Source organism: Megalobrama amblycephala, linkage group LG12 (genome assembly GCF_018812025.1).
Source record: "Megalobrama amblycephala isolate DHTTF-2021 linkage group LG12, ASM1881202v1, whole genome shotgun sequence".
Lineage (NCBI taxonomy): Eukaryota > Metazoa > Chordata > Actinopteri > Cypriniformes > Xenocyprididae > Megalobrama > Megalobrama amblycephala.
The window spans coordinates 37450540-37511487 of NC_063055.1; the positions used below are offsets into that span (position 1 = coordinate 37450540).

Sequence of the window (60948 nt, forward strand, 5' to 3'; positions counted from 1 at the left end):
CTAAAATTGTCTCATTTTGTGATTTGCGTTGCTTTAAAGTGTCTTTTTTTACTTTTAGTTTGATTTAGTTGGATGAAACACATTCTATTATCAATCAAGCAGCTGGTCTCAGAACAGGCCTTTGAAATATCTTCAAATGATAGATGCTGCTACAACAAACATGTAGATATGAAAACAGCTCTAGCATTTGAGTGTTGAACTTTAAAGTTTCTGAAAGTTATAAAGGGGGCTTTCTCACTCAGATATGGCCAGTGGGCCAAGATCACCCACAGGCCCTTCTGCTCACATTACAGTGCCACTTTCAATTGTGTTCAGTGTGAGAGAGGTCAGGCCTCTCCTATAACACACACACACATTCACACACACACACACACACATGCAGCACCCCAGGACCTGGGGGCATCCATCATTACTAGGGTGGTGAAAGTAGACACTCTAAAATACTGCAACGTGTTTGGTCTATGGTAACCCAACACGGGCAGAGAGAGAGTGTGAGACACTCTAATTTTATGAGCGCTCACATGCATACACTTCTCTTGCCCCCGTCCCATGCCTGAAGCGCTACTGAAATCTGCCACGAGCGCAAAGAATTCCTGATAAACACAAGCTTGGCAAGTGCTTCAGCCCGCCTGGATTGATTACATAATCTTATCAACACTGCTTTTTGCCATCTATATTTTGGCCAGCAAAAAGAGGGTGGTGCTTTAAGATTGTTGATAACACTAAGAAATAAACAACAACAACAACAACAAAATAATCAACTCAACTCAAAACGTTACTGTAACATCATCACTTCACTAATGTAAATGCTTCTGTTTTGTTATTTTGATGTTTTTTCCTACATTAACGCAATTTTTTTCATTGCAAATTACATTATCAATATGATCATTTGTGAGATACTAAATTGGAAGTTTTATTTTACTTTAATGAACAGCATAATTATCTGAATGATCCAAAGAGCGTCTTGTGCTTCAATGGAAACAAGAACATCTGATCTGTACAAGAGTCACGTGATCAATTACTTGATCAGAGACGTAAAAATAGTGCAAAATATTAAACATTTCTTCTTCAGTTTACGTGATAACCAGAGTGTTATTTATGGGGGGTTTCAGGGGTCTGACCAGCCAAATTAAAGCTTCAAACCCCCGATAGACATCAGAACAAGAGGTTGGTGGACTTAAAGGGTTAGTTCGCCCCAAAATAAAAATTCTGTCATCATTTACTCACCCACATGTCATTTCAAACTCGTAAGACTGTCATTCATCTTCGGAACACAAATCTGAGAGATTTCTGTAGATTTAAATAGATTTAATTTAGGCTTTAGGCTTAAACCTCTTCTGGAAGCTCAGCTCGATTCATATGGATTAGTTTTCTGATCTCTTTATGATCTTTTTGAAGCGTCTAAGTGCAAAGGTAGTTGCAAAGGCAGTCAATGGAGAGACAGAAATCTTTCAGATTTCATCAAAAAGATCTTCATTTGCGTTCTGAAGAAGAATGAAAGTCTTACGAGTTTGGAACGACATGAGGGTGAGTAAATGATGACAGAATTTTCATTTTGGGGTGAACTAACTCTTTAAAAAGTAGCCTACACTTGCTTAAAAATTTTTAATGACTTTAAAAGAAGTCTCTTCTGTGCACCAAGCCTGCATTTATTTGATTTATTTAAAAACTGTAATATTGTGAATTATTATTGCTATTTAAAATAACTGCTTTCTATGTGAATATATAGTAAAATGTCATTTATTTCTGTGATCAAAGCTGAATTTTCAGCATCATTACTCCAGTCTTCAGTGTCACATGATCCTTCAGAAATCATTCTAATATGATTTGATGATCAAGAAACATTTCTGATTATTATTATTAATGTTGAAAACAGTTAGATTTTTGTGAAAACCAAGATTTTTTCAGGATTATTTGATGAACAGGAAGTTCAAAAGAACAGCGTTTAATTCAAACAGAAATCTGATGTAACATTATAAATGTCTTTATTGTCACTTTTGATCAATTTAATGCATCCTTGCTGAATAAAAGTATTAATTTCTTTTAAAAAAAAACAAAAAAACAAACAAACTTTGGTGGTGTATATGTACTTAGCAGTCTTAATTTTACATAATGCAGTTCAACAGTTCATTAAACTGAATATGATTAATAAATAAATAAATATATAATAATAATAATAATAATAATGCATTTTATAGAGCACATTTGCCTCAGTTAAATGATTAATCATACAGCTTAAAAAAAAAGTTTAATTGAATAATATCTGTTAAAATTACCATTTTAATGGGGCACCATAATGCTTTCAAATGAATAACTCTGAAATATAATAACCACAAACGCCTGGTTAAAAATCGCACACTTGCAGACCTCTGGAGAGTCCTGAAAGTTAGAATATCCCAAATCTTCTTCTGCCTCTTGGCGATCTCTTCTGAAACTCTACAGAGGTTTGTTTCTCCTTGAGAAACACCTCAGACCGTAGCAAGATTTCATCTGTGATTTTTCTTTCTAATACTCATTGACACAGATGTAGACTTCCTGTTCCCTCTAACTGTCTTAAGAAGTGACGGCCGCTCTCCCCTGCTCTCCTCTCTTCTCCACTGCATCTGACTCCTCCAGGACACTGGAGTTATTCAAAGAGCAGGGATGAGCCCTGACAATGCCATATTATCAGCTGGAATCTCTAGGTCTGCAAAAGGAAAATACTCCTTCTCAGTGTCACACTGAAGAGAGATCCCTAAACCTGACACTGAGGAGAGCCATTTAAGAGCACTGAACAGTGCCAGCTATTCATGCGGGCCTGTGAAGAGAATGGCCGCTCTTCTGTCCTCGCCTTGTTTAAAACACAGAGAGGGAAACTCATGAGGGTCCGAGAGACAAGGCAGCGCAGAAATCCGAGCAGCCAGCTGACTCGCACATGAATAGAGGCAGCACAATGATAAAGTAATCACCCTCACAATCCCCCGGTTTATCAGCGTGCTCCTCCGCTAGCCTAAACAGATAATGAAATGAAGTATCGCCGGCCTCACTAACTAATGGAAGACGAGCTGAGAGATGAGACACACATCTGTGTGCTGTTGATCAGCAACACTTGATCATTCAGATCGTACCATTCAGAAAATGTACAAATCCAATTGAATTGTCTGGGAATCTTAAGAGGGGGTGTTATGAGATTTTAAGCCACGTCTCATTGGTTAAAAGTAACAACCTGGCTGGATGTCTAACATTAAATATAAGTGGTGGCAGGAATTTCAGCTAACACAATTCATGTGGCAATATGAGATCCATATTCACAGATAACATAGCTTTTGTTAAAGAGACAGTTCAGACAAAAATATAAAGTCGCCCTTATGTCATTCATTAAATTTCAGAAAATCTCTTTTTGCGTTCCACAGAAGCAAGAAAGTCATACGTATGTTTGGAAAGACGTGACTTTAGAGAACTTTAGAAAAAATGCACATTCAAAAAGGTGGACTTGTCCTGATCTGTACTCGCTTAATTAAGCTATATAAATGTGATTGTGCTGTATCCAGGGTCGCCAGGTTTTTAAGGGGGGATAAAAATCGTGTTCCGGGGTAAAATCTGCATTTTTTGCAGGGTTCTCCTGGTAAAATTCGCATTCAAGAGGCTAAATATCATGTTATTTGGGGTTGTTTCAACCCGCGGACATGAAAAACAACCTGCGGCAACAATTAAAGTAGCTGGACTTGGAAACACTGGCTGTATTGTGAATATAGGCCTAGTTATGAACAGCTGAGGTTTATTTTTTAACATTATATTCACAATATAGCACAGCCTTGAGTGCCTTATTGCTTTTAGAATGGTTGCTACTTAATAAAAATATTAAAGGAATACACCGGCTTCAGTACAAGTTAAACTTAATCGACAGCACATAATGTTGATTACAAAAAAAATTAATTTTCACTTGAATGAGGCAAATCTGTAAATCTGTTTCAATATATAGCCACAAGATATAAACAATAAGTTTACATGATTTTAGTGTAAAAAAAAAAAATTACAACTTTGCAACATAATGCCATGAAACCCTAAAACGGCCATAAGAATATCTTTACTGCTCAAATAATACTGAAGAATTAATGCAAGTAATTTTATAAAAATATAAACTTTGTTTCTCGGCTTTTAAGTCCGTCAAAAATTGGCCCCATTTCTTTTCAGTAAATCCATTGTGGATGGACAGTATGTTAAAAGGCAAAAGTGATAAAAAGTAATGTGATAACTTTAATGTTTTTGTGAATGGGCATGTTTATGCATTAACCTAAGCAAGAAATATATGGATCATAAATTCAATATTTCTGTCACTTACTTCCTGGAGAAGAGGAGAGAAGCATCCTCAACTCGACAAAGCTGCTCATTAGGCCTACATGTTTTGAGAAAAAAAGACATGTTTAGTAGGAAACCAAAAAAAAAAAAAAATATATATATATATATATAGGCATTTTAAGAAGGATATCAAGTACCTGTGTGTGTTAACAGTCTTTGTAGTTGGATGGTTGAGCTCCAGGAAATCAATAATGTGGCGGCTTTTAAAGAATTTTGACAGTTACAGATTTAAACCAAAGTCACTTTAAAAGACAAGTTATTTCACTCGGCGGTCATCTTTGAAACGCCTCTCGGTCATTCAAGTGCAGCTTCTATCCATGAATTGAGGAACATCAAATTCTCCAAAGCTCACCAAGCTTTCGATTGAATTTCATATTTGAAATCAACAATGAAATATGACAACAACTGTTTCATAAATGTTGTTTCTAAATGCTCGAATCATGACAAAAAACGGTATTATTCAGGCTGGATCAGGCTAATGCACATGCGCAGTCCTAAATACGCGTCTCTTGTGCCTCATTTCGGAGGCTTGAGTCTGACTGTTTCTATAGAAACCGGAAATTCTAACGGCCGCTGCAGTGACGCGATGACTTTACCAATCGGCGATTGGCTCTTATTTAGAAGGCGGGACTTATGGTGCGTTCAAGTCCTCCTGGGAAGTTCGTATGTACGAGGTGGGAAGTCGTGTGTACGACTGTAGGTGCGTTCAAGTCACTTTCATCAGAGTATGATGGCGGTGTGCCATCTCTAAATTAATTACACAAAACAACAACACTTCTGCTTCTAGAAAATGTAGAGCAAACAATGTGCATTAGTTGTATGTTGCTTTTTTATGTTTTTTAATTAATTTATGAAGCCATTGTAAACTTTATTGTTACATATATTACATTTTTATATTGCGATGCTATCGTATTTTTGCTGGTAATCAGCTTAATTCGGTGTAAATAGAAAAGTCTGACAATGTCACTGCTAAATACCTAAGTATTGTGGTATTTCACTATGTTGACTGACTGACACGCCCCCAACTCGTACAGATCGGAGCTTAAAGAAAATTACGAGCTTCCCACTGGTATTTCCCATACGGTAAAAAAATGTATTTTATCTGGCCAAAATATATTTTAAATATATGGTAAATATATGTTACAAACAGTGAAGTTCAATGAAATATATTTTTGAAACTGAAAATATATTTTGTTTCAACCTTCATATACTTAAAATATATGTAAACATGTATTTCAGGGGCAAGAAAATATATTTATATATAAAAATATATTTCAGGGCGCAAGAAAATACATTTTCAATCGTACAGTCGACAATGCAAATGTGGGTGGAAGAAAGCCTTGCAATCAAAACTATCCATTATGTTAGAAGAATTTTAAACACTTACAGAAAAAATATGAATTCCCGGGAAAAAATTATTTCCCGATATTTTCCACATTGACCACTTTGTTCACATATGATCTTCCCAACAAATACAGAGTGATTATGGCACCTCAGAATAAAAATGTTTGTTTTAGTCTATTATTTATTAATTAATTAATTAATTTATTTATTTATTTAATTTATTGTCAGTAATATAGCGTTTAAATCTACATCAATTACATATAAATAGATGAATAAAATCGCTAGATGTACGATGTTAACTGTGACGTAATTTGAATGGGAAAACCACTAGCAGCGCTACTGCGCATGCGCGTCATTTTGATCTGTAACGGTCGTCAGTCAACCGGGAGTTCTCGGAGTAAAAGGTAAGAGCTATAACTTTATTTTTAGTCGTCATTTTTCACATATGTAATGTTAATTGCTACTATGAATGTATAATGTTTTGTTTTGTCATGTTTTTTTTTACTTTATTTGTCAATTTAATGCCCTGTTTGTTTAATTTGCTCACATGAGGAGACGCATTTGATATTTACAGATTTCCGTTTTAACGTTAGTTGTTTTTAATTTGGACACTAGTGAAAACTAACGTTACACACAAAAAACTGTTTAATATTTTTGTAAATTTCAGCTGTAGAGTGTTTGGGAGCCGTGTGCTGCCTGCTGTTGTCGATCGATGATGCTCACGTGATCCTGTCACTGATAGTGGAGCCTGTAACGTAAGTTTTTTTTTTTTTTTTTTTTTTTTTTTTGTGCTAAATTTAAATGTTTTACTAAACTTGTTAATTAGGCACACGTTATTCGCTCGTTATTAGAGTTCAGGCATATGCTGGTTTGACATTAATGGCATTCATACGCTCAATTTTTCTACTAATATTATTATTATTAATATTAATACAGCCTAGGTTACTATAGTATAATTTTTATTCACTTTCTGCTGAATGACAAACTGTTTTCAATGAACCAGTTGAGCCAGTGATTCAATAACAAAAGATGCTTATTTGTCATGACCTACAGGTTTACATGTGTCATTCATTACTGTAAAAAATCTACTTTTTATTTTCAGTAGCAGAAAAGGAGATAGTTTGTGCAACAGCAACAAGGTGAGAATGATGAGACACTTTAAGAAGTAAAATATATTTTTAAATTAAGCACTGTTAAGCAAATTATATTATTTTATTGTGTAATTTATGAATTGACATGTTCTCTGCACTTGTGTTAATCTCTCTTTCTGTCTGGAACAGGTGCGGGTCCAAACCCATCTGTCAAGATGCTTGTCCACTTGCTGTCCACCCCACCAGCCCAACGATTGTGCTGGAGAGCCTCTGACCACAAGTCATAGGTACAGGATAATGTTCATAGTCAAGTCATCTTCATTTCTGTAGCACTTTATACAAAAGAGCTTCACGGTAATAAACATGAAATTAACAGAATTCAAAATTCAACAGTTGAATTTAAATATAAAGGCCAAACTACAGATTTTTTATTTTTTTATTTTTTATTTTTTTGGGCTAAGAAAAATAAAGTTGTTGTTTCTGATAATACTAAAAAAAAGGGATACTCCACCCAAAAATGAAAATACTCTCATAATTATGACTTTCTTTCAAATGATGATTTTTGGAAAATAATCCATCTCTGTGAGTGCAAGTGTAAAGTTGACACTTCAAAAACCACACAGAGTAAAAAACAACAGTAGTCAACTTGACCCTAGTTGAAGTGAAACACTAGTGTTAGAAAAATACTAATATTTTTAGGTCTGTGCTTCCAAATGACTCAAGCTTTAAAACACACATCACAAATTACAACATGTTGACTTTGAGCCCATATTGGACAGTTGGCAAATCTGTAGTGTAACAAATATAACATAATAGTATTTTCCTCAAACACACCTATTGTTTCACTTCAGAAGAAGTTGATTTGTCAATTGATGTCATGTGGATTACCATCATGTTCACTTTGTTTGGTTTTTGACCTTCTTGTGTGAACACACAGAGATTGATTATTTTTCTAAATATCTCTGTGTGTATTCCACAGAAAAAGAGAATGTCATAATCAACTGGAAAAGCTTGAGGGTAAGTAAATGAGATCATTTCTGTTTTTGGGTGGATTATCCCTTAGAGTTAAGTTAGCTTAAATGAGTGACTTTGTGATATTCCACTATCCCTTCATTTGTAAAAGTGAAAATGCAATGCAGAAGTGTAAAGAAAGGCTAATTCGACCTCTCCTCAATCATTCGTTTCTTTACTGTACTGTCCAAAAATATGCCCATTAAATATCTTTAAAATCCAGTATACATGTAATTGTTTTAATTCCAGTGTAAACAAAAATATCAGGAAATCCAAAACTAGTCAGAAGACAAAGTGCATGCCCTCTGTACCTGTACACATGTTCAGTTATTGTGTTTTGTCTTTTGTATGAGCACAGTGGTAGAGATAGAAGAAGTGCCCTTGACGAGGAAACCATGGCAGCCATATATACGGTAAGTCAATACTTGGTGAAAGGAAAATTTACTAGAAACATTAAGTTATAAAAAATAACTGATTTTTGTCTCACAGTCAAGAAGAGATTTCCAAATGTGTCCAAAGAGGCTTTGAGGATTTGAACTGGGGAAGTTGAGACTTCTTGAAAGCAAAAAAGTTATATTTGTTTGAATATTGTAATTTTTTGAACATTGTAAAGTATGTTCCTTGCTGAATTTTTTATTCAAATGTTCATGTGTTATAGACAACAAATAAAAGTTTTTCAAATGTGACATGTGAATGTATTTTTTTGGGTTGAAATATATGTAGGGCAAAATATATTTTAAAAATATATATTTTTTAAATATACAAAAAATGGCCAAAAAATACATTTTTAGAAAATATATTTATGTAAATATATTTGAAAATATGTTTTTTAAAAATATACAAAAAATGGCCAAAAAATATATTTTTAGAAAATATATTTATATTTGAAAATATATTTTAGCGAATATATTTTTTGGCCATTTTTTGTATATTTTGAAATATATTTGAAAATATATTTTTTTACCGTATGGGTTACGACATTGTGGTGACGTTCATGTCAGTTTTGCTCGTAAATACGATCTTTCCGACATGACTTGAAAGCACCATTATTCCACGCTTTCTCCCATTCAAAACAATACGAGTGATGCGTCTTGTTATTACAAAAGGGCGGGAATAAATCCCCAAACTCTAAAGGCCTGTTCACACCAACGATAAAGATAGACCTAGTTCTAAAAATTGTTATAAATATAAGAGAATATCACTGTCCACACCACAAAACGTTAATGATATAGAGAAACGATCATTGGGATCACTTTCAGAACGATTTTTTTCCCAGCTGCTGAGCGGTAAAACACTGACAGCCAATCAGAATCCGTTAAGGCTCGCGCGCACTTAAAATGGCAAAGGATACTTTAAAGAAAATGGATACCGTCAGAATAAATGGTGAGAAGTATTAACGATGAGATCATTATGCCAGGCTAGCAAAAATTGTAAAATAAAATTACCTCAGGTATCCAGCACTAGTTTCGACAACATTGTTTTGCTTCTTCTGAAGTTGCAGTGAAAAAGACTAGGTGTTGTTTTTATTCCACTATATTGACTTCGTCTGCTACACAGCAAAATCACTGGAGTAAAAAGAACACCCACAGTGTCAAATTTTACACCAGCAAAGTGTCTATATGTGTCCACACTATAGAGGGTAAATTTTACACTTTTGATAGTGTTAACTTTTTGACACCCTTTGAGTGTAAATTCAACACTCATTATCGTTAATTTTAAACCTAGTCAACACTATTTATTGTTGTTTCTGCACTACACCAGTGTTAGTACTCAATTACGGTGTTAAAAATTAACACTCTCCTTTTAAGATCAACACCAGTGTAATTTCAATATACCAAGGATGAGTGTTCAAAATACTGATTTATAATAGCACTTTTGGTGCTTTTAATATATTAAAAGCACCAAAAGTGCTATTATAAATCAGTATTTTGTATTCAGTATTGAGTATTTACATAGACCCCTAGGATTTATAGTTACAACAGTTACCATCTATTAGTGTTACCATCCCAATAATCAGATCATAAAGTTCTGCAATGAATACATTTTATTTTTCCTTTAACAGAGCTACACATTTCATTTAAGCCAGGGACAGGGCACTCAAACTACCCTGTACAATGACCTTGTTCAACAAACAAAGCTCATACCTGCTGCTTGCAGTCTATATGATGCAGCCGTACAATATAAAACAGTCTGTAAGCATAAAACAATCAAAAATCGAAGAGTTTCAAGTATCATCAAAAGCTTCACATAACATGACAGGTGCATTATGGAATACTCTGCAAACGTAACACTTAGTTCCTGTTCATGAGCTTGGCTCTCAGTTTCTTTCACCTTTGGACTTTCTTCAGTGGTGTCAACATCTATACTGTAGACTGTTGTCTGGAGGAATGTGTACACGTTGCTGAGAGCATCATCAGAGCTGAAAACGAAGTGCGCTTTAAAAAGTTCATCAAAGGCTGCCAACGACATGGTTCCCTTACATGGAATGAGCATCGGGTCAATCACAACATAGTAACTGCTGATGGCCCACATGTGAGTTCCTGAAGCAAGGAGATATGGCTGGCGATGTCCCTCCAGTTTCTCCAAGTGTTCTTCTACGCTGCCGATTCACTGTAGGAAAAATTACATATCAAATTTACATAATACTATTCTTACTAGTTCAGGGTTTCTGCAAATATCATTAAAAGTAATTTAATGTTCTTTAAAGGGTTAGTTCAACCAAAAATGAAAATTCTGTCATTTATTTCTCACTCTCATATCATTTCATACCCGTAAGACCTTCGTTAAACTTCAGAACACAAATTAAGATATTTTAGTTGAAATCCGATGGCTCAGTGAGGCCTGCATAGCCAGCAATGACATTTCCTCTCTCAAGATCCATTAATGTACTCAAAACATTTAAATCAGTTCATGTGAGTACAGTGGTTCAATATTAATATTATAAAGCGACGAGAATATTTTTGGTGCGCCAAAAAAACAAAATAATGATTTATATAGTGACCGATTTCAAAACACTTCTTCAGAAAGATTTGAAGCATAATGAATCAGTGTATCGAATCATGAATCGCATCGCGTGGAAAAAGTTGAAATCACATGACTTTGCCGCTCCGAACAGCAGATTCGACACGCTGATTCATTATGTTTCGATACTTCCTGAAGCAGTGTTTTGAAATCGGTCATCACTAAACAAGTCATTATTTTGTTTTTTGCCACACCAAAAATATTCTCGTGGCTTTATAATATTAATATTGAACCACTGTACTCACATGAACTGATTTAAATATGTTTTTAGTACATTTATGGATCTTGAGAGAGGAAATGTCATTGCTCCCTATGGAGGCCTCACGGAGCCATTGGATTTCATCAAAAATATCTTAATTTGTGTTCAGAAGATGAACGAAGGTCTTACAGGTGTGGAACAGCATGAGGGTGAGTAATTAATGACAGAATTTAAATTTTTGGGTGAACTAACCCTTTAATGCCATAAACGACCTTAGCATTTTTTATGAACTTTTGAATTTTTCTTCATCTTACTGGAATTAAAACTAGGAATTGATAAGCATAATTGGAATCAGAATCGATAAAATTCAAAAGATACACAGCTCTATTAGTGAGCAGAAGAGACTTATTTAAAATTTAAAAAAGTAATGACTTTTAATTCTATTTAAAGGTTAGTTCACCCAAAAAATAATGTCATTACTCAGCCTCATGTTGTTCTACACCGTAAGAGGCTCCGTGAGGCCTCCATTGAAAGCAAAGCCACCGAACTTCAAGATCCAGAAAGATACTAAAAACATATTTAAATCAGTTCATGTGACTACAGTAGTTCTACCTTAATATTATAAAGTGACGAGAATTTTTTTTTTTTTTGGTGCACAAAAAGTAAAGACTTTAACAATATCTAGAGATGGGTGATTTCGAAGCACTGCTTCAAATCTTTTTTTTTGAATCACTGGTTTAGAACGCCAAAGTCACATGATTTCAGCAGTTTGACAAATGATCCGAACCACTGATTTGAAACAAAAGCTTCGAAGCAGTGTTTTGAAATTGGCTATCACTAGATATTGTTGAAAAGTCACTGTGACAAGCAGGGCGGGGCGAGAGACGTGAGGGAACGACGCAAGGCCGGTGACATGAGCGATATTGAGCGTCAGCTGTACGTTGCACGGGTCTCTTATCTCTCACCGAGGAGCTCCAGAAGCATTAAAAAGGAGGAGCGATGACAGTGAAGGACGAGAGAGGATTAGGTCTGGACTTTAAGTTATGTTTTATTATGTTTGTGTGGGTGGCAGTTGTCCGTGAGGAACTGCCACCATTTTACTTTTGTAAAATCCCCCACCCTGCTTGTCACAGATGTTATTTTGTTTTTTTTTTGGTGCACAAAAATATTCTCGTCACTTTATAATATTAAGGTTGAACCACTGTAGTCACATGAACTGTTTTAAATATGTTTTTAGTACCTTTATGGATCTTGAGAGGTTCGGTGGCTTTGCTCTCAATAGAGGCCTCACTGAGCCACCGAATTTCATCAAAAATATCTTAATTTGTGTTCCGAAAATGAACAAAGGTCTTATGGGTGTGGAACGACATGAGGGTGAGTAATAAATGACATTATTTTCATTTTTGGACGAACTTTAAATAGAATAAAAAGTCATTAATTTTAAGACCCCTTTTTTCGTGAAATCTATTTAATGACTTTTAATGCTTTTCAGTGCCCCGTGGAAACCATGTAGTTTGTCTACCCACTAAAAATCACAAACTGTAGCCTGGCACATACCTTGTGAAATACAGCTAGATGGTTCATGACCTGAGCTGCGCTGATCTTCAGTTTTTTCTTTTTTAAATGTTGTGGTGGCAGGATATCCAGAAGCAGCAAAAAATGTGTCATATCACTGTCCCACTCTAAAAAGAAAAAAAGTGGGTTTTTTTCCCCAATCCGTGCATCATTCATTCACTCATTTTTCTATATAAAACCAAAAATCAAAAAAAAAAAAAAAAATTATTTTCCTTTTTAAATCCAAAATGAAAAAAACTGATAACGAGCCCTTAAATTACATTTTGGTTTTCTCACTGGATGCAAGTGGCTTACCGGAAGTGAATGTTACGCGCGCGAGGAAAGCATCAAAGCGAGTGACATGGCCGGACTGAAGTAGTTAATAATACATATTCTAAAATACAATAGTTAGAAAAATATGAGACTAAATAATTAATAAATATAAATGTGCATAAACATATACAATAAATGCAATGTAAAAGCTAAGGAAACTGAATCATCATATAGAATATATAAAGTTGCTAAAAATAGTGGCCATATATAGTGTTTATGCAAAAGTAACTAGTTATTATTATTATTATTATTATAGCTACATGAATTATTGCACTTATTGAAAAGTCACATTTTTGTTAGGGCAATATATTTATATTGTCCCTTAAAACTGTACTAAAATTTCGTATTTCGCAAGATCAAAAGCTATGGAAGCCCGAGAAAAAAAGTCAGAATTCACAGATGAAAAAAGTCGCAATTACTTTTTTATTTTTTATTTAGTGGCGGAAACGGGCTTCCATAGCTTTTGATCTTGCGAAATACGAAATTTTAGTAGTTTTAAGGGACAATATAAATATATTTCCCTAACAAAATATCTTTATTAATTCATGCATTTTATTTAATTACATAAATTAATAAAGATAATGTGACTTACTTTTCAATAAGTGCAATAATTCATGTAGCTATAATAATAATAATAATAATAATAATAATAACTAGTTACTTTTGCATTAACACTGTATATGGCCAATATTTTGAGCAACTTTATATATTCTACATGATGATTAAGTTTCCTTAGCTTTTAAATTGCATTTATTTATTGTATATACGTTTATGCACAATTATATTTATTAATTATTCAGTCTCATATTTTTCTAACTATTGTATATTAGTATATGTATTGTTAACTACTTCAGTCCGGTCATGTCACTCGCTTTGATGCTTTCCCCGCGCGCGTAACGATCACTTCCGGTAAGCCACTTGCATCCAATGAGAAAACCAAAATGTAATTTGAGGGCTAGTTATCCGTTTTTTCCATTTTTAATTTGAGCACAAAATTGAAAATCAGAAAACGAGTTGTTTTCTGTTTTTTTCATTTTGGATTTAAAAAGGAAAATTAAAAAAAATATATATATATATTTTTGGTTTTATATAGAAAAATGAGCGAAAGAATGATACACAGATTTTTTCCCCCTCCCTTTTTTGTATTGTTGTCACACGAGTGCTCTGAAATTAATACCTGGGTGATCTTCTGAAGATTCATCATGATACTGATTCCTGGCAGACTTCAGCAAACTCTGGAGCACTGAGGTGGTAGTAAGGTCAAGGTTCTCTGCTTCTCTGATCACCTTTTCCTTATAGAATGTAGGCCACTTCTCCAGCAGTTTGGCAGCTGTTTGTGGACCAAAGAGGAGTCTAAAACCTTGAGCTATCTGCAGAAACACAAACAAAAACTTCATATTTCTGACAATCATATACTAAGTTCAGAGATATTAACTGTAATTGAAAAAAAAAAGGATGCCAATACTTACCAGATCTTTAGTGTCCAGCAGCCTTGGAAACACTCTGAGGATGGTGTGTGATTCATCAGGAAGGATTGTAGATGGGTGATCACCAGTCAACTTCTAAGGATGACAGCAATATCTTTCTACCCTGTTTAACAAATGCACTTACCAATAAATAAATAAATAAATAAATAAATTGTATGAAAGATATTCACAAAATTTATATATACAATACTTTTACAATACATTTCTTGTGCAGAATTCATAATAATCATATTCCTTTATAGGACTTTAACACACTTAAATATCTAACTTCACATGGTTATGTTAGCCTCATGGCAACTTTACAGATAAAAAAAAAAATACTTACCTGAAGAAGAAAATTTTAAAAGTAGTGTCTCATGATCCGGTTGGTTCCTACACAAGAGAACGTACATCAAATGTATTGTTAAAATAAAGTAAACCCCATCAGAGGTATTTTATTAGTTTATGTGACACTTATCTCCAATGATAATAAGTGATTAACGTTGACGTTGCTGAATAACGTTAGATAGCGTGCGATATTACACAAACAAAACCGCGGAAATAGCTGCCCAATAAAACTTTAAAATCTCTCTTACTCGAGATGAAAGCGAGTGATAGAAAATTGTGTCTCAAATAACTGTAATTTTATATTATTGTTGGAATCATCCCTCAGGCCGGCTTGGACGCCTCCGTGGCAGAGCCGTTGAAAAAGGCCTCTGATCCATGGGCTAACGTTATGTTCAGCCTGCAGGCCGTATGTTCGACACACCTACCATATCAACTACTCCGATAAACTTCATGTTTGCACAAAAAGAGCCATATAATGCAAGCACAGAGTAAAACGCTTTCCTTGAGAAACTTATTTGTAACAGACAGGAGCAATATTTAAAACCGCTTCAGATGGCGCGCACCCGCCTTGTGTAACGAACAAGGACAAATACATCATTTGCGCGTTAATACATCCCCGTATGTAAAAACTAACACTAAATTAATAATTTTGATAGAAGATGTCCATTAAACGCAAACTTTAAAGTAGCTTTAACTCACCAGTTGTCGTTTCTCATCCTCCGCATGGCACGAGAAAATGGCGTCTGGAAAAATCTTTCAGCGAGATCGCTGAATAAATGCCCGGATGTTGCAAATAACACCAGGGGGTGTTGGATACCTGTAACTCTGTGATAACACTGAATCAAACAAGCTTTTAACACACTGATAGTGTTAATTTCTCTAAATTTTACACTATAACTTCAACACTTTACTCTAAATTGGCTTAACACTTGAAATTTAACACTGATGAATTTGCTGTGTAAATTCACTGTTAGATTAGATGGATTAGACTAGCTATTTACTCGAAACATAGCATGCTGAGGACATCTGCTGGTTAAAGCTGTAAAGAACTACAATTACGTGTAAAGAACCTTTAAAGAATCATCTTCTTTAGACTGTACCGAACCCGAAATATTCCTTTAAGCAACTGTATTTGGCACATATTATTGACCAGTCAGCATTCAAGATCAAATCAATATGTTTTATGACTGAAAAAAACAAAAACGAGTTTGCTCATATACCATAGGCTATATATCATAAACAAACACAGAATGTTTGTGAGGCCGTTTACTCACTGATCATAACAGCACGGATTAATTTTAGGAGAGTTTCTCATTGTTAAAGCAGCTATAAACCCTGGCCTGGCTCACTTTAAGCACACAATAGGAGGCAGCTTTACAGGAGAGGAGCTGTCAATGTTAAGCAGCTGGAATAAAATTCACTCAGAAAGATCATGACTCTGCCTCAGGCTGACAGAGAAGCCATTAGTGTCACAGTTATACTGGATAAACCTGAGACGAAATACAGTCTTTTATAACACAATACAATATCTTACACTAGATTCATCAAGGTCATCTGATACTCGTGCACGTGGCAGACAATAAACTGATCAATGAGTATTGAATAGTACAAAATGTTAATGTAAGAGTCATTCCACGAAACAGGTACAATTTGGACTTACACATTTTTAGATTTTTTACCAATATGTATTACTTTTCTGAACACCCCACAACGTTAATGACATATTTAACTTGCAGAATAACATTTTTTCCCATCTCAGGCATCAAATCCCTATTATTATTGGTCATTATTTTAAGTTCTGGACACTATGGGAGCTCTCTGAATATTATTATAAAATGTATTTGTGATAAAATCAACATTTTCCTATTAATCAGATGTCCCTCACACTAATTCAGTAATTGCAAATATAAAAGTTACATAAAATCTCACACTTTTGCTACTAAAGCCTGAAATGGGCACTTTTTGTGACAGCAACCTCATCATTTTTCATCAAAGGCTTAATAGGATTGCTCTGAACATTTAAGACAGAATTCAACTAACTTTAAATTACTTTTTCATAAACTTAACAACATAACAAAAAATGTAGGCGTGACAGGGTTGTAATTTTTTTGCCCAAATTTTCCACTGCTCTAAATCTAGTGAATAAATGAGTGCATGGCATGCATGATATTAAGAAATCATGAATAAATATTTAATTGATGTAACGAGGTTGAGTTGTTCAGCTTGATAAACACAATTTCACAACATCATTTAGTTATAATTATTAAAGAAGGTGGTAACTTGCCTGTGTCTGCTCATGTTGTTCAGAAGACTTCCATGATGTCACTTCCTATTAATGATGTCACATTAGTATCAGTTTATTATTTTTACAGGGGGAGAATGGTTTGTGTAACGGGGTTGAGGGGTTAAATTTACTTAGAAAAGAAACATTAGCAGCAAAAAAGCACAGATGGATATTTATGGGAATGGCAAAATGTATGGACTTTTTTCTCATTTTATTATTCATATCCCAAGTACACTTTCATAGAAGGCCTTGAGGGATGTGATAAAATAGGTGGTGTCAACTGAAAAAAACTAAATAATTTCTAATATAAAGATAAAATGTAAGTCATGTTTTTAAACATTATTAAAGGAGGGATTTCAATGAACACAAAAAGCTTTTAAAAACATATTTTGGTGACCCAATAGATAAAATACACTGAAAAAGGTCAGAGGGACTCAAATCGTACCAGTTTCGTGGAATGACTCATAACCCACTGTAAATTTTACCAATAATTCACTAAAATATGATGCAGAAAACTGTATTTTAACACTTTCTACCCACATAAATTATTGCTTGCCATCTGTTTTTATAAAGTGATGGGGGAAACCAGACTTTTTACTCCAGAGTAGGTTTTTCTCTGTTTAGACAAAGTCCTGGCTACAAAACAGCTATTGAACATTTCCACTGTTATTGCCCAGGAAACAAGATACAGTTCATTAAACACAAGGTTGTCACAAGGGGAACCTACCTATTATCGGCTGTTTAAAGGATATTTAAATTATAGGTTTTACTCAGTGAAATTTAAACAGTTACACAATAATGAAACAAAACAGTCAATGAAACCGTTGTTATGGCCATCAGATCTTATAATTAAAAAAATTGTATTAAAAAAAAAAACACATGAAAACCTGAAATTCACAAACTCTTTGTTTTATATCCACGTGCACATCCCTGAATGAGCACAGCTTTATATTGTATTTAAAGTGACAGTTCACTCAAAAATTAAAATTCGGTCATCATTTATTCACCTTCAAGTTGTTCCAAACCTGTATGAATTTCTTTCTTCGGCTGAACACAAATTGAAGAATATTTAAACAACTTGAGGGTGAGTAAATGGTGACATTTTTTTCATTTTTTGATGAACTATCCCTTTTTTATTCAACTTCTCAGGTAATGTTAATGGTATGACCCATTTCAGGGGTGGACAAAATTACTATTTAAAATCAGTCAAGAGAAACGCTTCTTAATATTTACAGGTAAAACTTAATATTACGGGTTTGATCGCCTTTTGTTAAATTGTGCTTTATGTCACGTGATGGAAATTATCTGCCGCGGTTTTCTGCTCAAGATAAAGAAAATAAATATTTAGGATTTCCACCACTTAAATAGTCAAACAGCGCCATCTTGTGAATAGAGACACCACAGCACTACATTAGAATATTTTTTTTAGGCTACGGATGATTCAAACCTTACTACACATTTTATTTGAATTGCGTTTAAGGGAATAACAAACAGTAATAAATATAATTTATAACCTATTCTAAGTCATAAAAGGCATTTTAGTGGAAGTAAATCACAATTTGCTTCTTTCACGTTTTTTTTTTTTTTTTTTTTTTTGCACTTCCACAGAACTACATTTCCCAAGATCACCTCTCTAACCCCACGCGCACGCTCTAGTATCGCGATGTTATCTAAAAGACGTTGCGCTGTATCGCGAGATTACCTTCCTGCTGTCTAGTACAGCACTAAAAACTGTCAGTGAGGTTAGAGGGGGTAAGAATTCCTCAAATCGGCGACTGCCGTTTAAACAGCGGTGTGAATGTCCAAATCTGTGCTTTTGTGTTATTATATACGAAACGTGTGACCCTGAGGAGGAAAACAACCGCGTTTTCATCCAAAACTGTACAGGCCAACAGTATCTGAACTAGATCAAACAGTGTGCTGTAATACAGCGAGCAAATGGCGTTGAAAAGAATCCAAAAGGTGAGTTTGTGTTCATTGTGTGGATCGCATAACCTCACAGCCTCTGTCAATGTCCTCATCGTCATCTTCTAACACTGTAGTGACTGTAAAGCACTCGCACTTTCCTCATTTTATCCCCATCTGGTCAAGACAAAGACGGATGGCCAATGGTGGATGCATGCAGTCGACAGACGCATTTCTGATCGTTACAGATTCGCTCGCATGCTGTTCTAACGGTCGCCGTTACTTAGATACGGCTGATCGCGAGTGTTTGTTTTGCGCAATATGCGATCGACAACGTCTATTGTCGATAAGCGATGTTGTAACACAAGGAATTGCGCGCTTAAAACACACGATTCGCTGTTTTAACAAGTGTTGTTGTGAATGATTTGTGCCATGTAAGTTCGGTTAGACATCTAAACATTGTTAAAATATATCTTTTCTGTTGTCGGTCATCGTGAATGAGAGAAACGCCACTGGTGCGCATGCGTGATGGGCGACAACTGCTTTCAAGTTGCCAAATGCTGAACCCCAATGTCAGTGTGTCCATATATGGCTCGGCAAATAGGGCACTAGGACAGCGGAGGGTATTTTTAACAGATTCAACACCCTGCCCGCATAACCAACGACTTTAATCACAGAAAGAAAAAAAAAACTGTATTGCTTTCAGTGATTCCATAATCACTAGTTATAAGAGTACAGTTTCTGTATACTCGCCCTCATGATGATCTTATGAGCTCACATGCTGTTATTTTTAGGAGAAATTTTAAACTTTTTTTTAATCACCAAAAAGGATCTGAAGTCAGCATCTTTTCTTCCCTATTGTGATGTATAAGTTAAACGTCTTCTCAAACAAGAACAAATGTAGGGCGGGGCTTGATGGGGAATTGATTGGATGTTTGTGGTTTGCTATTGGTGGATCTCATGTGAGTGACAGGTTGCCTTGTCATCAGAGAAGAGATGAGGGAGGGGACGTTATTCTGATTAAAGATTATGAGGCACGTGAATGAAAAAAAGGATCATTTATATTAAATACTGTGATATTAAAGGGTTAGTTCACCCAAAAATGAAAATTCTGTCATTTATTACTCACCCTCATGCCGTTCCACACCCGTAAGACCTTCGTTGATCTTCGGAACACAAATTAAGATATTTTTGATGAAATCCGATGGCTCAGTGAGGCCTGCATAGCCAGCAATGACATTTTCCTCTCTCAAGATCCATTAATGTACTAAAAACATATTTAAATCAGTTCATGTGAGTACAGTGGTTCAATATTAATATTATAAAGTGACAAGAATATTTTTGGTGCGACAAAAAAACGACTTGTATAGTGATGGCCGATTTCAAAACACTGCTTCAGGAAGATTCGGAGCGTTATGAATCAGCGTATCGAATCATGATTCGGATCGCGTGTCAAACTGCTGAAATCACGTGACTTTGGCGCTTTGAACTGCTGATTAGTTACGCTGATTCATAACGCTCCGAAGCTTCCTGAAGCAGTGCTTTGAAATCGGCCATCACTATATAAGTCGTTATTTTGTTTTTGTTTTTGGCGCACCAAAAATATTCTCGTCGCTTTATAATATTAATATTGAACCACTGTACTCACATGAACTGATTTAAATATGTTTTTAGTACATTAATGGATCTTGAGAGAGGAAGTGTCCATTGCTGGCTATGGAGGCCTCACTGAGCCATCGGATTTCAACAAAAATATCTTAATTTGTGTTCTGAAGATGAACGAAGGTCTTACGGGTGTGGAACGACATGAGGGTGAGTAATAAATTACAAAAATTAACCCTTTAACCCTAACCCTTTAAACTATTCCATAATAATAATAATAATTGTGACTGAATAATTTCATTGTGACTTTAAGAAGACTGAAAATACATAATGATTATCTCAGGTACTTATAAATGTTGTACAATATTAAAATGGTTAAATTTGAGTTTGAATATCATTTTTGTTGAATTTGATCTTTAAAATAACTTAAAGGATTAATTCACTTTTAAATAAAATTTTCCTGATAATTTACTCACCCTCATGTCATCCAAGATGTTCATGTCTTTTTTTCGTCAGTCGAAAAGAAATTAAGGTTTTTGATGAAAACATTCCAGGATTTTTCTCCATATAGTGGACTTCAATGGGCACCAAACGGTCAAAATTACAGTTTCAGTGCAGCTTCAAAGGGCTTTAAACAATACCAGACGAGGAATAAGAGTCTTATCTAGAGAAACGATTGGTCATTTTCGAAAAAAATACAACTGTATATGCTTTATAAACACAAATTATCGCCTTGCACGTGCTTCCGCTTTCTGTATTCTTCAAAAAGCTTACGCTGTATGTCCTACGCCTTCCCTATTCAACTTACAGAAAAAAACGAAACTGGCGTCGCGTTCGTTCCATAAGTAGAAGAGAGAAGGTGTAGGACATACAGCGTAAGCTTTTTGAAGAATACGAAAGTGCGCTTTTGGCGGAAGCACTTGAAAGGCGATCATTTGTGTTTATAAAGCATATACATTTGCATTTTTTTTTTTAAATGGCCGATTGTTTCTCTAGATAAGACCTTTATTCCTCGTCTGGTATCGTTTAAAGCTCTTTGAAGCTGCACTGAAACTGTAATTTTGACCTTCAACCGTCTGGAGGCCAGTGAAGTCCACTATATGGAGAATAATCCTGGAATGTTTTCATCAAAAACCTTAATTTCTTTTCGACTGAAGAAAGAAAGACATGAACATTTTGGATGACATGGGGGTGAGTAAATTATCAGGACAATTTTATTTGAAAATGGACTAATCCTTTAAAGGAAACAAGAACATTCAAACTGTAAATACAGTGTGAACAAACAAGTATGCTTCATGACAAAGATTGTATTTTGAATAATGTTAAAATTGTTTATCTTTGTTAGATTGTTTATGTTCTTATCTGTTTCATTGTGAGTGTGAGAAGGCAGTGCGCTTGTAGAGACTTCTGATTGGCTGTGATTTGTGATTGATTTTGTCACGTCTTGTGTGGACAGACAAATTGTTTATCGCTGGAATATTATCACATTGCGTCTGGTTGTTAGGATAAGCCTACATTAAGGTGTGCTTTGTCATTTTTGAATCTTGTCAGCCGTGGTCACTATGAATTGTCCTTGTATGGAAAATGCTCCTTTTTAAAGCAAGAATAAGATATTAGAGTAGATATTTCACTGTTGAGTGAACTATCCCTTGAAGGTCTGAGAAGCCTTGTGAAATGATGCTTAAGATCCATTCATAACGCTGAATGCATGAACGCAATATTTTAGATGCAGTATTAAATGTACACAGACTAATGATAAATATCAGGCATTTAACTTTTTCCAAATGCCTTGTTACATCAGTGAAGGGTGAAGAAAGAGTGACAACAACAGATCAAAAATAGACTGTTGAAGCTCCGCCCCCTTTAAAAGCAGCACATATGTAACACAGTATGTGGTGTGTTGTTGTGGTGATCCTGCCAGAGGTCATTTATTAAGGATCACACTTGTGCAATCATGATCATGTCCAGGCTATCAGAAATGAATAACCATGTATTTACTCATGTAGCTAAGCAAAATAATCTAATAGCAGCTGCTAATACAGGCATTATGTTGACTGATACCATGGACTGAAGAAAATTGAGACCGTATTTCTTTGCTTTTGCTTACTGCAAGTCATTGATATACCAGTATACTGTATTGCAGGTTTATACAATCATTATTTAATCTTTCATAATTTTCCTTAAATTAACATTAGTTTTATTTCTGATGATCATTTTATTTGTCAAAGCTGTGGCATGTTTGTAATGTATCAATCCTGTTTGGCCAATTCAATGTGTTAAAGGGGTCATGAATTGAGAAATCAAATTTTCCTATCTTTTGACGTATAATTAATTGGTCATTGTACCATTAAAAATATCCTGAAAGTTTCAGAACTTCCTCGTTGGACCAAAAACAGCTTTTATTGAAACCAAGGCCAGAAAACAACTTGTTTTGGATTTAGTCACATTATTACATCGTAGTGCAATTAAAGACCGCCTCTGCAGAAGATCGACGCCTACTTCTATATCATTGCCTCTTTAGCCCCGCCCATTGATTTGCATATGTCATGTAATTGTAAATACGAGAGAGAAGCAAACACAGGATTACTCCAGCAACAAAACCATAGAGACGCCTCTGAGGATTACAAGACATTGGCAAGTTGTGGTCTTTGCATTGCCTTCCTTGTGATCCTAACATTAAATTGCCCCTATTATGCTATTTTAAAGGCTCCTGATGTTGTTTTGGAGGTCTCCTACAACAGGTCAAAAAGCACTTTAATTTTCTCATAATATACATTTTTCAATGATTCTCAAACGACTCGTCTGATGCTTCAGTCTCTCTGTATCCCTCCTTTCTGAGACTCTGCCGTGATTGGTCAGATGGCACATTCTGTTGTGATTGGTCGACCGCTTACAGCGCCTGTCGCAAACCAAACACACATTAGCATAACTGAACTTCAGCTTCAGATCTTCCTTAGTGATTGTACACACTGTAAAGATAGTAACGATGGCATCGATTTTAACATATCAATCCGAGCACGAGTCCAATGATGAAACATTGGATGAACCTGTGATTAAACCCAAACCTCCATCGCAAGAACGACTCAAAGTTGTTGAAATGTGAGATAGCTGGTTAGCAGGAGACCTACACAATATAAAACACAAAACTACATATTTTGAACACCCAGTAGAAAATATATACATCAATAATATGATTACATACTTACAGGTTGTTATTCTGAGGAGCAAGTTAGTCCAAATAAAGTCTGTACGGTCCCATCTTTAATGGATGAGCGTTTTGTAAATCCCATTTAGACCTCACAGAGATTTGAGAAGCGATCGTGAAAATGTTCTTGTATCGCTGTGGTAATTTTAACCGCTGACTCTTCAAATCCTCATCCTTTGGAAGAGTTTACAAAGATAATTTACTTTTGCAGAGCAGAAAACTGCGTCTTCTCGCCATGTACACAATAGACCCCTTAAAAGTTTGTAAACATTGCAACGTTTCTTGGTGGGCGGGGCTTAGCTGGAGGCAAAAAGAGACGCTGGACTCAATGTTGACAAGCGTAAGCTAGCATGTTTAGGAGGGATTTATTAAACATAGATGCAGAACAAGGTTCAGAACTGTCCGAATATGTACAGTCACTGACTCTTAAGTTAAGTTTTGGATATTTCCTAGACAACATATGAATTACTTTCGGGTGGTTCGGGGAATTTTGTAAAGGCTTATTGTCTAATGTAACCTAACGCTGGGCTAACTATGATTATGGCTAGCAATGTGGATTATTTTAAGAGACCATTCAAAGGATGACACACTCATCTATCGCTGTATGTTTGTTTAACATTTAAGCTAGCTAGTGTGCTGAAAGTTGGCGACATTTCACCTATAAAACAGAAACTTGCTGATTTGTACTAGATAAAACCAACACACCAGTACATATGCATAGATTATTTTACCTGATATGAAGTGTGCACTGCAAACACGAGTATTATTTATGATCGTCTCCGTCCAGTCTGTACGCCGTATTGCTTTCAACCACAATTACCTTTTGATTTCTGTGAAGGAATGTCTGTCGGGATCTGGTAAAACTTTAGTTTTGAACCAAAAGTCCTGTTCCTTCTATTCTGGCAGCCAAAAACACAACAAGACGACATTTTAAAGTCAAAACCTCAAACTTTTAGCGCGCCCGCTATTAGTTCTTATTTATGTTTTGCCTCCAGCTAGAGCAGTGACGTCACTGTGACGTAGGTGATTAAGGGGTCTATACAGACCAGCTACAGCGTTTGAGGGCGGGTCAAAGTAGGCGTTGTTCGTGGCCAGCCAATGAAGAAGTCCTTAGGTGGGCATTATGAAAATGTGTTACCGCGTCACGGAAGTAAGACTGGAACTACCGACGACTTGTTTCGGCATTTCAGAATCGACTCTTTTAGGAGGCAATTACTTTATTTATCATGCACTTTCATCTTTAAAATTGTACAGACCTTTCACTTTCACAGACGGCTATATTACACACTGCATGAAAGGTAATACCCGAAAAAGCATAATAGGGGCACTTTAAGAAAGCGTGGATGAACTTAAAGGATTAGTCCACTTTTAAATAAACTTTTCCTGATAATTTACTCACTCTCACACTAATTTTGACCTTCAACCTTTTGGTGCCCATTGAAGTCCACTATAAGGAGAATAATCCTGGAATGTTTTCATCAAAAACCTTAATTTCTTTTCGACTGAAGAAAGAAAGACATGAACATCTTGGATGACATGGGGGTGAGTAAATTATCAAGAAAATGTTATTTAAAAGTGGACTAATCCTTTAACAAAGTTCCAGTCAGATTCGCTGTAATCCTGAATAAAAGCTTCAGTGATCAACATCTTCTGTTTTGTCATCAGTAAGACATTACAACACATTTCATTTTATTTAAAACTGCAAATGACAATATTTTTCACTTTATCGAAAAAGATGAATAGCCTATAAGATCGACAGTGAGACAAACAATGGTATATTTATTCATAAATCTGTCTACATGAAACCCTAAGTCATCCTTTGTTCACTATAGCCATGGTAACTATACATACTTTAACTTATTCGCCACAGCCAAGACTTATAAAGCATGTAATACACATAAATGTTTCACATTGTTGGCAAATACTTCAACTTTTTGACACGAGAAATGGCGGGCCCATTAAAAATGATTTTAATATGCAAAACTGTTAGCCAATCACAGAAGTGGGCGTTTACTTCCAATTCTTGAGTCAGACACGCCCATCAAAGCTGAGTGTTCGAAAGAGAGGGTCAAAAATAGGTTAGAAATAAGCGTATTAAGATGTGTTTTGATATGAAAACCTTGATAATATCATAAGTGGACATCAGAGAACATTTTAAAATTTAAAAATGCAGTTCAAGACCACTTTAACACTCTGAGGTCTAAAAACGCGCCGGCGCGTTTTGCAGGTTTTTTTTCACATTGCAGCAAAACAGACTTAAAATACTCTGTCATTTTTTGTCATAGAGACATAAGTAATACATCAATTGAAACTATAGAATATCTCCTTTTATTTGTATACACTCAGAGTAAAAACAAAATGTTGTGCTTTTTGTAAAATAAAGAAAACTAACATGATGCGTGATCTCTCATCTCCCTCTGAACGAAGTCCAATCTGATAGTTCTCAGAAAATGAAGTGTAACTTAGTGAATACTAATCACAAAAAATTCATACTTATGTCTAACAAAACGTTGAAATGTCAGGTTTTAAATCGTGCAAGTCAAATCGAAAACAAACATTCTGTGTTTATGTAATCTGTATGAAAAGAGCCATGTCAGAAGTCCGTGATTCAGCTCATTACCCACTAATGCGGCCACACCCACGGAGCCAGCGCTATTCATAGGCAAATTCAGAGACAACACATGCATTCATCATCTCAATCGTGTATTTATTGCCTTGAAAATTGTTTATCTGGATGAAAAAGCCATGGTTAGCGATCTCTGGAAGACATTCAGTAAATTCCTGTTTGTTTTCTTCTATTGATAAGTTTTAAGTGAGTTTTTGTTTCTTTAGCGCCCTCCGGCTGTAGTATGAATTGGTAAACACCATTCATGGAATATTGTCTTCTTCTTAGGTGAATTTGTGGACTAAAATGCACAGAGCGCCCTCCGGCTGCAGTATGAATTGCAAACACCAGCGCTCATAGAGATAACAATGAATATTATATAAAAAATAACTCCTCTGTATAGAAAATTGACATAAACATATGAGAATCCTATATTTCTCCAAATGTGCATGCTTTTAAACTAAAAGCCTATATTCAGACTCTTTGCATCACAGAAATACATTATATTTTAAAGTATAATATAAAACCATTATTTTATATTGTAATAAAATTTTTCTGTATGTTTCATATACCATGATGAGCTTGAGACATCACAGAAGTTTTTTTTCACAGCCTACCTGACTGAAATGCCTCATTAATATGCAAGTCTTTTCAGGTCATTACTATTCAATTCCTTTGTCTTCACAGGTGAGAATGAGCCATTATTCATGGAGATTCACGCCTCCTCGCATACCGTGTTTCTTGGCAAAAAGTGTCTTACAAAAACTAAATCAGTATATTGTTATAAATGAAAGAGTAGTCAGCATAATTTTTACATAATTTTGAAGCAAAAACTCTAGTCTACAACCTTCAATACCCAAAAGTCTTGTGAACACAGATTTAATATACTTTTATTGGCCTTATATCAGTGACTTAAGTTTTTTGTTTTTTCAGTAACCACGCATAAACGTTATTCCTTCAAAAACACACACATGTACACACATGTTCCTCACATATTATGGTAGCCTAGTTTGTGCTGAATACAGTGTAATGACACTTGTGTCATTAATATGTTTATGAACAACTGAAAAAAGCACAAATGTCAGGGCATGTCAAAACTTCTCCAGGCCCCAAATCAGCCTCAGACTCCAGAGGGTTAATAAAGTTATTATTCACAGTTCTCACAGAACTAAACTAAATAAAGTCGGATGGGAGTGCGTTCTTTTATTCTTGCAGTAATGTCATTTAATGCCGTTTATTGTTAGATACGGACTGACCCATTAAAGACACTTCTGTTTTTCTTTAAGTGTGCTGATAGATAAAGTTATTGAAAGTGCTTTTGCCGAACAGCTGACTGCTCTGCGTCTATCTTTAGAGAGACCTTTTCAGGCACTGAGTCAGACAGTAACTTCTAGCAAAGCATACAGCGGCTCAAGAGGTGAATTAGAGGAGTGCCACGGCCATGAGGATGAGAGATGAGATATTTCAGCTCAATGATTCAGAACTGTTACAAACATATGCCTGATGCCAAATACTGACCCATATTACAAATGGTGCATGACAACTAGAAAACCTCAGGAGACAAACAGGACTCTGTAAATATTGTCCAGTGCTTGTATAAAAAAAGAAGTGGAGATTCAGTCATAGCAACAATTAAATTATATTTAAAAGACGTGTAAGAAACTGTGTGAAATGCCAGCACTGATTTAAAGGGTTAGTTCACCCAAAAATGAAATTTCTGTCATCATTTACTCACCCTCATGTCGTTCCACACCCATAAGACCTTCGTTCATCTTCAGAACACAAATTAAGATATTTTTGATGAAATCCGATGGCTCAATGTGGCCTGCATTGACAGCAAGATAATTAACACTTTCAGTGCCCAGAAAGCTACTAAAGACATATTTAAATAAGTTTATGTGACTACAGTGGTTCAACCTTAATGTTATGAAGCGACGAGAATACTTTTTGTGCTCCAAAAAAAACAGAATAACGACTTTATTCAACAATATCTAGTGATGGGCGATTTCAAAACACTGCTTCATGAAGCTTCGAAGCTTTATGAATCTTTGTTTCGAATCAGTGGTTCGGAGCATGAACCACTTGAAATTTTGAAATATTTCGAAATATTTATGACGTAATGAACCCTTATTCATTGTAGGGATGCGCTGATCCAATATTCAGATCGGTATCGGCTCCGATACTGCCATTTTTGCCGGATCGGGTATCGGCCGGAGTGGACCGATCCAAATCCGATACTGTGCGTGTACTATTCTGTTATTGTTAAGCTCCACAAAAGGCACAAAAACATTAAAAAGCACCATAAAGTTTCTGTGCACTATATTCCAAGTGTTCTGAAGCCATTCCATAATTTAATTTGAGGTACAGATAAATATGTAAGTTGTTAAATGAAAGTTCACGTAAATGCCTGCCTCTGCTGCAGCTGTCAGTCATTCTCCATTCAGCATTCAGACTGCGTGTCGCGTTCGGTTACGACAGTCAACACAATGAAACTCTCTCCAAGATGAATGAGTGTTTCTATTATTATACTTCATCAAGATAATGGTTTTACAATACCCATCAATATATCTTCTCTTTGTGCTTTGAACTTTTCAATCCGGAGCGCTGTGACTCCATGATGCTTCAAGCGCATCATTCTGCACACGGGATGCGCATAAGCGCTTTGTGCCGCTCTGTATGTGAGCCGTTCATATTATAATACTTTTGCGCAATGAACGATTGTTAATAGCATTTTTTTCGTTCTGTCCTATCTTTCATATGTTGCTGCATCATTTTAATTTTTATATTTTAATGTTAAGACATTTAATAGCTTCGCATTTTCATATTTATTCACAAACTTATAGAATAAACAAATAGGCCTAAGCTATGCATTTATTTATATTATGAAAAGAAGATAAAGACTGCGTCTCAGTTTTCATCTTGAACACTTTTTGAGGATCGTGAGTGAACGCGATCATCTCTTCCTCTTTACAGAAGGAAATAAATATGAATGAAAATCAAAGAATATGTTGAAAGTTGCAGTAGCTTACCGAAATCTTTATCACATCAGTTCAATCAGTGTTGTAAACAATGTCACGTATACCTCAGAAAAGCCATTCGTTGACCATAAACTTATAGTCAGCAGCAAGAAAAATAAAACAAACTATTTAAAACAAAACGGATTAGAAACTTAATTATGCAAGCATAAGTATTATAATATATAATAAAATGGACAAACTGGGTGCGTGTAATCAAACGCATCGTTTTCATTTTATTCTGAACTCGTGCTCTGCTGCCACACTGGAGCGCGCTCACCACCAACTGGACAGGGGTGGGAATTACAGTTACAAGCAACATCAGCCTCAGTAATCAGTCAAAATGACGGACAGGCTGCAGATTTTTTCAGTCACTGCTAAAAAAAATTCCATCAATGACGGAAAATTTTCGGTTAACGCGACCTTTGAGATTATATATTATATAGGCTACATGCCACACTACCGCCGGTGACACTCCACGGCCGCGGTGGCGCGGTTGTCATGCCGACCGTCACAGCCCTATGTGAGGCATACAGTTTATTAGGTAATTTAGCACTTTTCTTATTACTTGAAGATCGGATCGGTATCGGCCGATACTGAATCCCAGGTATCGGTATCGGAAGCGAGAAAGGCGGATCGGTGCATCCCTAGTTCATTGAACCCTGAAATTACATGACTTTGGCATTTTAATACACGCTCCGAACCACTGATTCAAAACAAAAGCTTCGAAGCTTCATGAAGCAGTGTTTTGAAATCACCCATCACTAGATATTGTTGAGTAAAGTCGTTATTTTGTTTTTTTTGGAGCACAAAAAGTATTCTCATCGCTTCATAACATTAAGGTTGAACCCCTGCAGTCACATAAATATGTCTTTAGTAGCTTTCTGGGCATTTGAAAGTGTAAATTATCTTGCTGTCAATGGAGGCCTCACTGAGCCATCAGATTTCATCAAAAATATCTTAATTTGTGTTCTGAAGATGAACGAAGGTCTTACGGGTGTGGAACGACATGAGGGTCAGTGATGAGAGAATTTTCACTTTAATATTACTGAAATATTAATTTATGAAATGTTAACAACATATTTAGCTCAAATTTCATACCAAAACTACAAGGAAATAAGTGAACATATTTTAAAATGTAAAGTGTGTATATATACAGTACTGTTCAAAAGTTTAGGGTCAGTAACTAAAAAAACAAAAAAAGACTACTTATGCAAATACACTGAATAAAAGTAATGATTTAGGTATATACCAAGAAATTAAAAAAATAAGAAATTAAATTGATTGAAAGTGACAGTAAATACATTTTATAATATTACACAATATTTGTACTTCAAATAAATGCTGTTCTTTTGAACTGTCTATTTATTAAAGAATCCTGAAAAAAAAAAATGATCATGGTTTCCACAAAAATATGTAGCAGCACAACTGTTTTCAACATTAATAATAATCAGAACTGTTTCTTGAGCAGCAAATCAGCATATTAGAATGATTTCTGAAGGATCATGTGACACTGAAGACTGGAGTAATGATGCTGAAAATACAGCTTTGATCACAGGAATAAATTATATATTACTATATATTAAAATAGAAAACTTATCTAAAAAAATTAAATGCACCCTTTGTGAGACATTAAAAACTGACCCCAAACTTATACCATCTTGAATTGCTGATTTTAAATGTTTAAGTAAATATGAATATATATTTAAAAATCATTTTATTACACTATTATAATAATTTTTTGTCTTTGTGCAAAACATAGTTTCATTTTTTTCTTTTGATGGTGAGATTCATACATGTACACTTTTATTTCTATCACATTTTGATTTTGAAAGATCTTTTCAAAGAAGGACATACAAGGAGCCTGTGATTTCCACTACTGATATTTTCAGTTACACCCATTGTTTATACAACCATATTTCATTCTCAGACCAAGTATTGTGAGATGATTGTCATAGCGTTGGTTGTGCTGGCAGAGCTCCTGAAATGATCTCCATCTCAAAAAGGAAACAAGCCTCAGAGCCAAAGCATTAGGAATATGTGTTGGCAACCACATTACACGAACATGAGCCAAATTCTGTTTTTAGCATTTTGAATAAATGAAGTATCCTGGTGCTGATAAAAGTTTTGATCAGAAGAAGAATCTTTTTTTCATGTTCATCAATTTTACACTGAAGTACACTTACAAATAATCAAGGTTTCCTGCTTACATGACATGGCCACTTTAATTCCTATTTTTTTCTTTTTTGTCCCCTCAGGAACTGACAGACCTACAGAGAGATCCACCAGCCCAGTGTTCAGCAGGTCCGGTCGGAGAGGATTGTGAGTATATCACGAACAAGTTTATGATGATGTGTTACTATTTGAATTTATCAGATGATATTCACATGTGCCATCTTTAATAGATCGTGCAGTAATAACTGGCATTCTAAGCATACATTGGATCAGTTTTCACTCTGCTTCAGTTGATTTAATGATTCATGTTTTCCAGTGTTTCACTGGCAGGCAACAATAATGGGGCCGGTAAGTTGCTGTTTTTTTCTGCCTTATTCTTTTCAAATAACAGGGTTCCCACAGTCATGAAATATCAGGGAATTGTGAGTTCCAGACCTGCAAAAAAATCAATAGATTTAAGATTTTCTTTTCTAAAGTCTTAAAATTCAGGGTCCCCACTTCTCCTTCAAAAGTCTTAAATTCAGTTTGATCAAATTTAAGGCCATAAAAAGTCATAAATATCTTTAATTGTGTGTTTTGTTTTTGACTTGGTTAAATATTCACATTCTTCATGGTATCGTTTGCAGGGAAGAGAAGCTATTTTATCCTATTGCATGATCATTTGGTGTTTTCACTTCAGTTTTGTAGTATTCCGTTCACAATGTTGATCTGGTTACCATGAGAACAGTGTCACGCGCTGCTGCTTCAGCCATCGTATGGTAGAAAATGTCTAAATAAAAAAGTGCTCAACAAGCTGACAGAAGTCGATCCATTTCTTTGTTGGAAGCAGTGTTGCCAATTGCTTTCAATTGAAAGTTGCTAAAACTGGTAGCTAAATTTCTCTAGACGACATCATAATGGCAAATTTATTGATCTATATAAATATGAATATAGATCAGTGGGTAAAATAAGAATCTTGATAAGGTTAGTCCAAGAAGTTGCTAGATTTTTCCCTAAACGTTTGAAAAAAGTCTCAAAAGGGGCGGGGAAATCACTCAATCTAGTGACTAGGGGTGTGACGAGATCTTGTGAGACTAAAATGTGACGAGATTTCTCGTCGAGGCGAAAAGTAGTCTCGTGATGTTGCCATGACAGAGTGTTAGGATGATTAGGAAAGAATATGCCACCGCTACGTTTACATTACGCCTCCATTGTCGTTTTGCTTTGTATTTAAATAAAAAACATTTAATTCAGTTGGATAACGGTCGCCGCCGCTCCATATTTACAGAGTACGGGCGATCGCGAAAGTGAAAGTAAACGCGGGCGCTCATTCAAACGCGATTTCAATACCCCGCATTTTGAAAGCGGCTCCCTGATGAATGCAAATATCTCTCAGTATGAAAGCTATTTTAGGCTGGGCAGTGTAGTTGTAACCATCTCTAGCTCTGTATCAAAGAAAAATTTGGTCTTATTTGCACTTTGAATATTGAGAGAGTGCGATTATGGTTGCACTTACTGTAAAGTGTTACCATGAAAAATGAATAAGAGTTTTCTCTTAATCTTATTAAGCACAAACAATAAGGTTTCATTTGTTAACATTAGTTAATGCACTGTGAACTATCATGAACTAACAATGAATGACTATTTTTATTAACTAACATAAACAAAGATTAATAAATACTGTAGCATATATATTGCTCATTGTTAGTTGATGTTGGTTAATATGTTAATGTTAATAAATGAGACCTTATTGTAAAGTGTTACCATTTTTATTTATACTGTTTTTATTTCTATGATCAGTTTGTGGAAAGGAGTTCAGTTAGGAGGTCAAAAGTTGTAGAAGCTCATAAATCATGTACAGTAAGATCTGAAGAGACTGAAATCATACAGAAGAGAAGTCAGTCAGTTGAGTTAGTGGCAAAACCTTTTACAGTGCTTGAGTATTGTTGTCTTTTACTGCAGATGATAATTCATACTCAGAAAGTTGAACTGAAATGACATTCGTTACAAGATGATTAGTTAAAACATTTCAAATACACCTGCAGAATATTTTTCTAGTCATGTATTTCACCATTGAGGATTTCTTAAAAATAGTGTGTAAAAATCTCATCTCGTGAACTCAATCTCGGGTCTCGTCTCGTGAGATACCCATCTCGTCACACCCCTACTAGTGACAAAATTGCTAAATTGACAACACTGGTTTTAATGTTGTCTTTGTAAATATTCACTTTCCCGTATGGCCACGAAGGTGAATCGGAGGGTCACAGCAGACAGACACCGACACACTGTATTTTTTTTGTATTTATTTCAAGAAATGACAACCAAAATCAAACCCATAGACGCTTGTGAACAGTTTTGAAGTGGCTATGTGCAAGTTATACTCATTCACAAGCCGAGTGAGAGTCATACTCACAAATGTAACCAAACAAAATACAAAACTTTCAAAAACACTCAGCAATGTGATTATGTTGAGTGATAGTCAGTGGGTTCAATCAGTGACATTATTAGATTTGCTATATGGCGTCTTCCTGTCACCTCCTCAACCTGCTTCCCTTAGTGTTTTTACACGTAGAAAAGGCGAAAATTGTACCATCCAGTTTTTTCCCTGAACGATGATATGCATTGCGATATAATCAAACAGACTAGAACTGAACACTGTGTGACGCCAGCTTCACATTCTCTATATCTACCTCCTCTATGGCAGTCAAGTATTTCAGTTCAGTAGAAAAATCACTCCTCTTCATAACAAGGATCATGTCCCAACATTTGTGGTGATTTTTGTTTATATCTATCTTTTGCAGTGTCTAAACCGCTACAACAAGGACTTTCCTCTGTCTTCCATTCTGTTTCTTTACTTTCTGCCCTCATCCTGAATTTCGCGAGTCACCAGAACCACATGATTGCAAACAACCTATTCCGCGCATTTATGTCAAATGATTGCTTTGATTCTGTTGAGTTATGACAATGTTTACTTCACGGTTTTTATATTTTAATATGTTGTAGATGATTGTAAGAGTGCGTATTTTATCTCCCTCATCTTTTTGAAAATGCAGCTGTAGTAATAAAGCATATACATTTCAAAATAAAAGTCCCACATATTTCGGCCTTGCTTATAATTAAAAGTTCTGCATAATTTTTTTTATGGTAATTATTGGTATTTTGGTTGTCATTATAACATATTAAGTCTAGATTTGACTAGTATCGGCACAATAATGTGTTTATTGCCTTTCTTTAAACAGTTTGAGTAAAATATTTCTTGAGTAGTTTATTTGTCCCTCCAGAAATCTGGCTGTGGATTTCTGTGCGCATTGTTTTGCCGCCTGTCAGTGCGCGAGTACTGAACTGTGTTCTCTTTATAGGCTCATTGCACTTGAACGGTCAAATACACACATAATTATGTACAAATGTCTGTCTTGACGGTTATGTTTTAAGTGAACAAACAATGTGGGTTAAAAAACAGTTTGGGACATGTGTCAGTATTGAATCTGCGCATTACTGGGTCTTAAAGTAAAAATCTTAAAGTACTTAAAGTGTGCAGTGTGTAAATTTGAGCAGCATCTAGTGGTGAGGTTGCGAACTGCAACAAATGGCTCAGTCCACCGTTCACCCCTCACTTTTTGAAGCACATAGAGAAGCTACGGTGGCTGCCACAGGACAACGATGTCGCCTCCTGAGACTGAAGAGTCAAGCATTGAAGTTTCTTCTTACTTCTAAAGATCGGTTTCTGCTAAAACAGACTACTACTACTTCTTCCTGCGCACTCAACGTAGTGACGATGCAAGCTGCCTCTAAAGGCCCCGGTATACTTCAAACGAAGTTCTTTTTCGTTCATTGTTAAGGGGTAAAACGAAGTTCGAAATGCGTGACCAGCGATATACTATCTGATGCCGCCCACAGCGCTGAGAGCGACGGTTAGATGAATATGTAAATATGTTCTGTGCACTTTCTTCTCAGTAACAAAATAAACTCAACAAAAATGAGAAAACAGCAAGCATTTATTATAGAAAGCATAAGAAAAGCGTCCGATCATAATAACATTAGTATGTTTGCACGAGCTCTGCAAATTAGCACTCCAGTCACGTCACGTCTTCATATAGCACTTTATTCAATAGATTTCTTAAAATCAAGCAGCTTTACAGTATCAAACATGAAAAACAGTGTTAGTGCCTCATATTTTTACAAGCACAACTTCATTTTGTACTATAAAGCAGCTATATCCAGTATCCAATGTGTTCATGTTTTCACCCGTGGAGATCTTACCACAATGAATTCAAACACACAAAATGAGCCAGAGACGCATTCCACGTGAGTGAAGGCGGAGCCTCGGCGCACACCTCCTGTTATGTTATCATCACTGACCAATGGTCGCATGAAGGCGTTTTGCAGCTTTGGCAAGCCATTTCGAACTTCCAAAAAGAATACAAAACGAACTTCGTTTTGGCCTGATTTTGTTCGAAATTACATCACATCAGTTTGTTCTTCGATTTCGTTTGAAGTACACCGGGGACTTAAAAATACTAACGAAGATGAAGAACAACATAGTGACGAAACGTGCTCTGTAGTGCAGTTTGTCCATTTAGGGTTACTGTAGAAACATGGCAGTACAAAATGGCGACTTCCATGTAAGGGGACCCGCGTTGTATGTAGATGCTTTGCTGTGCTTTGCTGTGGTTTGCTTGTAAGATTTTGGTCGCATTGCCCACAAGCTAGAAATTAAACCACTAGACTAGCCCATCTAGCTATCTGATCGCCTAGCAATTTTGGAAATGATTATCATTGTTATTATTTCAGATTTGTGAAGTCTTGGTAAGGCTGTGCACACACTCAATATCCCCCTTTCCAAGTCTGAAAAAAAATGTACATAGGTTGTCTTAAAAGTTCAAACGTATCAGAATTTGTTTGTCCTTTGTTTCATGTATGACTATTGGGCATCTAACATAATACATAATATGGTAAATGTAGTATCCAAATTATTTAAAAAATTGCACATTTTTCGCAAATTTCTGGAAATTACCACCCCAAAATCAGTCATTTTGATCGCAAAAATTCTGATACCCTGTTTTGCAGTTGAATGTGTGCCCCAGCCTGTTTAATTAAGTAAAAGAATCAGAGATGCATGCTTTATTTTGAGATTGTATGTATATGGATGTACTGTATTCATTTTATTTGTGCAGATCTTAAAAAAGGTTGCTGCAGATACCCTGTAAAATGTCATAGGAAATTCATTGGTCAAATCTGTGGGAACCCTGAAATTAACAACAAAAAAGTTATTTAATTATTTAAAAGAGACCTATTCAACACTTTTGTAGCATTTTATTTTCTACCAGAAGTTCACTTAAAAAAATGTAAATGAAAAGTTGCTTGCACCAGAAACAGTAATTTAGAGAACTAAACAGGCTATTGTTACACTAATACCATTGTTACTGTTCCTTTAACACTTCTAAAGCCTCTGTTCTGATTGGCTAACCTTGTCTACATGGTACATAAACCTTTTTGATTTAGAAAAAAAAGCAAAATCCTATTGTGATATGCCTCCTTTAAAGTCTAACAGAATGTTACAAAGTGTTTGAATGAATTTGTCCTCATCATTTGTATATGAACATGTAAAATGCAGTACATATATAAATTAAACTGTGTCCTTGGTTTTTAGAATGACAGTCCATATCAAGGAGGGGTTTTCTTCCTTACGATTCATTTCCCAACAGACTACCCATTTAAACCACCAAAGGTCAGTTGCATTATGGTATTCATTGTGTTTGTAGACCATTAGTCATATTCGAATGAATGTAGTGGTTTGTAATGCTGTGATCAATACTCTCTGCATTGACTGACAGGTCGCATTCACAACAAAAATCTACCACCCCAATATTAACAGTAATGGCAGTATTTGTCTGGACATCCTGCGATCTCAATGGTCACCTGCACTTACTGTATCCAAAGGTAAGTTTCAGGCAGCATCTCAAAGCTTGAAACAATCACTCTGAATTTGAAAATAAATTTAAAACAAAGTAACAACAGCCATGGTGACCACTGACACTAACTGTAAATCTATTGCCATTTTAATAGTTAAAAGCATTCATACATTTACATATTGGAGCCCCATATAATAATAACTATATATAATAAATTGTGACATGATCAAGCAATATCGCATAAGGACGCTGTCGTTCTGATGTCAGTTGTGCTGCTACTGGGAACAACAGCACTCTTGATGTGTGATATTATGATACAGCTAAAATTACATGTTATAAATTATGTATTGTATGGTAGAATGCATATTGTTTAAGACTTCATCTGCAATACTGTTTTGCTGTATGAACACATTACTACATCAAGATGTATTAGTGATAATAATGTGACAAATTTTCCAATAAAATGTTAAATCTTTACTGTACTTTAAACATTACTTAAAGGGATAGTTCACCCAAAAATGAAAATTAGGGAGACATGTTCCTGTTTACACCTGGTGTTTTAATTTGTCTCTTTTGTCCACTTTCAACCACTTATGTACTAATTTCTTCGAGGGGAGGGTCTATGGGTGAGAAAATGTAAGGGTTTTTTCAGATCTTTCAATCTAATGGACAAAATAAGCTTGTGCAATCTACATATGAACACGACCGGAGACGACGGAAAAACATACGGAGAGCAACAGCTTTAGTTTTAGACAGCAGCAAGACCGGCTGAACGCTGTGAGTGTGTTAGAAATCAGGAATGGTGAGAGAACATTGTGCTTGGTACATTTTTTTTCTTTTTTATCTTCAAACCAAACTTGGGTCTTCAGCCGACAAAGTTTAAATCTGTCTGGTTAGAGCGCTTCCCATAATGTTCACACATCAGGTCAGTAAGAGGAGAGTAGACGTCTTTTGTGGCTGTTTGAACACATTTGACCACATGAGCGTCTACACTACTAACGCAGTCTGCAGTGGCCAGTTGCATAAACTTAAAGGGATAGTTCACCCAAAAATGAAAATGTGATGTTTATCTGCTTACCCCCAGGGCATCCAAGATGTAGGTGACTTTGTTTCTTCAGTAGAACACAAATTATGATTTTTAACTCCAACCATTGCGGTTTGCCAGTCATATAATGCATGTCAATGGGAACACCATCTATAAGAGTAAAAAAAAACATGCACAGACAAATCCAAATTAAACCCTGCGGCTCGTGACGACAAATTGATGTCCTAAGACATGAAACTATTGGTTTGTGCGATAAACTGACCAGTATTTATATAATTTTTTATCTCTGATACACCACTATATCCAACTACCTTGAGCATCCGGTGTGTGAGGTTTAAAAACGCGCTCTAATGTCGGAAGTGATCTCTCGCACACGCCCTGGGGTAAGCAGATAAACATAAAATTTTCATTTTCCCTTTAAGACCGTATCTTAAGTACTAATTTGACCAACTAGAAATCAGTCAAGAGGTATTCTTACATTTCTGATTAAAATTAGACCAGTCTACCTTTTTATGTAACACTTTAAAAAGTTAGGACCAGTCTTGAAGAAAAAAATTAGATGACTAACTTTTAAGACTAGTCTAAGTAGTTTATGCAACCGGCCCCTAGTCAAATGCATTTTCGACTACTTTGTGAAGTGGTCGAAAGTGGACAAGCTCAAAATGTTTTAGATCCTATTTACACCAGCATTTAGCGTAGTTTACTTGTGATCGAATTGATAAAAACGTATCTTAAAGGTACCATTGAATGAAAAATTGAATTTACCTCGGCATAGTTGAATAACGAGTTCAGTACATGGAAATGACATACAGCGAGTCTCAAACTCCATTGTTTCCTCCTTCTTATATAAATCTCATTTGTTTAAAAGACCTCTGAAGAACAGGCGAATCTCAACATAACACCGACTGTTACGTAACAGTCGGGATCATTAATATGTACGCCCCCAATATCTGAATATGCCAGCTCATGTTCAAGGCATTAGACAAGGGCAGCCAGTATTAACGTCTGGATCTGTGCACAGCTGAATCATCAGACTAGGTAAGCAAGCAAGAACAATAGCCAAAAATGGCAGATGGAGCAACAATAACTGACATGATCCATGATAATAGGGCTGGGTAAAAAAATCGATTTTTCGATTAATCGTTTTTTAAAATGTGGTCGATGCAAAATCGATTCTCAAAGGCCACGAAACGATTTTTTTTCCATATTTATTTCCGCAAACATTGAACGTAAGATTAACATTAATCTAATTACGAGTCTTCTCCACTAGATGTCACCCTCTTATTTGCCTTGCGCGATGTCACCAAGGAGCGAGAGGCGAACCTGTCATTCATTCATTCAGTGCTTAAATGGCGGTTTCAGGTGCTTTGTCGACGTTGATGCCACTTTCACATAAAATTGAATCGAAAATCGAATCGAGAATCGAAATCGAATCGATCTGGAACATCTGAATCGATACCCAGCCCTACATGATAACATGATATTTTTAGTGATATTTGTAAATTGTCTTTCTAAATGTTTCGTTAGCATGTTGCTAATGTACTGTTAAATGTGGTTAAAGTTACCATCGTTTATTACTGTATTCACGGAGACAAGAGAGCCGTCGCTATTTTCATTTTTAAACACTTGCAGTCTGTATAATTCATAAACACAACTTCATTCTTTATAAATCTCTCCAACAGTGTGTAATGTTAGCTTTAGCCATGGAGCACTATCAAACTCATTCAGAATCAAATGTAAACATCCAAATAAATAATATACTCACCTGATCCGACGCATGCATGCAGTATGCATGATGAACATTTAGTAAAGATCCATTTGAGGGTTATATTAGCTGTGTGAACTTTGTAAATGCACTGTATAATAGTCGAGAGCTCGAGGGGCAGGGAGCGAGAGGATTTAAAGGGGCCGCACACGCTTAATCGGTGCATAGTTAATGATGCCCCAAAATAGGCAGTTAAAAAAAATTAATTTAAAAAAAATCTATGGTGTATTTTGAGCTGAAACTTCACAGACACATTCAGGGGATATTATTAGATTATATTATTAGATATTACATCTTGTAAAAACTGGTTCTAGGGCACCTTTAATACCAGGTGTGAACAGGGCCTGATTGGCTGTTTGTTCACTGTTTGTTTTGTGTACTGCGAAGCCTTGGCATTTCTGTCTAATAGCAGAACCCAGTGTGGGTGATGCTGTCAGACTGCAGTGATTAAGAAGTGACCTAGTTTGGATGACTCCACGGGAAGCTGTCTGTGTTTTTTGACAAACAAACACAGGAGAAGCTCCTCTTGCTATGAACACACAGCTTTCCAGCAGTAGAGATGATCAGGATGTTTTGGCATTATATCGTGTTTTTAACGTGTTCACTTCCTTTATTTTAGTCTTGTTGTCCATCTGCTCCCTGTTATGTGACCCGAACCCAGATGACCCGCTGGTACCTGAGATCGCACATACATATAAAGCAGACAGAGAAAAGTGAGTAACCCTTACGTGCACACTTTAATGACACTTTTTTCATTAAAATGATTCATGTTTATTTTTTTTTTATTTTTTTTTTTGTAAATCCAGTGAATTCTATACAAATGAAAAGTAGTTTTTATCTTTAAACTTGATGGACGTCAAGATTATAACACATGATACGTCTGGCATCAGTACAGCATTATGTAACAATTGGGTTAAGAACAAAAGACTCAGAACAGTAAAACTAATGTAATACTGCAGATCATTCCAACTCTAAAATCCGATTGGATGAGCCACATTCAGCACTGTTGTAGAAAGGCCAATACTTGCACACTTGAGAGTTAAACTATCTTAATCTGGCAGGATAGTTGTGAAATTGCTTGTGAACAGTAAACACCTAAACTCCTCTCCTTGTTACATTAACAATAAGCTCTTCCTATTCTTGGCGTGTTTAGGGCACGTTAGTCTCGCATAGTCAGACCTTTGAGTTATGGCTCTATAGCCACTATGATTGGCCAAGGACCGCCCACTTAGGTAGGACTGACTGACGTGTAAAGCGACTAATAACAGCTTCAGCATTGTTTAGGGATGAAAACGTCTCAGACCAGATCAGGGGTGCGTTTCCCAAAAGCATTGTTCGTAGAGCTGCACGGTTACTCGTTAAAAGATTGTGATCTTGATACAAACACCCACGTGATCTTATTCATAAATGACAACGATTCTACTGTGTCTATTAAACCTTTTACAAAATCACACCAGAACATTCATACCCCTTTTCCACCAGCATGAACCAGGTGCTAGTTCAGAGCTAGTGCTATTGCCAGTTCGGAGAACCATCTAAGAACTGGTTTACCTTTTCACAGGCTAGAGAGCCAACATAGAGCCAGGTCTTACGTCACTGTATACGTCTAATCTTACCCAGCAACGCTAGCGCAGCAGCACTAAGCTTGTTCAAGATGCATCGGCTTCTTGCATGACATCAAAGCACCGCGAGAGCAATCCAAAATCACAAGGGGTTGTATGCAGTGTTGGGTGTAACGCGTTAGCAAAGTCCCTTTAAGACAAGTCATTTCACTCGGCGGCCATCTTTGAAACGCCTCTCGGGCATCCTGGGCATCATGCAATCTCTTTGAATGGGGAAACATCAAATTCTCCAAAACTGTTTGCCAACCTTACGATTAAATTTCATATTTGAAATCAACAATGAAATCTAACAACAACCAGCTCATAAATTTAGTTTCTAAACGCTCGAATCATGACAAAAAAAAAAATTTTTCAGGCTGGATCAAGCTCATGCGCAGACCTAAATGCGCGTCTCTTCGGAGGCGCGCGTCTGACTGTTTCTATAGAAACCGGTGATTCTAACGGCCGCTGAAGTGACGCGATGACTTTACCAGTCGGCGATTGGCTCTTATTTAGAAGGCGGGACTTATTCCGCCATATTGCGCGTTACACTTTCTCCCATTCAAAACAATACGAGTGACACGTCTTGTGTTATTCTATAGTCTTTGGCGTTACTTAGTTACTGTAATTAAATTACTTATCCACTGAAAAAGTAAAGTCAGGGATTACTGTTCATTTTTAGGTAATTTAATTGCAGTTACTTATAAACGTTTTGTTTGTTTATTACGCATAAACGTTCAAATACACACACAGTTATGTCAAAATGCCTGTCTTGGCGTATATTCGCATTGGTTATGTGAATGTGAACAGCATGTGTAACAGCATATCGTCTCCGTCCATTAGGTCTTAGTGACAGCAGCCTTTAAAACATGCTACTATCTTCTATTGGCTGTCTGTGTTATAAATGATAATCAAACAACAAAAGAAAAGCTTTAATAAGGATTAATCTATATTTAATTTATACAATTTATACAATTATGACTATGCAGATTTATTTTATATTTGATTATTCAGTTTCTGTGGTATTTTTACTTACTACTATTAGACCAACAGTACAGTCCAAAAGTTTGGAACCACTAAGATTTTTAATGTTTTTAAAAGAAGTTTCGTCTGCTCACCAAGGCTACATTTATTTAATTAAAAATACAGTAAAAAACAGTAATATTGTGAAATATTATTACAATTTAAAATAACTGTGTACTATTTAAATATATTTGACAAAGTAATTTATTCCTGTGATGGCAAAGCTGAATTTTCAGCATTGTTACTCCAGTCTTCAGTGTCACATGATCCTTCAGAAGTCATTCTAATATGCTGATTTGCTGCTCAATAAACATTTATGATTATTTTCAATGTTGAAAACAGTTGTGTACTTTTTTTTTCATGATTCCTTGATGAATAGAAAGTTCAAAAGAACAGCATTTATCTGAAATACAAAGCTTCTGTAGCATTATACACTACCGTTCAAAAGTTTGGGGTCAGTAAGAATTTTTATTTTTATGTTTTTGAAAAGAAATTAAAGAAATGAATACTTTTATTCAGCAAGGATGCATTAAATCAATCAAAAGTGGCAGTAAAGACATTTATAATGTTACAAAAGATTAGATTTCAGATAAACACTGTTCTTTTGAACTTTCTATTCATCAAATAATCCTGAAAAAAAATATTGTACACAAATATTTTGTACAATTGTACACATTAAATGTTTCTTGAGCAGCAGATCAGCATATTAGAATGATTTCTGAAGGATCATGTGACACTGAAGACTGGAGTAATGATGCTGAAAATTCAGCTTTGCATCACAGGAATAAATTACTTTGTCAAATATATTCAAATAGTACACAGTTATTTTAAATTGTAATAATATTTCACAATATTACTGTTTTTTACTGTATTTTTAATTAAATAAATGTAGCCTTGGTGAGCAGACGAAACTTCTTTTAAAAACATTAAAAATCTTAGTGGTTCCAAACTTTTGGACTGTACTGTACCTGGGAAAAAAATATATAGCATTGTTTTATTTGTATTTTTATATATTTTTACCATGGTATCGAGTATTGTGCACTTTTGGTGGTATCGGTACCGACTACTAGATTTTTGGTATAGTGACATTTGTAGTATTATAAAGTAAATGAAAGTATTATAGTATATGTTTTAATAAAGTTAAAATGTTTTAAAAAGTTATAAAAGGCTAAACTACTCCATGTTTGACTAAATTATTAAGAGTTTCCTTTTTATGGTCTATCAGGTCAGTGTTTATATGGATTTTAAGAAGTAATTAGTAAGTTGCTTATTGAGTAATTACTTTTCAGACAGAGTAATTAGAAAAGTATTTTAAATACAACATTGATGATGTAATTAGTAATTAGTAATTAATTACTTTTTTGAAGTAACTTACCGAACACTGGTCGTATGCTATACAAACGTTCCTGCGGCACTCCGATGTCACACGCCGATTGGTCCGCGCAGCTTCGATGCATCTCGAACAAGCCTTCCATCAACAATGGTGGACGTCGCGTTACTATTGATGCTCATGGCTTTGCGAACCTATATCAGCATTTAAATGACGAATCCAATGCTTTTGTGCAGCTCGCTGTAATTTGTTTAGTTGGAGATTACAATCGAGCTACTATTACCTCACTATTTCAAAAATGGCAGTCACAAGTTTCTGTTCGTCTTGTTGGTCACGGTAACCCCGCCCCCAGCCCCTGATGCAAACGGTTCTTACTTCTAGACCAGCAATGTTTTGGTGCCACTTACGAACCTCATTTCCTGGTTGGTGCTGTGGGTGTCGAAAGACAAAGAACTGATTTGAAACTAGACTCTGGCTCTGAACCAGCACTCAAACTGCCTTGGTGGAAAAGGGGTATCAGATCTGTGTTGGCGCTGCCGCTGAGCCAGAGAGAGCAGCTGTCATGAATATGTATGAAACAGCTTCACAAACAGTCTTTTCAACCACACAGTATCATTATTTCTGTGGTACAAGCATTCAAATTATCACAGAGGTACTGGGATAAAAATTTAGAGTTCATATATAAACACTGATATCTGTGGCAGCGATCAAAATGGAGTGAATCATCTTTTGAATGTAAATTGATAACCATTGTATCATTACATCAGTAGGTGCCGACAAGTGACAGTTAAAAAAAAAAGTATCATTGAATCATTCCTACAAGAGATTTGCTGATTCATCCAGTAATGAAACAAGTTTTAATATTTAGGAGAGTCATTGAATCATTCACTCAAACCTAATATTTTGTCAGAACCTCTAGTAAATTACATGTTATTTTGTTTAAAGGCTGGTTCACACTGAATGCATTGCTGTTAAAAGCGCGAAGACGCTGGTCAGTAGAACGGAAAAAAGCGCAAAGTCTAGAGACGCATTTTTTAAAAATTAAACTTAATTTAATTTGAGTGTTTTTAGAAAGCTGTGTCATGTGCGAGAAGCTGCAAAAGACGCGAGTGCAATGGTTAATGACGTATACAGTAAAACTGAGTGTCTCAGTGATGATAAATATGAGTGGATTGTATTAGGTCAGGGGTGTCAAACATAAGGCCCACGGGCCAAATACGGTCCACAAAGGTGTCCAGTCCGTCGTGGGATGATTTGAACTATAATAAAAAAAAAAAAAAATAGAGATGCACTAGTTCACTGATCATAAATTGTTTTTTTTTTTGTTTTTTTTATTTTGGTCAGTCTTTATTCCGGGCTTGCAAACAAAGTGCTTTGTAATAATTTCCCAAAATGTAATTTGTGTGGAAATATTTACGGTCTGTGAAAAGGACGTTAACACAGGCACACGTTGAATACGGACACAAAGAGGAGAACAGACACGCCAGCAGAGAAAATACTGTACCATGCACAAGCTCACTGTTTGCGAAATATAGGGAGAATGATGTAAATATTGAATCGGAGTTGGTATGAATGTATCTCTGAAGGGAACTGTCTTCAGAAAAGATTTGATGGCTTTTGCTCTTATCTCCATATCAAGTAGTAGCCTGGAAATGCTATATCGCTGCTGTTCCATAAGCGCCACCTATTGTCAGAGAGTGAATTTGCATTTTCATTCAGTCCGTTTGCTGCTTTTGTTTTGTGCAGGTGTCTTATGTAGCATAATTTCACAAAGCTAAAGTCAGACCATGCTGTTTTTGCTGTTAATCTTGAAATTGTACAGTAATTTAAATTAAAAACAACTGATCATGCTCATGTGCATAACATGTTGGGATTGTGATAAAAATGCAGTGTTTGCCTCTAATATCAAAGAGCTACACATTTTTTGACAAATAAACAACAAATAAATTTGCTTTAAATCTAATCACTAATATAAAAAAAAAGCATTATTTTAAAAATCTAGCAGTTTTAGGAGCAGTGTACTCGTTTTCTTGCAAATTAATTTGTTTATATGGTTAATATTAATACAACTATCAGCTATCTAAGTTTCTTTTTTTTTTTTTTTTTTTTAAATTCGGCCCACACATGGTTATTTTTTTTCCAATCTGGCCCTCATCCTAAAATGAGTTTGACACCCCTGTATTAGGTGATGGATGTGATTGTTTATGTGTGAACACCCATGTGTATTGAAACACCCTGAAACAAAATCTCCCCATGAGGACAATAAAGACAAAGACAAGCAAATAAACTGAAAGTTCACTTTCACTGAGCCCACTGATCAAGAAAACAGAGCTGTTGCTGGAATGACATCATAAGAGCGTGTCCTTTCTCTTCTCGCAGGTACAACAGACTAGCGAGAGAATGGACGCAAAAGTACGCCATGTGAGAGTGCCTGCGACTGAAACACTACAGAATCAAAGGGACAGAGAAACACGTTTTTACTTGTAACAAGAGGAGTAAAAATAAGTGAATGTTGAGGGGAGGGGACAACTAAACAACAGACCCTTGGAAGGGAAGCAGAAGGCGGAGGTGAGAGGCGCTGGTTGGAAATGTTGGCCGCTATGTGCTGAATTCGCTGTCATGTGCCGTTCTCCCAGACCCGCCGTCGGAACAGCTTAACCTGGAATACTCCAGGAAAACTGTAAAACCGGACAAACCTCGGGGTACCACAACCCAGGAAGTTAGACTTGTACTACTGTTAGTTCTATTATTACTGTCATTGTGATTTTCTCAGTGTTACTCGTCATCATTGTTTGTTAGTGTGCTATGTTTTGCTGAAACATCGGGATGAAGTTGGAATGCTGGTGACACACACATTTCGCAATCTCATTGGAGTCCATGTGGAAACCATCATTCTTTGTGTACTCGAACTCAACACACTTTCCATTTTCAAACAGTTTGCGATAGAATGTAAAAAGATATTTTTCGGGTGTCATAAAGACCTTAGTGTAGTGTCTGTCTTCCAACTTCCTGCCATTTCAGTGTTATGAATGAATGTGATTAGGAAAAGGTTGTGTCCCTATTGAGCAAATGTGATTTGATTTGATTTTCTTTTTTTTAAATGGAGGTCAAAAGTCAAGTGAGTCTACATCCTTGTGCTGTAAAAAAAAGAAACATAACGTGTCCTAACCAGACGTGATGCAATGCAACAATCGCCCATTTACCCTCATTTACTATTTTCTATATTACTTCACTAATATGAAAGCGAGTGAGCGAATTCGGACACTGAAAAGCACCAAACGCCCGCAGGAATTAATTTGTTTTGACCCTCGTACTGCATAGCTGTCATGGGACAAGTGCACTCGATGTCAACTATGGTTTCAGACGCCACTACAAATGTCTGTTCCCTCAAATAGTGCACTATATAAGGGTATAGGGGACGATGTCTGTCCACACGAGACGCAGCAAGGCTACAAGACAAGGGTTGCATTTATCTCCACTTGCGAACTTCCCTAAACACTCAGGGGAAACCCCACCGCCATTTTGAAGTGTGTTCAACTTTGTCCAGTGGACGAGGGGAGCTTATTTGGACAGACCCTCAATTCCTCGATTTTGACAGAGGGAGTGAATCGACTCATATGTACGTGTCAGGTAGATCCATAGACCACAATGCAGCATAGCAGATCAAGTGATCAAGGGCTTAGGGCGTTCTATTTAAACACATTGCAAGGGTTCCACCAGTAGTGGGCACTCGTGCAACTTAAGCAATGACGTACATCCGAGTGAACGAGACGGAGGAAGGTTAGCCAAAGCCACTTGAAGGCAAGCCTGCAACCTAAGCTGAAAAAAAGTAACGCCTGCTAATGCTTTTTTTTTTTTTGTGGGTGGGTGGGTGTCAATGGAGGAGAGGCTTCACTACACAGAATAAACTGCTTTTGTGAGGAAATAGCTTATTTAATGGATCAATTAGCCCATCGGCTAATCTTCAGTATGTTTGCTCTTAAACATTCGTTTTGGGTTTATCTATTTTTATAGTTTACGCCAACAAAAAATGCTGTTTTATGAGAGAATTCACGAACAATTGCACGACAGGTATGATTCAGTTCATGACACTACTAATTCATTTCTACGGTATCCGCAAACAGCGACTGTCTCACAACGAAATTCAATGACGTCAAGGCTGTAATGTGGTTATCAAGGCACACGTGATCCAAGTTAGCCCTTATGCTTTTTTTTAATGGTAGAGCCTAGGAATTTTTTTTCTTATTAATTAATTAGTTTACTGACTACATTTACATGACTAATTATAAGTAGGCCTACTTTTTAAAATAATTACAAGTTGAAAAAAATCAATTGTATGTTAAGAATTTTAAACTAATATAACTTCAAAACATACAAGCAAGTGGCAAATAGTAAAGAGGAGCAACGAAACAGATTACAAGCAATAAACAAAGAGTGCTTTCAGTATTTAAGATTATCTGAACATTTTCTTTCTCACGTTTACTGTCGTTTGATTGTTCATAGAAGTTGCATTCAAGCACAGATCTTTTGAAATATAATAAATAATGCGGTTTGTCCTGTCCATTTAATATCTTAAGACAAAACTGGCTGTTTTTAGGCTAATGTTACAATAATTTTGTGTCATAAAACCATTTTGAGACGAAAGTACATTAAACCACTTACACAGAGTCGCGCACAGCCGCATGCGCGAGCACTCTTCACAAACAAAGCCTCAGCATTTGAAACTGAAAGCAGCCTTCTGTAAGTGAGTTTCATATTTTAAATATATGAGTCCACTGCATTCTAAACGACATAAATGATGCCTTCGTAGAGCATTTGTAAGGAAAATACCGATGGGCGAGACCGCGCACAGCAACATCAAACAAAGCGCGCATCCTGTTCAATGAAGCCCGCGAATGTCGTTGTAATCCGCTTCAAACTTTCCGAACTTTTTATGAAACATTATTTTACGGAAGGTTCGAATGTTGTATTTGTGTGAGGAATTGGAAGCGAGCAGAATCCGGGTGTTTCTAAAGCACACTCAGCAGTTATCATGCATCTGAACAAATACTAAGCTCAGAATACAGAATCGTTGGAGAGAGAATCACGATGCATCAATTTTATTTATTTTTTTCTCCCACCCCTACTAGAGCCACAGACCATCACCAAAGTCCCTTTAAGTTGAGTCACTCCAATCTCTTTGAATGGGGAAACATCAAATTCTCCAAAGCTGTTCGCCAAGCTTTCGATTGAATTTCATATTTGAAATCCCCAATGAAATCTAACTCATAAATTTTATTTCTAAACGCTCAAATCATGACAAAAAAAAATGCATTTTTCAGGCTGGATCAAGCTAATGTGCATGCGCAGTCCTAAGCGCGCGTCTCTATAGGAAGCCAAACGGCTCTAAACGGCAGCGGCAGTGACGCAATGACTTTACCAATTGCCGATTGGCTCTTATTTAGAAGGCAGGACTTATTCCGCCATATTGCTAGTTGCACTTTCTCCTATTCATATATACCAGTGCACTGTCTTTATATATCTAAAGTCTTTGCCATCACTGAGTGGCATTAAAAAGTGGAATTGAACAGCCAAGATCAATCACAAATCATCATAGCCAATCAGAAGAGCGTGTGGGCGGAGCTTTACCTGGAAGCACACTGCTGACTGAAATGGTTAAGTACATAATCAATTGAATAAAAATTAAACAATTTTAACATTATTCAAAATGCATACACAGTGACTTGTCTTGGAATACACGTTTGTTCAAAGTTTGAACGCTCTTGTTTCCTTTCAAGATCTGAGGTCAATTATCCATTGTCGGTTTTATTATTGCTATTAAAGTCACACAAAACGTGATATTCAGTCACAAATTAAACCTTTTAATATTGTACAAAACACAAATTCAACAGGTTTTGCACATGTGAAATTCGTGTGGTTTTGGGAAGTACCTGACATGATCATTGAGTCGCCAATCATGACGTCGCAGGAATAGAAACCATATTGTTAAAAAATAAAAAAACGAGGCGTCAAGTAATGGCTGTTTAGCACAAGCACCAGTAAACATGGAAATCAACAATGCTTTTCTCATGTGTTGCAGCATCGCGTCTCATTAGGACACTTTGTTATTATTATTATTATTTATTCGACATGAAATGTTTTTTATTATTATTATTATTATTATTTGGTTATAATCATATCTCCATTTGACATATTCTTTATTTAATCTAGAATGTCATTATTAAGGTGGCCGTTCACACAGGACATGTTCTTGCTTTCCATTTGTCCTATATTCTTAGCGATGCTCTGTGTAAACATGCACCATTTTGTTTGTAGTGTTCTGATCATGTCAGTTTTAAAAGAATAGAAGTTGAGCATATTTACATATGGACAAACATATAGTCTAAAAAAGCAACTGCATATGAAAAGTTCCCTAAACTTGTTTTTATTGCAAGAACGCGTCCTGTGCAAACAGCCGCTAACTTTAATTCACCTCAGCCGCATGTGCATGATATGACTGATGTGTAAGTATTTGTTTTGATAAGTATTGTAAAGTTGCTTTAGGAATCAAGGCAGAAACTTTTTATACTTGTCTTAAAAATTCACCCAATTTGCTTGCAGAAAAAAAGAGGGAGCAAAAATGCTGAATGGTGGGACTGTGTGTGGTGGGGGGGGGGGGAAGAAAAGAAATGCCACCATTTCTGCCAAATGTAATTATGCCCCTTTCAAATGTGCAGGCAAAGGGCACGACATAGCGTATGAATGCAATATTTTTCGGCTATTTAGCATTTATCTGTCTACAAGAGTGTAATCCTTAACAATCTTTAGATACTCTTGTTCCTGTAGTCACTAATATTACTAACTTTTGACAGAGTAGATGGTACGTTTGATGTATGACCAGCACAGGTGCTGGACTGAAGTACTTTTATTGTAAATTAATTTTTTTTTTTAAAAACACGCTCATCAACTCATGGCTGCCTATTTCGAGGTGGATGAAGATGTTTACACGGAGCAGAATGAAAAATATTTCATCACTTGTCCGCACTGGAGCTCGGAAGAAAGTCGCTTCTCAAACGCTCTCTGTTGGGAAAGAAAGTGTGAAGATCTCCTCACCCTCATCTACTGGTGCTGCTCTTCACAAGCCACATGGCTCAAGACTCCCTGAAAAGGGCTAAATATTGCCATGATTATATTTAGCACCATATTTGTGTATACTGTCACTAAGAGAAATGACACTTGTGTCTTGTGGATATGCTTTTAAAGGGATAGTTTACCCCAAAATGTGAATTCTGCTAATCATTTACTCACCCTCATGTTTTTCCAAACCCATTTGATGACTTTCTTCTGTAAAACACTAAAGGAGAAATTTTTAATAATGTTCATGCTGCTGTTTTCCATTCAATGAAAGTGGAAGGGTACCGTGAACTTTCAAGCTCCAAATAAAAAGTGCCATAAAAGTTGCTCAAAATCGCAATTGTGATTTGACGGCATGTGGTCGCCGTTCACTTTGATCGTAAGGAAATGAGCAGCTCGGACATTCTGCTAAACATCTCCTTCTGTGTTCCTAAAACAAAACAAAAAATGATGGTGCGCAAGTAATGACAGAATTTTTCTCTTAAATTGAATGGAATGTAAAATTTGATGCCAACTTTTCCTGACAAAATGTTTCATTACTAAATGTGGCTCTCTGGTTGTAGAATGTTACGTTTATTTATTTATTTGCTATTTATTTGTCGTCTTCCAGTCATCAGCTCAAATGCAGTCGGCCTGGAATTACACGTTGCTCCTCTCTGGTGCTTCGTCTGAAGCGGCCAGTCGAGTTGCAGTGGAGTTTTGAGATTGTGCTACAGTAAGGCAGTATAGCATGCTTTGCACTCTGATAGGCTTCAACATTTTTCCGCAGCTATTTGCAAGATATCAGGGATCTTTTTCCATTCTCGCACCTCCCCCAAGACCCTCAATAAACCTTAGCCTTAACCGTCAATGTATAAGCAGCTGTACTGTATACTTTGTGTTTTAACTGTGGATTGGTACTGTACTACTTTGTGTATCACATACACACGTACACAGAGCCATAATGACCTCTCCTTGCTAACCGTTTGTGCTAGAAAACCCTGTCATCTAACCAGCTCTCTCCTCATGAAATCAGACTCGGTACAGCTGAGACTAACCTCCAAGGTGTCAACTTTAGTGAATAAAGCTCCTTTTGTTTAATACATTCTCTTGGATTTATTGTTTGTACCACACCAGATATTTTCAGTATTTACTCTTCATCTACTGCACTGTTCTTTGACAGCATTTATTGTGTATATAGGAGGGTGAATCTCACAGAACATGTCCAGGTCATATTTGCCTTAAAGGGGTGGTTGATTATGATTTCACTTTTTTAACTTTAGTTAGTGTGTAATGTTGCTGTTTGAGCATAAACAACATCTGCAAAGTTACGACGCTCAAAGTTCAATGCAAACGGAGATATTTTCTTTTACAGAATTCTCTGTTTAAGGACTACAACAAATGGCTGGTAGGGACTACAACGAGCTTCTTCCTGGGTTGGAGACATCACTAACCCTAAAATTTACATAAACCCCGCCCCCGAGAGCACTCAACAAAGGGGGCGGGGCCATGTTGGGCTGCTTTAGAGAAGAGGAAGAGTTGTTGTAGTAGAGTGTTGTTGACCTGCCGTCATTTTACGCCGGACTGCTTCACAAACGAGGGTCAATTCAACACAAAAGATGAACATGACGGCACATGCTAGTGGATGAGTTGAATCAACTCCACAGCAACTACATCAATTTATCCACTAACCATTCAGAAACGTTCAGTTTCATTCTAAAAGTTGTAACTTCTTCCTGAGTCTCTCCATCAGTGTCGACTCCGGTTTGAACAATGTAAGGCTGAACACCGTTACTGACAATCCTCATTTTGGCTGCATGAGATTCTCCAGCTTTGTTGTTGTTGAGCTGTTAAAGCTCCACCCTCTTCTGGAAAGGGGGCGGGAGCAGCAGCTCATTTGCATTTAAAGGGACACACACAAAAATGGCGTGTTTTTGCTCACACCCAAATAGGGGCAAATTTGACAAGCTATAATAAATGATCTGTGGGGGATTTTGAGCTGAAACTTCACAGACACATTACCAGAGACTCATATTACATCTTGTATCAATGTGGCATTTTTGTCATGATAGTTTTCCCCAAGAATTCAAGGTTTAAGCTAGTCCCAGACTAAAATGCTAATGTTTTGAGCTGTTTTAACCAAAACCAACTTGCACTGATATAGGCCTATCTTAAACTATGTAAGTGCCATTGTTTTGTCTCAAGATGCACACCAGTAGTTTTTTTCTCTAGGGCATGTTTATAAAAGCTACTTAAATGTCCTAATTGAACTAAGGCCTAATCCTTAGTAAGGGTTAGTTCACTTAAAAATGAAAATTCTGTCATTAATTACTCATCCTCATGTCGTTCCAAACCTGTAAGACCTTCGTTCTTCTTGGGAGCACAGATGAAGATCTTTTTGATAAAATCTGAGAGCTTTCTGTCCCTCTATTGACAGTCTACACAACTACCACTTTCAAGCCCCAGCAAAGTCATTAAAGTAATCCGTGTGACTCCAGTGGTTTAACCTCAATTTTATGAAGTGACACGAGTGCTTTGTTTGTGCAAAAAAACAATTTACCACTTTACTGACAAAATATTAACCTCCAATGTGTGTTCAAGTAACATCTGCTCTCACATCAATACAACACGCATGTGTCATGGTGCTCTCGTGAATGTACACTGGAGATTCGTATTTTGTGAATAAAGTGGTAAATTATGTTTTTTTTTTTTTTTTTTTTGCACAAACAAAGAATTCGTGTTGCTTCATAAAATTGATGTTAAGCCACTGGAGTCACATGGATTACTTTAATGATGTCTTTACTACCTTTCCGGTGCTTGAAAATGGTCGTTGTGTAGACAGAAGGACAGAGGGACAGAAAGCTCTCAGATTTCATTAAAAAAAATTAATTTGTGTTCAGAAGATGAATGAAGGTCTTACAGGTGTGGAACAACATGAGGGTGAGTAATTAATGACATTATTTTTATTTTTGGGTGAACTAACCCTTTAAAGGATTAGTACACTTTCAAATGAAAATTACCTCAAGCTTTACTCACCCTCAAGCCATCCTAGGTGTCTATGACTTTCTTCTTTCTGATGAACACAATTATTAAGTTATATGAATAAATATCCTGACACATCCGAGCTTTATCATGGCAGTGAACGAGACCAATAAGTATGAAACATACTTAAACAAACATACTCCACACGGCTCCGGGGGGTTAATAAAGGCCTTCTGAAGCAAAGCGATGAGTTTGTGTAAGAAAAATATCTATATTTAACAAGTTATAAAGTAAAATATCTAGCGTCCGCCAGACCGCCTTCCATATTCAACTTAGGAATAACGCAACGTCAGTTACGCTTGTTTCGTAAGTTGAATAGGGAAGGCACAGGGCGTAGCGTAAGTGTTTTGAACTGCGAGAGGCGTTACTTTCTTCCTAAGTTGAATACGCAAGGCGGTCTGGAAGCTAGATATTTTATTTTATAACTTGTTAAATATGGATATTTTTTTACACAATCACATCAGAAGGCCTTTGTTAACCCCCCGGAGCCATGTGGAGTACGTTTATGATGGATGGATGCACTTTCTAGAGCTTCAACTGTGTCATTCTAACCAGATGCAACACGACGCCGTGACACACGATAAATGGTATCTTTTCCATGTTAATCTGCATTTTTGTTCTAACCAGCCGCGACGGCGACGATTCTAGTTTAGAAACAGTTTCTATTTCTCTGCGACGTCGCGGCTGGAACAACACCACAAAGTATGGCAATGACAATATCAGGTACTGTTTATGTGCTTTATTTAATGTTAAAAGCGTCTAATGTGAGTGTGAATATCATTCTGTGTTCAAGGCTTTTTAGCTGTAATGAAAACAACACTGGCTAATTCACCTCAGATCTTGAAAATAAATAAATGGGCACAAGAACGTTCAAACTGTCAACTCAATGCGAACAAACAAGTGTATTCTATGACAAAGATTGGTTCAGTCACTCCGTGTGTACTTCATATAATTTTTAAATGGTGTAATATTTATGAATTTTACTATGTACTTGCCAGAGGTGTAAAGTACTTGAGTAATTTTACTTGATTACTGTACTTAAGTATTATTTTTGGGGATTTTTACTTTACTTGAGTACAATTAAAAATCAATACTTTTACTTTTACTTGATTACATTTTTTGAGAAAAAAGAGTACTTTTTACTCCTTACAATTTTATTTACAGTCAAAAAGTACTTATTTTTTGGAGATCACTTCATTCTATTTTCTTTTGCTATTACCAAACCAATTGAATTGCGCTGATGACCAGTTTAATTTAAAGGTTATTTATTCAATGAGATTCATTTTCACATTCCATGAAATTGGTCAGACATGTTCATTGGTCCTTTGGAAGTGACGTCATGTTGCATCAATTACCACAATGCTCAGCACCTTGACCTCAAAAAATATACACTAACAAGAAGCGACACTCAACAGAATGTTCCATTGCAACACCTGCGCCAGCAGCGGCCTTGTATTTCCGCCATTTTGGGGTGAAGGCGACTTGGCAGTCCACTAGTTTCTATGGCAATATCAGCTGCTTTGAAAAAAAAAAAACTTTTTCACAAAAACTTTTTGCTCTCAGTCAGTTTGGGTTAAAACTCTTTAAAAGATCTAGTATTAGTATTAGACTTATAAACACTGAATTAATACCGATATGAATTATATATAATATAGCTCAGGAATTATATATAATATATGAAATTAAATTATGACATGCATCAGAAAAATTGGGAATGTTGGACAATAAATATATGAATATAACAGCTTGATTTTGCAGTGTTGTCTAATGTCCATTGAAGCAAAAGTGTCCAAAAGTGGGAATTATGCGATAATGGACACAGCAGATCATAAGATCATTATGTTTGTAGCGTGATCCATTAAAACGTACAATATAGCTTATTTCAGTTCAGATCTAGATATTATTATTATTGCTCCAATAGGTCTGAAATATATTGTTCGCTGCAAACATGATGATCTTAAATTAATTAATTATTAATTTACTATTAATAAATGTGTAAAGTTTCATAAAATGGAAATGCTCAATAAAGTAGGCTAACTACGTTACCTCAGATGGATGAATGGTTGGATTCCACAACTGGTCAAATAAAACGTATATAAGACAATACAACATTTACTGTAGGATCATACAATTTACTGGTGACTTAATTTAAAAAAACTGTTCTACTGTGCTTCTGATTTGGCAGTGAAATTCACCAATTTTGGGTGCATAAGATGTGAAGGATTCAATGGTCCAGTTAGTATTTTCACCCCATAATGGTGGCCGCGCTACCGGAGCGCCATCTAGTGACTGTTGCCTAAAAAGTATCAGAGTGTCGCCTCTTCGGTTCTAAGCTCTTTGTTGACCTGGAAATTACAGTGGGTACGGAAAGTATTCAGACCCCCTTAAATTTTTCACTCTTTGTTATATTGCAGCCATTTGCTAAAATCATTTAAGTTAATTTTTTTTCCTCATTAATGTACACACAGCACCCCATATTGACAGAAAAATACAGAATTGCTGACATTTTTGCAGATTTATTAAAAAAGAAAAACTGAAATATCACATGGTCCTAAGTATTCAGACCCTTTGCTGTGACACTCATATATTTAACTCAGGTGCTGTCTATTTCTTCTGATCATCCTTGAGATGGTTCTACACCTCCATTTGAGTCCAGCTGTGTTTGATTATACTGATTGGACTTGATTAGGAAAGCCACACACCTTTCTATATAAGACCTTACAGCCCACAGTGCATGTCAGAGCAAATGAGAATCATGAGGTCAAAGGAACTGCCTGAAGATCTCAGAGACAGAATTGTGGCATGGCACAGATCTGGCCAAGGTTACAAAACATTTCTGCTGCACTTAAGGTTCCTAAGAGCACATTGGCCTCCATAATCCTTAAATGAAAGACGTTTGGGACAACCAAAACCCTTCCTAGAGCTGGCTGTCCGGCCAAACTGAGTTATCGGGGGAGAAGAGCCTTGGTGAGAGAGGTAAAGAAGAACCCAAAGATCACTGTGGCTGAGCTCCAGAGATGCAGTCGGGAGATGGGAGAAAGTTGTAGAAAGTCTACCATCACTGCAGCCCTCCACCAGTCGGGGCTTTATGGCAGAGTGGCCCGATGGAAGCCTCTCCTCAGTGCAAGACACATGAAAGCCCGCATGGAGTTTGCTAAAAAACACCTGAAGGACTCCAAGATGGTGAGAAATAAGATTCTCTGGTCTGATGAGACCAAGATAGAACTTTTTGGCCTTAATTCTAAGCGGTATGTGTGGAGAAAACCAGGCACTGCTCATCACCTGTCCAATACAGTCCCAACAGTGAAGCATGGTGGTGGCAGCATCATGCTGTGGGGGTGTTTTTCAGCTGCAGGGACAGGACGACTGGTTGCAATCGAGGGAAAGATGAATGTGGCCAAGTACAGGGATATCCTGGACGAAAACCTTCTCCAGAGTGCTCAGGACCTCAGACTGGGCCGAAGGTTTCCCTTCCAATAAGACAATGACCCTAAGCACACAGCTAAAATAACGAAGGAGTGGCTTCACAACAACTCCGTGACTGTTCTTGAATGGCCCAGCCAGAGCCCTGACTTAAACCCAATTGAGCATCTCTGGAGAGACCTAAAAATGGCTGTCCACCAACGTTTACCATCCAACCTGACAGAACTGGAGAGGATCTGCAAGGAGTAATGGCAGAGGATCCCCAAATCCAGGTGTGAAAAACTTGTTGCATCTTTCCCAAAAAGACTCATGGCTGTATTAGATCAAAAGGGTGCTTCCACTAAATACTGAGCAAAGGGTCTGAATACTTAGGACCATGTGATATTTCAGTTTTTCTTTTTTAATAAATCTGCAAAAATGTCAACAATTCTCTGTTTTTCTGTCAATATGGGGTGCTGTGTGTACATCAATGAGGAAAAAAATGAACTTAAATCATTTTAGCAAATGGCTGCAATATAACAAAGAGTGAAAAATTTAAGGGGGTCGGAATACTTTCCGTACCCACTGTATAACAGTCAGTGGAAGAAAATGGAGGAAGTCAAAAATCAGCCACAGAATCAAGAGCACCCGTGGCCAACAGATCTGATGATGAAGATTTTTTCACTTCTTTGAAACAGACAACACATGAAGCCAGCAAAGAGTTGGATGGATATCTGGCCTGTGTTTCAGACACCAGTGTTTCAGGCACTGCAGGATTGATTTTTAGCCCCAAAAGAGCTAGGCTTGACACTCACAATTTTGAAAATCAGCTTAAGTTAAATCCGAGGTTTTGCAACTTTGAGTAGCATGTTGCATACTGGCATTAGGTAGTAGTCTTATAGTTTGATAATTAAATACAATTAAACACAAACAGTTCTAAAGGAGGATAAAACTTTGTATGTGGTTCATTCACTTCATGTTTTTAGAGATTAAAAGCTTAAACAAGAATCTCTAGTTTTCATTCTTGCTGTTACTTTTACTTTTTTAATACTCAAGTACAATTTTAATGTGGTACTTTTTTACTTTTACTCGAGTATGATTCTGGCCAGATACTTTTACTTTTAATTGAGTAAAATTTTCGCTCAGTACTTGTACTTTCACTTGAGTAACATTTTTGAGTACTTTTTACACCTCTGGTACTTGCTTATTTCATTGTGTCTGCTGTGCTCTTGCCAAGAGAGGCCGCCCACATATGGAGTCAAATTAATGCCTTAAAGTTTTGCACAAAAATAAAGTTTTGCAAAACACAAAAAAGAATTGAGCAATAAAAAAATGTTTTGCAAACAAAAATAAAGAATTGCAAAGGAAAAATAAAGTATTGAGCAGAAAAAAATAAGTTTTGCAAACAAAAATAATAAATTGCAAAATAAAATAACGTAGTGCAAAAATAAAAATATAATCAATTACAAAAATCAATGACAGCTGTAATCCTATTTTATCTTTGCCACATATTTTTCATGCTCAAACCTACTAAATCATTTGCAACGCTCATTTTATTCTGCGTTTCAGTCAAGCGTGCGCTCACGATACCGGTTTTCTTTTGCGCTGCACTTTTCTGTGCGGATCTCTTTATGGCACTGGTTTGACGTGGGGGTGGAGTCAAGAAACGGGGGCACGCCCCCGCGAAATGCATTGGAGGGGAACGTAATCAGCGACAGGTGAAATAATTCTTTGACATGGTTAAAAATAATGAATGGTTTGTTTTTGTTGGTTTGTTTAGCATATGTTGTCGCCAATTACGACCCCCTCCAATGCATTTCTTATAGTAATATGACCTGTTGTGCTCTGTCTCACTGCCTGTATCCACTTTTGTGTCCTTAAACATTCGTTTTTTGGGGTCGACAGCTTATAAAAACTTATTTCTGGGCTTTTTAGCTTGTTAGCTGTACACCTTGTCACACAGCAGCTTTTAGGCATTGTTCTGTTTTTTTCTAATGAGTCAGAAAAGACAAGGAGGCAGCCTCATGCATTACAAAGTCAATGGAGACGGTTGGATTGTTTTTCCCCCGGTGGGCATGGTTTTCAGATTATGATAAATGCGCTCTGTCTCTATGCTTGATCTGTTCTGTTGCGATCTGCGTCTCCTGCCGATGACGTGTTTCGCGGGGGCGTGCCCCCGTTTCTTGACTCCACCCCCACGTCAATCCAGTGCCATAAAGAGAACCGCACAGAACAGTGCAGCGCAAACGAAAGCCGGTATCGTGAGCGCACGCTTGACTGAAACGCAGAATAAAATGAGCGTTGCAAATGATTTAGTAGGTTTGAGCATGAAAAATATGTGGCAAAGATAAAATAGGATTACAGCTGTCATTGATTTTTGTAATTGATTATATTTTTATTTTTGCACTACGTTATTTTATTTTGCAATTTATTATTTTTGCTTGCAAAACTTATTTTTTTCTGCTCAATACTTTATTTTTCCTTTGCAATTCTTTATTTTTGTTTGCAAAACATTTTTTTATTGCTCAATTCTTTTTTTTGTTTTGCAAAACTTTATTTTTGTGCAAAACTTTAAGGCATTAATTTGACTCCATACCCACACGCTCTTCTGATTGGCTGTGGTTTGATTGATTTTATCGCTTCTCATTAGGTTTGTTTGAGATGCGCCTAGCCTCGCCTGAAGTTCAGCCGAGAGTAGGCGGCTGCAGTGAGGGGAGGAGTGAAAAAAGTGCAGGCAAGATGGACAATTCTCCGTTCTCGTAGTGCATCAGACACCTGCGAGATCAAAGGTGGATATCGCGGGATTCACACTCGTGCGCTGTGTTGCTGATAAACTGGATGTAATTTACGTTCTGTTGCTTTTATATGAAAATAAATATAATGAACAATACACCCAAAGTACTTGTTATTTATTTCCATTCGAAGGATGTGTGTATCAATCATTTTTATTTTAATTACAGACATGTTTTTATATATTTTTATAAATATGATAACAATCACATAACCCATAGAGAGATCACACTGTCAGAGACTTTTGGAATATTCACACATAATTTATACGCATAAAATCATGGTATTAGTGTTTTAAAATCAAAAAGAGATTTAAAAGAGATCAATACATCACGGTTGTTTAAACCAATAAGCTTTAAGCTGTGTCGTCAGCAAGTCGTTTCCCATCGTGCTTTTGGTCAGCGCAGTCGGAGGAGAGGAACTGCGCTCGACTGCAGAATCCGATGAGGCCGCCTCGCACTCGCGAGAGGTT

The 60948-nt window shown here is 36.3% G+C and overlaps 1 protein-coding gene and 1 long non-coding RNA gene across 4 annotated transcripts; one reads left to right on the forward strand and one right to left on the reverse strand.

Annotated features, from left to right (window-relative positions):
• Positions 1 to 9813: 9813 nt before the first annotated feature.
• Positions 9814 to 15673, reverse strand: LOC125280454. 3 transcript variants are annotated; one of them, XR_007187609.1, is made up of 6 exons: positions 15405 to 15673; positions 14704 to 14750; positions 14361 to 14481; positions 14069 to 14261; positions 12562 to 12618; positions 9814 to 10394 (listed from the first exon to the last, which is right to left on the reverse strand). It is a non-coding gene; the product is annotated as an uncharacterized LOC125280454 (long non-coding RNA). The 3 variants fall into 3 exon arrangements; XR_007187607.1 differs by having other exon boundaries at positions 12562 to 12686; positions 15405 to 15672; XR_007187608.1 differs by lacking the exon at positions 12562 to 12618 and having other exon boundaries at positions 15405 to 15670.
• Positions 15674 to 18668: 2995 nt separating this feature from the next.
• Positions 18669 to 52343, forward strand: ube2d4 (ubiquitin-conjugating enzyme E2D 4 (putative)). Its single transcript, XM_048211008.1, has 7 exons — positions 18669 to 18951; positions 31579 to 31642; positions 31812 to 31843; positions 37125 to 37202; positions 37309 to 37414; positions 40816 to 40909; positions 46530 to 52343. Exons 1-7 carry the CDS (start codon positions 18928 to 18930, stop codon positions 46573 to 46575), a joined length of 444 nt encoding a protein of 147 aa, XP_048066965.1. The 5' UTR covers positions 18669 to 18927; the 3' UTR covers positions 46576 to 52343.
• The last annotated feature ends 8605 nt before the right edge of the window (positions 52344 to 60948 follow it).

What these genes read in the sequence shown, in the direction of transcription:
- ube2d4 (XM_048211008.1), top strand. Translation starts at nt 18,928, where the DNA reads ATGGCGTTGAAAAGAATCCAAAAG. An exon ending in AGGTCCGGTCGGAGAGGATT is followed by an intron (nt 31,643 to 31,811) that starts GTGAGTATATCA and finishes CATGTTTTCCAG; the next exon opens with TGTTTCACTGGCAGGCAACA. An exon ending in ACCCATTTAAACCACCAAAG is followed by an intron (nt 37,203 to 37,308) that starts GTCAGTTGCATT and finishes ATTGACTGACAG; the next exon opens with GTCGCATTCACAACAAAAAT.